The sequence below is a fragment of the Rousettus aegyptiacus genome, unplaced genomic scaffold (assembly GCF_014176215.1).
Source record: "Rousettus aegyptiacus isolate mRouAeg1 unplaced genomic scaffold, mRouAeg1.p scaffold_m13_p_4, whole genome shotgun sequence".
Classification (NCBI taxonomy): Eukaryota; Metazoa; Chordata; class Mammalia; order Chiroptera; family Pteropodidae; genus Rousettus; species Rousettus aegyptiacus.
In genome coordinates, this window is record NW_023416307.1 from 141,334,023 (window position 1) to 141,406,111 (window position 72,089).

The 72,089-nt window shown below is 36.1% G+C and overlaps 2 long non-coding RNA genes across 7 annotated transcripts; both read left to right on the top strand.

Annotated features, from left to right (window-relative positions):
• The first annotated feature begins 24,856 nt into the window (after positions 1-24,856).
• Positions 24,857-53,728, top strand: LOC107513187. Of its 6 annotated transcripts, none has more exons than XR_004950520.1 (7): positions 24,857-25,166; positions 25,616-25,767; positions 29,908-30,069; positions 30,649-30,796; positions 48,352-48,514; positions 49,109-49,417; positions 49,535-53,728. It is a non-coding gene; the product is annotated as an uncharacterized LOC107513187 (long non-coding RNA). The 6 variants fall into 6 exon arrangements; XR_004950518.1 differs by having other exon boundaries at positions 49,273-49,417; XR_004950517.1 differs by having other exon boundaries at positions 48,352-49,417.
• LOC118601691 lies at positions 34,129-44,700 on the top strand. The gene is made up of 2 exons (XR_004950521.1): positions 34,129-35,867; positions 36,536-44,700. It is a non-coding gene; the product is annotated as an uncharacterized LOC118601691 (long non-coding RNA).
• Positions 53,729-72,089: the final 18,361 nt, after the last annotated feature.

A 72,089-nucleotide genomic window follows, 5' to 3' on the forward strand; every position in this document is an offset into this window, starting at 1 on the left:
AGGGAGATCGATCTATCATCTATCATCTATGTATGTATGTATTTATGTATGTATATATGTATGTATGTATGTATGTATGTATGTATGTATGTATGTATGTATGGATCTATCTATCTATCTATCTATCTATCTATCTATCTATCTATCTATCTATCATCTATAATCTGGGCTTGCCAATAGACTCAAATGAGAGGATCTATTTTCTTTGATAGTACTTGATTACTGTATTGTTTTCTTAAAGACTGATCTTTTAGTTACTTTGTAACTTTAGTTACTTTGTAAATGGTTGTTTTTTTTCTCTTAATAGAATATTACTAACAATATTCTAAATTTCAAAAGGAAAACAGAAAACCAAAACAATAATTTGTAGAGATCTATGCACCCCTATGTTCATGGCAGCACAATTTACAATAGTCGAGATATGGGGGCAATATAAATGCCCATCAACAGACGATTGGATAAAGAAGTTATAGTTCGTATATACAATGGACTATTACTCAGTCATTTAAAAAAATGAAATCCTACCATTTGCAACAACATGGATGGACCTAGAGGTCATTATGGTGAGTGAAATAAGTCAGACAGAGAAAAAGAAATACTATATGATTTCACTTATATGTGGAATCTAAGGGACAAAAAGAACAAACTAATCAAAAATAGACTCACAAATATAGAGGACAATCTGGTGAAGGCCAGAAGGGAGGGGCTTTGGGGGACTGGGAGAATGGGGTGAAGGATGAAAGCAGCACAAATTAGTAGTTGATAGATGGTCATGGGGATGGGGAGCACAGCATAGGGAATGCAGTTAGCAATTATGTAATGGCTAGGTGGAGAGCCGGAAGAGAGAAAGAGCAGTTAGAGGGATTGTTTTATAAATTATATAGATGTTTAAACAATGTACTATACACTTGCAACTAATAAAATAAAATTTTTTAAAAAAAGAGGAACAAAAAAGGGAAAATAAATTTTATGCAGAGAAAGAGAGGGATGGGGGAAGGGAGAGAGATTGATTTTAAGAAATTGTCTCGATTGTGGTATCTGGCACGTTTGAAATCTGTGGGGCAGTTTGGCAGTTTGAAACTCTTAGGAAAGAGCTAATGCTGTAGTCTTAAAGCAGAGTTCCTCTTCCAGGAAACTTCAGTTTTTGCTCTTGAGGCCTTTAACTGATTGGATGAAGTCCACCTACATTATCAAGGGTTGATCTCCTTTACTTAAAGTCTCCTGATTGTAGACGTTAACCACATCTACAAAAATACCTTCACAACAATACCTAGGTTAGCATTTGATTAAATAACTGTGCATTGTAGCCTAAGCAAGTTGACATATAAAATTAAGCATCACATCTCCTCATCTGATTTATAAATACTTTCAAGGGTGGCACCTCAGTTGTGTTGAGGACTTAGTGTTTGCTCTGCTGCCACCCACCTACCTCATTTATTTCTGTCCCAGGTCTGATCTTTCTTTTGGAGATGTCCGTTAAGTCTTAAAGTCCAAATCTGTTTTCATTCTTGGTGCAGACTGGTCTTTTCTTCCTGGAATAGCAAGAAACATGCCTCATCGGGCCTCTAGCTCCACTGCTACCTAGGCTTGCATCCGGTAACTTATATGGTATGAGATTTGTAGTTATTTTCTAAGCCACAGCCACCATGTACTGTCATGCAGGTTGTGTGGTGTACAGCTCTGGTCAGTGTGATTCACATCTGAAACTACATACACGATAACCTCTGGAGTAGCTCAGTGTAGAGCCCTACAATCATAAACAGAGACCTGACTTCCAACCTTCTATTCATCTTCCATCCATCCATCCATTACCCCATCATTATTACTACCCTTCATTCAGTCATCCCTGGTGGAATCCACATTCAAAATTTCATTTGAGAAGACCAAGGTATGGTGAGGTCTTCTAAAGTTACAAATACCTGAGAGCAAGTTGAAAGTCCTCTGAGTTATTATCCCTTCAATGTTAAGTAAAATTAGCAGATTTTCCCTGAAGGCAGATCTTGATAAGGGCTTTAAGACAGATAACAGGCCTGACAAAGGATTTTAGAATATTCATCAGAAGGCAAAAATTTATGAAAACACAATTCACAAATTTCTCTACAGTTAGCCTTGTCATACTTTGCTTAATGCTTGGGATAAATTTTGACCATATTTTTCTAATAGGATTACTTAAAATCCAAATCTCTCCTAAACCACTGCTCACAATTTTCTCTGTCTCCAGCTGCCCTTGGCTTTATTTATGCATTCAACAAATCCTTGTTGGCATCTTGCGTGGGTCAGGCCTCCGACTAGACCCCAGTCCTTTTCATCTTATGGTTTAGTTTCCCATCCATAATTACAACCCCAGCCCCTTATTTCTAGTAAAGAGGTTTATCCAAAAATGTCCAAAGACATTTATAGTCGTTGGGCTGAGAAAGAAAAGTACTTCTGGTTCCTTTCATAAGCTTTAGGTCATGAGAGTACAGGAGATCATCAAAAAGAGCACAGGGAAGCATTATCTTAATACACAATAGATACTGTATTTAATGCATGCAACAGGTGTGGTTTTCTTAAGGAGAAATTAACGGTCTGGTAGTACAACTATGGTAAAGTTCTGGTAGTCATTACACATATGAACTAAAAGAAAAAGAGGGGGATCTAAAATAAATCTGTAAGCTGTTTGCTTTGTTTAAGTAATGAGCTTATTAGGTGGAAATTGATTTTGACATAAATATATATGTGTTTTATTTTGACTGAAATTTTGGAAAGCCACAAATCATAGCTTATTTGGGGCTTAGGAAACCAGTCTGATTGATTGGTACTGTCAAGAACAAGGCTAAAGTTGGTTCAATAAATTAGACCATCTTTCCATCTAGAAACCTGTTTTCCACCTTGTTCCAAGATAGTTTTAAGGTAGTCTTACAAAAACATATGGACTGTACCTAGATTAAAAAGAAAAGCAGGTAAAAAAAAGCAAGAGAAGGAAAAATTAAAAGACAGCTTCATGAGTCTATGGCTTGTAAATAGCTTCTTGTTTTCTTGAATTTATCCTCAAGAATGTTGTTACTTGCAACTTTCCACTTGCATAATTTTATTTCTCTAATATCCATACTTTTTCCACATTATACATCTTTGAAATTGAAACTCTTTTTATAAAAGATGACATCTTAGATAAATGAAATATGGTAATCGAGCACCCTATAACTAAAGCCATACTTCATTTGCTAATTGTCTCATATGTGTTTCAATCATGTTTTTCGTTGCTTCTCACGTCTACATTTTGTTTTCTAATTAGAATCATAAATTCGTTGAGGCAAGAGAGTCCCAAGTAGTGCCAGGCACTTTACATTCACTATTTTATTCAGAATTTTTCAATAACTCTGTGTGATAGATTATTTTCATTTTACAAACAAGGCTCAAGGAAGTGAGGTTACTTGCCAAAGATCCTACAGCTAACTTAAGAGTGGAACCAGGACCTAAGCTCACATCTGCCTGACTCCAGTGTCCTTTATTTTTCAACTGTGCCATCCTGCACCTGCTATCTCAAAGTCATAGACCAGACCTTAAGACACTTTTAGATTCCCCAAAAAACATTCTATGCACATAGTAGGTGCTCAATAAATTCTTGTCAATTGAATGAATATCTCGTGTCTTTTTCTTTTTTTCTCTTTCTTTCTTTCTTTCTTTCTTTCTTTCTTTCTTTCTTTCTTTCTTTCTTTCTTTCTTAGAGCAATCTAGTCAGCATGGGCACAAATTCGGTTTCTACTTTCTTTTATTTTGGTTCCAACTATTTGGGATTCCCTGTGTATGTTGGAGCTGCCAGGAACAGAAAAAGAAAGCAGAGAGCCTCCTGAAGGGCAAATCATACCTTTTAACTCCCCAACCTTTTGCTGAAAGGGTCTTCTTGTTAAGCCCAGGGTAGTAGGAGTGATTCTCTGTGGGGAGGTGGGGGTGGGACCTGTGTGGTTTTGACAATGGTGGGCTAAAATTTACCCTGGAAATCTTGACTAAAATGTTTTTGTGGGTCCAGGACACAGTTTGGTTCACACCTAGGAAACTCTCTGAGGGTAAAGCCACAGCTCGGTGAAATTGGGTGACTCACAAGTGTGAAGGCTCATATTTTAGCACCTGGCAATCAGAGGCAGAATTAAACCACTTAAAAATGAACACTGATGAAGATGCAAAACCTTTCCAAGGGCTCCAGGCTATAGCATATATTAAAATCTTAATTGCACCAAAGATCTGAATCACCTTCTAGCTCATCTTTGATTCACATTAAAGGAATACGAAGTGACAACTCTAGGCCGGCAAGCGAGCCTTTGAGTCCTGTCCTGGGGTCATGTTCTCTGCTTGAACAGATTTGACATTAGGAGCCCTTTCTGAAAAGCAGGTTCGTTGTAGTACTTACTGGATAGGCTTGCAACAGGGCAATTATGAGATCTTAAAACCTGTAATGTGAATTTAAAAATATCTAAGCTGTAGAAACTGGCAGAGGTAAGAAAAGACAACTGTGCTTGTATAAGTCCATCTAAATTCAATAACTCTTTAGTTTGAAAATTACTCTTTGGTTTTTTTCAGGAAAAAATTGCAATTGTTCTTCCCACTGGACTTCAAGCTCTGTGAAGATTACGGGGAGGGAAAGGAGAACGGTCCTACTGCATACGGTGTTGCACTTTCTACAGCCATAACACTGAGCAGAGAAGAAAGGAAAGCGGGTGACCACAGTCCATCTCACTTCATTATTTCTCTGCCTGGGAGAATTCGCAGATATTTTTAGGACTTTTATCTAATTCTTTGTGGGATTCTGCCAGGGCTAACAATTTATAGATATTATTGAAGTCATGAAAATGGGAGTATGTTTTTGCTGACTTGCAGGAGAAATCGGTGGTAAATACATACTTGTAGTTAATCTAATTACTCTTCCTCCGTTAGCCAGCCCTTTGGCCATTTCGATCAGCTTTATGTTTCATAGATGGTTGAAAAATAAGCTATTTAGACTTTCCACCTTTTACGATTTTTCAGAGTTTTATTTTTCCCCACAGTTTGAGACACTGATTTTTACAGTAAACAGTGATAATTGTGCAATAATGAAAAGTTCCATATTAGTAATACAGATGCCAGGCATTCACCTCATTATGTCTCCCAGGCTCTTACACAAGGTGGTAGAGAATCTTGGTGCCTGGACTCAGAAACAAGAGAAATAAGAATTGGAATCACATCAAATAGGCCTCTTTTTTTTCCTCACTGAACTTCAAGCTCTGTGAGGAGAATCATGTCTGTTTCTGTCCACCATTGAATCCCCAGCTCCTCTCACCATGCCTAAGATATATCAGGGACTATAGAAATATCTGGTTATGTAAATAAATGAATAAATGAATGAGGCAGGGAAAGAACTGTGGCTGTCCACAGTGTTCCCAAACTGTAGCATATGACATGGTTCTCGTATGCACTCAATAAACAATTTTAAACTTGAATATCTTCTTTGAGCTTAAAATTATCAAGTTGTTAGGTTTTTTAGAATTCAGCAATTATTTATTATATGACTAGGTTGATTTTTTAGAGACGACTTAATATTTTAGATTGGTTATATCTAGATAGAGTAAACAAGGGCCAGATCTGATTTTATGAATGGTCCACAGCAAGGTAATATCTCTATAGGTGCTGCCCCTGTCCCTCGCTTTGAAGGAGCCAACTCCTGACATTCTTACTTTGACGCCTATAAATCTTTATTATGGATGATCAAAAATCAAACTTATTCTTGTTCAGTTCCAGGAATGGAGAGAGGTGGGGAAGTCCGTATTATGGAGCCATGTTATAGAAATTAGAACATCTGATAGTGCTCAAAATATACCCCTCCACTCCTACTCCTCCAGCATAGAGTGTAATAGAGAGTGAGGAACAATTGATTAGGAGTCTGAAACCTCTGGTTTTTGCATCTGCTTTGCCAAAAAAAAAAAAAAAAAAAAAAAAAAAGTAATGACTTGCTTAACTTCTTTGAGTCTTTTTCTCTTTGTCTATAACAGGCACATTTTTTGAATAATAGTATCAAGGCAATCATGTTCAGGGTAGAAAAAAAATTACAGTTAGATGATGCATGTACCTGTTTAAAACATACAGTCACACAACAAATACAAATTTGTTCATAAGTCAGCTCATAATGATGGATTTCCAATGCTTTGATAGAGAACTTAGAAATTCAAATACAAGTTATTTCTCTTTCCAGCTGATAAAGGAATCTATAGACACAAAGTCTAATAGACTTTTCTGATGCTTAAAAAAAATTCTTTTAAATTCATGATTTGTTCTCTTTTTTTCCCTTTTCTTCCTATTCCAGGCAAAATATTATTTACCAATTCAATCCTAGAGTTGCATAGGATTTCTTTGTCTCCTCTACACATTCAACATGTGGTACTTTGGTCTAATTAAAACACTTTCTCAATGTGCTATCAAAGAAATTCTAATCATTACACATCAACAGACTACAGGAAACCACCATCTTGATGTTAGAAAAGAAACAGGAAGCACTGCTTATCTCTGGGCTGTCAAGATTTCTGAAGTTCTTACCTACTCTGCTGGGTTCAAACTTTGACACTCAGGCTCTTAAATCATTTATGGCATTTCCCATGACTTAACCTAGTTCTTTACAAAACTACCAGGTTGGGAGGAATTAGCCAAAAAAAATAAAAATAAAAACAAAAAACCCACTTCCACGGCACAAGTTCATATACCAGGAGAAAAGGATAGATATTAAAACAATTCAACATCTAATAATAATTTGGTAGTGTTTTTAAAAATTTATTTATTTTAATTAGTTTCAATTATACGGTACATTGGTTAGACATCTATATAGTTTATAAAACGATCCCCCCAAGTTTTCCCCCCTCCCCTGACCCTCCAACTAGCCAAGGTATTAATGCTAACTGTATTCCCTATGCCATGCTCCACATCCCCATGACCATCCATCAGCTATTACTAGTTTATACTTCTTTAATCCTTTACCCCAGCCCCCAAAACCTCCCTCCCATCTGTCTGTCCACTACATTTGTGAGTCTGTTTTTGATTAGTTTGTTCTTTTTATTCTTATTCCTTAGATTCCTCATATAAGTGAAATCATATAGTGTTTATTTTGTCTAACTTAAATACCTTCTAGGTCCATCAAAACAATATTTTTTTTTCCATTCCCTTCCTTTTATTCTCTGTGCATCTTTTAATCTGATGTAAGTCTTTTGTAGGCAGCACATGTAGGGGTCTTTTTTTTTTTTTTTTTTTTTTTTTTTATCCTTTTAGCCACTCTATCTTTTGGTTGGAGCACTTAATTCTTTTCCATTTAAGGTATTTATTGATAGGAATGTGGTTGTTACCTTTCTTTATTTCTGTCTTTGATACATGTTTTTTCTTCTTAAAGAAGTCCCTCCAACATTTCCTGTAATACTGGCTTGGTGGTGATAAATTCCTTTAGCTTATTTTTGTCTAGGAAACTCTTTATCTGTCCTTAAACTCTAAATGATAGCATTGCTGGATAAAGTATTTTTGGTTGTAGATCTTGAGTCTTCATTCTGTTGAGTATTTTTTGCCAAGCCCTTCTGTGCTGCATAGTTTCTTTTGATAAATCTGCTGCCAGTTGTATGGGTGTTCCCTTATAGGTAACTGTCTGTTTTTCTCTTGCTGCTTTTAATAGTCTTTCTTTATATTTAAACTTTGGCATTTTAATTATGATGTGTTTTGGTGTGGGCCTCTTTGGATCCCTGTTTTTTTTGGATTCTCTGAGCTTCCCGGGGTTTTATGTCCATTTCCTTCCCCAGGTTAGGGAAGTTTTCCATCATTATTTCTTCAAACAGCTGTTCAACATCTTGATTTTCTTCAGTTATGCCAATCAGATGACTATCTGAACCTTTAATAGTGTCCCATATATTCCTTAAATTCTTTTTATAGTCTTGGCATCTTATCTCTTGCCATTCTGATTGAGTGTCAGCTTTCCCATCCTCTAGACAGGGCATTTGATCTTTTTACTTGATTTATTCCTTTGTTTATTCCATTTAATACATATCTTAGATAATGTGTTCTTCATTTTAGACTGGTTCATTTTTATAATTTCCATTTCCATTTTTATGTTTTTAAAAAAAATTTCTTTGTTGAAGTTCTCACTGAATTTATCTACACTTCCCAAAAGTTCATTGTGCATCTCTATAACCAGTGTTTTGAACTCTGCATCTGTTAGATTACTTGACTCCATTATATCTGGATCCCTGTTCTGTTCTGTCATCCCATTTCTGTTTCCATTTCTATGTACTAAGCAAAGGTCCTAAGTCTCCCAGTCTTATTAGTGTGGATTTGTGAGATAGGTACCCAGTAGTACAGTCTTGAGAGGAGTTCAGCTGCAGGCTAAATTTAGCCCAAGCCTCTGGCCCTCTGGGGCCACCTGTTAAGATTCAGCAAGCAATCCACAGATGCTGTGCTTATAGTTGCCTCAAAAGGCCACAGCAGAAACTGAGGACAGCTGCTTCCACCAGTGCGAGTCTCAACAAGGAACACCTGACTCGCTGAGGAGGGGCTTGAATGTGGCTGCCAGTTGAGGGAGGTGGGATTTCAGGGAACCCTCTGGATGGAGCCACCTCTACTATCCGGTTTGATGACCTCACAGCTATGGCGGCAATGCTGTGTCCACACACTGGGAGCGGGAAGGCCTCAACAGGGCATAATGGATATCGCCTACACTTCTGTACAGAGTGAGTCTTGCCTCAGCCCTCACTCTGACAATGTCTCCCTGTAAGTCCCTGATGACCCCTGTCACCCGAAAATCTGCTTGTGGATGCGGCCCCTTTAAGAGGCATCTACCGCTGCTACAGCCTCCATCTCATTCAGCCACTTGAGACCTTGAGACGGGGCAGCCCTGCATCCTCGTCTTGTCCTACCTTCTGCCATTGCAGGGTGATTTCTTTGATTTCTCCCTAATTGTATGGCTCATTCATTTAGATCCCAGGCAATTTTTCCTTGCTGCTGCTCCTTGTTTCCATCACAACTTTGATTTGGTTGCCAGAGGGATGAACAGAGCCTCCATCATCTATGCCACTTTTTTCTTCCCGTAGTGTTTTTAAACACCGCTTAACAGGAAGGGACTATCTAATACCGTATGTGCAGTAGGACCTCAATTTTTGAACACATGCACAGAAATACACAAATACACACACTGGAAAAGAAAATAGAAAGAAATACGCCAACATGATAGCCATTACTCTTTCAAGGTGATGGTTTCAAGACAGTTTTACCTGTTTCTTTCTGCGTATCTGTGTTATGCAAACTATATCCAATAAACATATTACTTTTGTAATCAGAAAAAGTTAGAAAAAGAAATATGATTGAAAACTATATTAAATGAAACACTAGTCCTTTGCAAACATTCCATATTGAAAATCATAGTCTAAACATCATAATTTAATAGAGGGCAAAACCAAGACTCTGAGAAGTCAAATGACTTATTCATGGTCTGGGAGTAGAGGTAGGCAGGGAGGTGAGGGAAGCCTGGATCAGACTCTTAGGTAGGTGCTCTCTGAGTACTATCAGCATAGTTACTATTGCAGAACCTTTTACAATCTATGTAATATGGGAGTAGTTCTCCACATTCAAAACTTCTCTAAGATATTCTCCAAGAATTCAATGGAAGGGGCAATTTTTTTTAAAGGATAATCAAATATCCTGTCCTATTTGACTTAAATAATTCCCAATTATGAGAAAACAAGTTTTGTCATTTTTGGCACTGGGTAAGCTCAATCACATCACATTGAGTTGACTGCTCTACAAAGTAGACTAAAAGCCCAGCACTGACTGGAGGCATTCTGCACTGACAACCTAAAACATGCATCAGCTACTAAAAAAATGCCTAAACCCCTAGATGGGGGGAGGTGGAGGGCGATGGCTAGACCTCTCTATGAAAAGGAAAATAAAAAAACAGATTTTGACACTCCAACAGGAACCAAAAATAAAACACCATAAACTTGTGAGAGATATTTTTTAAAATTCCATTTTGTAGATTAGTAAACTGACATTGAAAAGTTGAAATATTTAAGATTATACCAGTAAGTAGCATAGGTAACCTATACCCAGATTAGTGCACTCTCTAATTTTTTCTACAGCCATGAAACCCTTTTTATTAGGAAGTATAATACCCATTGCATAAAATAGATGTAATGTAATGTTAAATTGGAAGTTATGGCCCAAGTACAAGGATATAGATGATATCTAAGACTGTCGGATGAAACTCTCACCATAGGAACTAACCCAATCCAAGTCCTCTTTACCCTGCTAGTGCATGCCTCCCCCAACTGCTGGGAGTGTTGACTCCTAAAGTCTCACAGCTGCCTCCTTATCTGGAGGTTGCCCTCAGCTGAACCACCGATGGGGTCCACCTCAGCTGCCAAATTCAGGGAAAACAAACAAACAAACAAACAAACATGTAAGAAGCTTAGTTATATTCGAACTGAGGTAAACAAAGTATAATATTTTAGTATGTCTCATGCAATATGTGGAACAACTTTTACCTAAAAATTACTCGTTATCAGAAATTCAAATTTAACTGGGCATTTTGTATTTTCTCTGGCAACCCTAATAAGAATTTATATTTAAGATTGCTTCTAGGGATCCTAACTCACAAAACTTCTCATCCACATCAAATATATGAAAGTGAACAGTTATGGAAATTAGAAGAGTTATGGAGGAAAATTTTCTTGGTAATTCTGCTCCTCTCCTACACACATCGGGTGGAAGGGTATGGTACGCCATCTTCTGATTTTAAACTAGATAGAGAGAGGGACTTGAGCAGGACCACTAGAAGCTCTTCACACCTAGCTCTGCAGCTGGAACCACAGTGGAAAAACATATTTCTAAAGCAACCAGGAGCAGCAGGGTCAATGGCTAAAACTGAAAAACTGCATGTCCCTTTGATAGAAGCCAACGAGTGTGAATTTCAGGGACCAGATGTAGAACTTGTGGAAGGAATGTAGACCTGGGGTCATTTTTAAAAGTGGTCTGCTAGGGGAGGGAACACCAACAGGTTATTAAGGTGGGCTGATGGGGCTTCAGGAGCCACCAGCCAAAGGGAAAACAGAGTTTAGGACAGGGGATGAAAATTTCTTCTCTAAAGAGCCAGATAGTAATAAATATTTTAATCTCTGGGCGTCATTGTCTCTGTTGCAATTATTCAACTCTGTCACTGTTGTACAAATGCAGCCACAGATGTTATGTAAATTGATGAGCATGGCTGCGTTCCAATAAAACTTTATTTACAAAAACAGCTAATGGGTGGGATTTGGCCCACCTGCTATAGTTTGACAGCCCCTGGTTTAGAACAAGAAAGACACAATCAGGGAAACATACAAAGAATCTATGAATTTGCTCATGAGAGAGTGTATTTTAAATGGCTAATCGTTTTGTCTGTAACAATCAAATAAAATAATTTCTGCTCTCCTTGTTTCTCTTTTCTTCTGAGACTGCACTTTGGAAAGGTCAGAAACTGAAATTAGTAAACTGAGGAAGAGTGGAAAAAGAAAAGACTTAACTTTAAATTGAATTTAGAACTTTGATAAAAGGACTGGATATTTTTAATTATTGAGACTGTGATGTAAAGTGGCTGTGAAATTTTCTACTGACATCAAGTGACCAAAAAAGGCAGAATCTGATTGGTTTTCATCCAGTGGCAGAGAAAGAATATTCTCCTCTAAATAACTTCTAAAGGGATAGTGAGAGAAAAGAATAAAGATGTTTTCTTACTACCTTGTGTATATCCTACTTGTTCTAGATACTTCTTATATCTATATTTGTGGGTCCTTGTCTGGGAAATCTCCAAACCAAGAAAAGTGCCTCTTGAGAGAAAACATCAGTGTGTATAGCAGTGAGGGCTGGAGGTCACAAAGTTATGACAGAAGCAGGCAAGTAAAAACACCCTTGCCCCTTAATTCTCCACCATCTATTCAGAAGAGTGGTATAGGGGAAATAATCAGAAGTAAGAGCTAACAAGGGACAAGTGGAGAGTGAAGAGAGGGGAAGAGGCTGAGCACACTCCACTTCTGAAGGCAGTAGTGGGCTAGTGTGTGCGTTAGGGGGCAGGCAGGGGGTGAAATGGGTTAGAAATCTAACCTTTGAGAGATTGGTTTTGTTAAAATGTGACTTCATATTCTACATTTTAATCTTTGAATTAAGACTATTTTTGACTTAAAGTAACTGGAAGACTTCCTGGTATCTAAGAATGAAACAGAAAAGTCACAGACTACCTTACTTTTCATTCAGAGATGGGAAAGGACTATCCCCATTGAGCAAGACTGGGAAACTAAAACAAAGTTTCTATGATCACAACCCATGAGTCTCACATGCTTGACACATTGGGTAAACAGATAAATGTGAAACAGGTTAGGATTATGGGAGTCCTGTGTGCGGGCCTTCCCCCAACTCTGCAGTCTCCTGACTTCCAAGATCTCCCCAAGAAATCCAAGGTTTGAGGGTATACAGTTTGCCAACCACTGCAGTACCCCTAGCATATCTTTAATTTGGAAGCCTGTGGAAAACAGCTTAAAACCGCCTAAAAGTGTGATGACACCAATTAATTACTTCATGGTGTTTCCTTGGGATATGCCACAAACTGACGTGACAGCATATTCTTAAGTGATATTATATTTTAGGGATCAGCAAACTTTTTCTCTAAAGGGCCAGAAAATAAATATTTTAGGTTTTGCAGGCCATACAGTATCTGTGGCAGCTACTCAGCTCTGCCGTTGTAGCTTGAAAGCAGCATAGACATCAATGAATGGGTGTGGCTGTATTTCAATAAAGTTTTATTTAAAAAACAGGCTGTTGGTCCTTGGGCCAGAGTTTGCCAACCCCTGTTGAACGGTGCTGAAGCATTTATTCTCTGTTTTTTGTTTTTCAATAAGAGGACCCATTTTTCCTTCAAAACCACCTCTCCCATCAACTCTACTCAGTCCATGTGGTTTGGGTAGGCCAGGACTCACTCTTGATCTATGAGTGGACAGGTGACTCAGGTCTGGCCAAACACCATATACATCCAGTATCCACTATGACTGACGTAGTGGGTACCTGAGCCAAAGCAGGCAAAGTGAAATTAAATTAAGAGACTTTTGCTTGAACAGCTCTGGATTTCAGTCTAGATGACTGAAAGATGACTGCTTGGAATGTTTGAACCAGCATGTGAAAGAATCTGTCTGTTTTGGGTGGGATTCTTCTACTGTGAGGATTTTGTTCTCAGGAAAATCTGAGGGGGGCACAGAAGTTGGGTTGGGAAGTAAGGGAGGCCAGGCAAGGATGCAATATCAAGCAAAGTTCTGTAGGTCTAAGTTCTGTGGGAGGTGGGGCAGCTCTGTGGACAACCTCAATGGCAAAGTCATCTCCATCAGGGGAAGGGAGTTGGGGTTTTTATATCTCTACACCTGGGAGTTATGGTTAAGGTCTACTCCTGGGTAATATGCATTCCCAGGCAAGTCTGGCTCTCAAGGCAGCAGCAGGCAATGCTGGCATCAAAGCCAGAAAGCAAAGAAGCATAGGTCTGATGGGAGTGAAAGGACACCAGGTAAAGATGAGGGCCATATGTAGAAAACCAAGAGTTTCCTTTACACTGCTTGAGAGAGAAGTGGGTAGAGAAAGGAGTAAGGGGAAGAGATGGGGAAACATGAGGTCTGAGGACAATTGTTCAAACCCTGATTTATCCCTGGACTTTGCAGTTTTATAGTAGAGATGGGGAGAATCCTTTAAGTTTCCTGTTACATGCAAGAAAGAGTGTCCTGATAGAGACACATGACTGATCAGCTTTTGCCATAACACAGAGCAGGAAGCAAACAAAACTTAAGAAGCGGTGTATTGACCTTTGGATCTCAAATCTTAGAAATGTGTTTCTCAGCTGAGCTTTTGTGTCTCCATTTCGATTCTTAATAATAGCCTGGTTGTAGAATTGCAGCGGTAGGGGTCTCTCACACCTTTATAAAAATCCAACTCCTGAGAATGAGGGAGGGCCTGAAAAGTCTGACTCCAGCTGGGGGTGAACCCCATGTGCACTCAAGAACTTAATAAATAATGGAGCACGCGTAGAATGAAAAGCAGGAATGTGGGAAATGTGATATATCAGTTCTGAGGCCCGGTGGACCAACTTGGCAGTCTTGGATAAAAACAGATTAAGTGTGAGAAATCACTCATCCCTAATACATAGTCGTTTCATAAACTTTGCCATTGTGGGAAGCATTCAGCCTCAGTAAGTCATATACAACAAAATGTGCATTTTTTCACTTCAGAGGATTTAGCCAGTTGATTAACTACAAAAAGAGTGAGGTTGGTGGGTAAAAGACTAAGCTCTCACTTCAGGGAATTCTGGTTGAGCCCTCGAAGAAACGGAGTTCACGTCTCAGCTCTGGGACTCTCAGGGATAATAGCTCACATCAGAAAACCAACGTAAAGGATTTGGCAAGCGGAGGTGACTAGGGCGTGGGGAGGGGCATGGTGGGCGGGGAATTATGGGAAGTTTCTCCTCCCATCTTTATGGTTAGGAAAATTCTTAAAGATACAGCAGAATACATGGAGAGTACTGAAAATTCAGCATTAGGTCTGATTCGAAATTATCTCATATTTTTAAAGAAACAAAGGATGTGTAATGCCTACAAAGAAAGATGATGGTCATGGAAATATTATTCTTCACTAACTCTGTATGTTGATTCTTCTTTTCCTTACTTTTAAGGGAATCTCTTGGAACCAGGACAGAAAATCAGAAAATCATTCAGAGATTCTCAAATGTCAGTGTATTTAGGGCTGGATTTACCAATGTATATTATTAGTATAACTCTTCACAGGTCTATTTTTTTAATGCCATTATTTAAATATCTAATATAGGACCTTGACTTCTCTACTCAGGAGCTGTGGAACCTTAGGTAAGTAAGTCCTTAGATCTTTAAGCCCCAATAATCCCCTCTGTTATAAAATAATAACAGAAAATGTCTTCTAGGGGTCATTTTGAGAATTGAGATAATCCATGTAAGGCATCTTTACATACTACGCATTAACTAATTATTATCATCATAGTTACTAGAGAGCTCTAGACAAACTGAAAAAAGTAGAGCCCATTTTTCAAGTCACCCTTCCAAGTTCACCTTTCTGACTGTTCTGACTGTTCATCTCCTGCACTGGCAACAAGGAAAGAACCTGAACTTGGAACTACAGATCCGGGAGCTAGTCTCTGCATTGGCACTTCTGAACTGTGTGACCATAGGCAAGTTACTAACAGGTCTACGAGCCTCGATTTCATTATCTGTAAAGGTAAGGAATCCTATCTGATGGGCTTGTGGTAGAGATTAAATACAAAATTTCTACCACTGTGCCTGGTACACAGTAGGCACAGATTAACTTACTGCCTATTTTCCTTCCACCCAATGACTCTTTTCCCAAAGCCCAATTGAACTTTCTGGATGCCTACTGGCTGTATCTTTCTTATAGGCTCTAAGCCTCCTGACCCCACCCCTTCAAAACCTCAGTTCTCCAGATTTTTTTTACATTCTCTCTAAATTTGATAGAGCATTTGATTAAAGGTATTAATAACCTTTATTCAATAAATGTTTTTGATTGTTTACTAGGTGCCAAGCACCAGCTCCCTCTGTCCCTTGACCTTTGGTCAAGATTCTTTTCTCTCAGAAATGTCCTTAGTTGTATCATACTCTGTTTGCTGCTCTAAAAGATGATGGTCCAGAGGCACAATCAGTAATCAGAACTCAATATCGATAGTCGCCAACACTTACCCAATACTTAGAATGTGCCAAGAATGGTTCTAGGTGCTTTATATTGTCATCTCATCCTCTAAATAGCTCTGGGAGGTAGCTACCTTTATTATCACTATTTTGTAGATGCAGAAACTGAGGAACATAGAGATGAAGTAATTGGAATGAAGTTATGCAGCTTGTAAAGTAGTAGAGATGGGAATTTGAATCTAGTTGTACGTTTAACCACTGTATCCTTGGCTTTCGAACACCAATATGCAGTAGTTACCTGAAACTCGGCTTCACTTCCAGAGATTCTGATTCAGAAGGTCCTGGTAACTTGCATTTCTAACAAGTTCTCAGGTGGACCACACTTTGAGAATAACTGTGCTGTATTAAAGTACTTCAAGCTGGAGGGGGCTAACCTTTCAGGTGCTATCTCACTCACACACACACACACACACACACACACACACACACACACACACACAAGTTCTGCCCTTAAAAAAATACTTTCACTTTGTGTATTGACAACAAACCGGGAGTCAGAGTGCTTATGTTAACTTCAGTTGAATTATCATGGACTTCCTTTTAGTAGTTCCCACCTCAGTTTACTATATAAGACAATACTTTTTAAAGAAGGCAGAGTATGATCAGAAGAATCTGAGAGGTTTTGGGGCCCACAGAAGTAGATACACAGAGGTAGATAGCTAAAATAATGGCCCCAGTCCATACAGTAAGTTGTATCTACACCCCTTTGCAATGTGATGCTGCCACTCCTTCCATTAAGAAGTGGAATCTATTTTCCTTCCTCCTCAAATCTAAGCTCGCCTCTGCTTTGTCAAACAGGACGCGGCTGATGCGGTGTTGTTCAAGTTCTAGGGCCTACTTCTTCAGAAGTCTCGATGCTTTTGCTCTTGCCCTCTTGGAACCTTAAAATCATTAATCTATGAAGAAGCCCAGTCTAATTTATTGGGAAATGGGAGACCATAAGGTGGAGAACTGAGGTGCCCTAGCCAAGAGCCAGTAGGAGGAGCCACAGACACATGTACAGTGGAAGTGATCCAGAAAGCTTCCTGGCTTTTATTTCCATATTGGTAGTCTCTGCCTGCTCCAGCCCCACTCACCAGCAACTGTGAAGAACCTTCAGTCACAGATTCCAAACCCCATGGCTTATCCGGCACTGGGGAGTCCCATGTTTACCTGCAGGTGAGTTCAGGTATGGGGCAATCTCTATGCCTGGGAGTTTTGTTTCTTTGTGTAAACTATGGACCTTGAATTTAGGTCATGACATTGATTATCAGTATTCCATAGAGTTATTCCTATTTTGGTTCTCTTATAATACTTCTGGTCGGGTCAAGAATAATTACGCTTGCTAAACAGCTCTAAGATTAGCACAGAAAGAGCAGGCTTTAGGCAAAGAACTTGGCAGCCAACAGTGTCTATCTGGGATTTAATAACATTATTTTGTTTTCATTGAGTGAGTGAGTGTGTGTGTGTCTGTGTGTGTGTGTGTGTGTGTGTGTGTTAGTGAGATCTACTTACATATAGTGACCCTACTTTTTCAAATTTTCTTTCAAATAAATGTAATCATTAAAAAACTATATTCACTTATAGAAAAAGGTAATAATAAATGATAGCACAGGAAGTAACCATATGTGGCAAAAGCTGTGAAAGTGGTAAGCGAGACATGGCAAATGGCTGAGGTGCTGAGTGCCTTTCTGTTCTGGTGACTTCACAGTTCTCCATTCTTCAGAGCACGCGCCCCAATGGTCACAGGACAACTGTCCTGGCTCCCTGTAAGCCTTTCCATATCCTGTCTTCCATCTCTATCCAGCCTCCTTGGAGAGGGGATCTTCCAGGCTTTCAAGCACGTTAGAGAAAAGCAGAGTGCTACCTCCTATGGAAGTGACCTTGGCTACTCTTTTTCTGTTCCTTCCTGGGTTAGCATAAGGATCCACCTGTAGGAGTCCCTTTAGTGAGAAGGCTCTTCTTAGATCCTTAAGCCCTTTCTCTTCCATTTTTGAACTGGGGGGATTCTTTAGGGATGAGCGTGTCTTATTCTTTGGAAACTCCTGGAACTTTGAAGGGCTGAGGAAGCTGAGCAACTTACAGCTGGTTCTAAGCCCTGGGGCATGACAAAGAGAGTTATCAGGGGCTTTAGAGTTTCATTTGAAAGCATCAGTCCCATTCACCAGTTTCAGAAGGCAGTCAGCACTTAGGGTGAAATCCTAGTTCCAGACTAGAGAGGGAAAATTTGCAGCAATCTCTCTTATGATGTATTCAGGTGTCTGAAAAGGGCATAAACCCAGCAGGATAGCAGAGGAGGCAGGAACTCTCAATATTTAAGATGTTTATATTTAGTCTTTTATGTATGCCAATCACTGTTGGATGTACTAGGGATACAGTGATCAAGAAAACATACAGGAAACCTGCTCTAGTGGAAATGACATTCTAGTAGTGGAGATGCATAGTAAACAAATGCACAAAACAATACATAGAATGACATCAGATAGTGATAACAGCCATGAAGAAAAATTAAACAGTTTAAAGGGAATGAAAATGAGTGTGTATATGAGTGTCTGTGGTGTGTGTGTGCGAGTGCATGCATGTGTGTGCGTATGTAGGGTGTGAGTTTAGTTAGAATGGTCAAGAAAGCCTTTTTGATGTGGAGACACTTTTGATGAGCATTAGAGACAAGGATGAAGTATCTCTTAGAGGTTGCAAATTGTCAGGATTTGGCCCAACTTCAGAACATAGATGTGATTTGCACTGATGACACGCTTGACTTGACCAACATTTCACATAAAATCTGAAATTTTTGGCTTCTCCTAAAATAATTTTAGAAGTAACCCTGGGCCCACAGTCCCACAGGACAGTGCTTTACTTCAGTGAGCGACAGCTGCCATTCTTAGATAGGCCATACTCTCTCTTCTACCCTGCTTCTCTCACGTGCTTTATGTGTCTAGCCTCTGTGGATATTAAATTCATTGACTTTTGTTCTAAGATCACACACAGACACATACACACACACACCACCACCACCACCACCACCAAAAACACACACGCACACACACACTCACACACACAAAGAGTATTTATGCCTTTAAATATTTTAGTACAACAGGCTCTACTGTGTTTTAACATACATTTGGAAGACTACCTTGTAGCCTATTTGGAAAAATATATTATTCCATCAACAAGCATTTTTGATGTATAAGGTAGGAGACTCAGAGAAGAAGGAAAAAGAATGATAAAAGAAATGTCCCCTGCCCTCAAAGAACTCACAGTCAAGTGGGAAAGACAGATATTTGAAGAAAGAATCACAAGGCCATGACAGAGCACTGAAGATGCACAGGGAAGGACAACAGCTCTACCTGGGGACCTCAGGGAATGCCGTCCATAGATGACAAAATTTCTGAGTTAAGAATTGACTGGGAATTAATGCTGCTGGGAGGTATTGGGGTTATGGGAGTTGGGGAAGCATTCTAGAAGGAAAAAGGCATGAATAGGGCTCCAAGATGAAAAAGAACAGGGGACTACCCCTTGTGACTGGAATTCCCGATGCTTCACTTTTAACTGTTCTCATCCCCTCTGCCTTAACTTTGAAACTTCCTTTCTTATAATCTCACCTTTACTTGAAGGTAAGCCAAGAAGCAGTCAGCTGTGTTGGGATAAATATTCAGTTCCTTCCTCTGTTCTTGGAGAGTTTGGGGCATCGCTAAAGAATAGGTAGGAGACTACTCTGAGTTTTCTACTTCTGTCCCCCTGTTCTGTGAAATTCCTCAAAAAGTCCATTGACCAGTGATCCCCAGTACTCTCCACACATCTGTGTAAACAGTGACACCAGCAGGGTTCTTGTTATGTATTGGGTAACAAGCCACCAGACTGTCATGTCTTAACCCAATTTATGACTATCTCTAAGTTCTGTGTGTTGAATGGGCTCACTTAGATGGTTCTTCTCTGGGGTCTTTTATGTAGTTGCAGTCTAATAGGGCTGGAGCTTGGGTTATGTGAAGGCTCACCTAGGCTGGATATCCAACATAGCTTCTTCACTCATGTATGTGGTGCTCAACGCCTCTCCTTCTGGCTATTGGTCAAAACAGTCACAGGCAAGCCCAAAGTCAAGAGGATGGAAAAATAAATTCCATCTTCAATGGGAAAGTATCATGCATGTACTAAGAAAGGAGGAACTGGTGACAACCATGGAGACGTGCTACCCCATGTGTCACTGGGGCACATCTTCCCTGTGCTCAGGCAAGTTCTGACAATGCTGGGACTTCTAGAGCTATTCCTTCTGGAGGACTTGAGGGGTTGTTACCTGTGAGATGTCATTAGTAAATGTTATTAAAATCAGAAGTTGGTAACAATAGCTGGTTATTCTTCAATATACTTCTAGGTCCCCAAAAAGAAGATTAAATTCTATGTGTCTCTGGATGTATCCTAAAAGTTCTCTGGGGTGACCATGAGACATAGAAGAAAAAACATGACCAATGAGACATAGACTTGCTTTTAGGTTCTGCCACACAAACTAGCTCAGCAAATTACTACTCTTTTTGAGAAAAATTTTCTTCATCTGCAAAATGAAGACAATAATATATAGTGTTGCTATATGGATTACATGAATTAATGTGGGTCAGATGTTCATTGTAGGCATTAAGTAAATGATTGCCGAGGCATTGCTGGAAAAACTAGAAGCTGAGGTTCCTAAAATGAAACTTTTAGAAAGAACTCTGTCTTAATTAGGATTAGGTTGAATTAACATGATAGAAAACCCAAATTAGCTGTGATGGAAGTCACATAGAACCTTACTTCTCTATAACATGACAGAATTCTGAAGAAAGCAGTACTAACCAATATTCCATTTCCAAGATAATCAGTCTCATGTTACTGATTATCTTGGAAATGGAATATTGGTTAGTACTGTAATGTTCTAATGGTGATTTCTATTTCCCTTATTTTTTTTTTTATGCTTATTATTGGAATTCTGTAAGGAAGAATTGCCCTCTCTTTCACATCTATTTATTTATTTTTTTCATATGCCCATATTTTTTTTTGTTGGGTTGGTTGTTTTTTGTTTTGTTTTGTTTTGTTTGTTTGCTTTGAATAGCATTTCCTCCCTTTATGGCACCACAAAAGGCTCCCAACACTGGAATCAACCAGTTCTCCAAGAAGTCCCAGTTTCTTTCATTGTAGAGTGGTCTTCAAAATCAGAGCCTAGGTGTGATGTTGCTACTGGGATTTCACTGCTCTTAGGTCTTGTAAGCAGACTTGGCTGGGAGAGAGAGATAGACAGAAATATCTATCTATTTAATTATCATACATGCGCAAATTTATATTTATTTCTGTTTCTATTTTTCTCTATATATATTTACAAAATCATGAGTTCATCCTGAGACCACCCGGTGGAGTGCAGCACAATAGGGTTCTTTCTAACATTCCCTTTTGCTTACTTGTAACTTGTGTTCTTTTTCTGAAAATGAGAAGTCTGTACGTGTACGTATGTGTATATATATGTGTATGTATACATATATATTCGTTCAATCCTAGTATATACAAATATTCTAGTATACATGTAAATTTAAAAATTGCTAGTATATACACCTGTAAGATACAAATTTACCAACTGTATAGTGTTTGAGTACATTTTTTTTTCTTTTTTGTCTTTAGCTTTACAGTGTCTAATCAAAACATTGTTTTCCAAAGTTGTTTATAAGATACTTCCAAACTTTTTCTCAATGGCTATAACAGTTTGTATTCCCATCAGCAATGTATGAGAGTTTTAACTGCTCTGTATCCATGTAAACACTTGCTATTGCATATTTAAATATTTTTGCTTTTTAAATATGTATGTTGAAGTGATATCTCATTGGAGTTTTAATCTGCATTTTTCTGATATCTAATAATGTTAAGCATTTTTTCTTACACTTATTTGCCATTCATATATCTACTTTGGTGAAGTATACAGTCACATAGCTTGCTCATTTAAAAAAATTTGATTTGTTTTCTCTGTTTTTTTTTTTTTTTTATTGTTCAATTGTAGAGTTATTTATATATTCTGGATACAAGTCCTTAATGGGATATGTGATTTGCAAATATTTCCTTTTAATCTGTGGCTCTTCTTTTTTTATTTAACAGTGACTTTCATAGAGCAACAATTCTAATTTTTTCTTTTATATACTATATTTTTAATTCATATTCAAACATTTATGCATATTTTCTCCTAATTTTTTCCTACAACTTTTATAGCTCTCTTTTACATTTAGTCTATGATTAATTTTTAATTAATTTCTAACAAGTATGAGGTATTTTTTGAAATTTTCTTTTTGTCTGAGCAAGTGAAAAAATGAAAATTTCATTCATTTAGCTAGATTGTGCAAGAGGAATGCAATTTTAGAGATTCGAGATGCTCATTGGACATTTAACTAGAGATACTGAGTAGGCAGCTGATTCAGGCACTCAAGTCTGAAGTTCAAGGGAGATATCAGATTGAAGATGCTTAGATTTGAGAAAATTTAGTGCTATTTATTTGATGATATCTTCCCCTCCATTTTTCTCAGATATCTCTTTCTGGAATTCTTATTAATCAGATTTTTAACCTCTTAGATTGAGCTTCTTAATCCCTATGTTTGTTTTCTCATGTCCTGTAATTTTACATTTTGATATGTTAAATTTTCTGAGAGTTTTTCTTGTTCTTTTCTTCTCTCTATATATTTGTTTATATACCTTTAGTTATCGTGGTGTTATTTTCCTAGTTCTTCCTTTTTAATTGCTCTTTTCTTATACTATTCAACTCTGGTTTTCAATTCAAGATTTTCTCTAATTTCTCTGAATTTCTTAATTAGTATCTCTGAAGTTTTTCCTTGTTACCTAAATTATCTTTCTTTGGGGTTTGAGTAAATAAATGTGTGTGTTTAGAGAGCTTTCTTTATATGTCTAGTGATCTTCGATTGCCATGATTATGAGTAAAACATTAAAAATCTTTTAGAAGCTGTTATAAACTTCATTATGTGACCCCAAATTCATATGTCAAACTCCTAATCCCCGGTACTCCATAATGTGACAGTATTTGGAGACAGAGACTTTAAAGAGGTGATTAAAATAAAATGAGGTCCTATGGGTGGTCCTAATCCTATATGGCTGGTGTCCTTAAGAGGAAATTAGGACACTCAGACAGAGGGAAGACCATGTGAAGACAGAGGGAGAAGATGATAATCCAAGGGGAGAGAGACACACAGACACAGACACAGACACAGACACAGAGATCAGAAGAAACTGACCCCCCTGACATATTGATTTTAGACTTCTAGAATTTCCCCACAATTCTGTTGTTTCAGCCACCCAGCCTGTGGTACAGGGTTATGGCAGCCCTAGCAAACTCATGCAGAAGCCCTCAAACATAAGGCTGTCTTTGCTTTTTGGTGATTTGCTAGAGAACAACAGGCTGTTTCATTGTGCATATTCGTTTTCTTCACAAAAACACAGACACACAATTTCAGTATGTAGTGGTCATTCGATACCTCTAGAGATGAAATCCTCTTTCTCTTGCAGGTAGACACCTAGTTTTGTAAAGTCTTGATGGTCCAGCTATTCAGAACGCAAATGTTTTAACTGACTATTCCTCCACTCCCTTTATAATCTTGCACCTCACTGTCACTTTCTGCTGGGCTGGATGCTTCTGAATGCAAGTCTTGTCCTTTTGCTTTCACTGGAGAATTAAATTTTTGCCGTCAGTGGTAGGAGTTGGAGGTGTTTGTTGCTGGGATCTCTGCATGTGGATGGGGAAGGTGGTATACCAATGTACATCTGGAATTTCAAGCCATTTATATGCTCTTCTGCTTTAAGCCTTACCCATTGTCATGTGCCATGGTAGTTGTTCCTGAGCTCTCTAGGTCAAATAAGTCAACCTCACATTTGTATGCCCTTATGTATGGATTTTCGGTTTAAGCGCAGTCCTTTATCACATCAGTCACCCCTCCAGAATCTGCTTTACATCTTCCAAAAATGTAAACAAGCCTCTACTTTTATAATTTATTATTCCTTTGCCACTATTTTATTGGAAGAGATAATGGAATATGTTCAATCTATCATTTTTAGCTGTCCAGGAGGCTTTGGGAAAGGAGAAAAATAAGATGACTGTCAAAATATTTTATTTCTCACTAGAAGTTGGTTCATAATGAAAATACCATTCAAAAGGCTATTCTTAAAAGCCACTTTCACAAACAGTAGAGAGTAAAGTTACATCTGCAAGCTGGGTTAGCTGCACTTAATCTCTTTTCATTTCATTTTCATCACCTGTCTAATAACAAAATAAAACTGAATGATTCCCCAAACCCAGGGGTTATTAGAATCAGCTTGGGTGCTTATTTATAATTCAGATCTCTAGGTCACAGGACCAAAGATTTGGATTCCATAGATCTGGGGTGGAAAGCATGAGGCTGCATAATTTCTTGGGGCCCCTGACACTTGGATTACCTGTGGCTCTATTCATTTCTATTGATCAATTTCCTTTTTTAGCTGGGAACTCTTTTATGAATGACAAATATTCTAAATATTCAGACAATTGCAGACCCATTTAGAGCCTTAAACTGAGCTTCAATATTGCACAAGAAAGGTCACGAATTGTTAACAAATGTAAATTCACAGTTTGTTTAGTAGTTGGGAGGGATAGGATTAGGCATTAGGAGAGGATGATATGTGATTTAAGGAAAAATAAACTAAAATATATCTTTATATTGAGAAAGTAAACCTCTCATTACTTAAAAACGAAATGCAAAATTTTTTCTTGCCTGACACAATACACAGGAAGTAGAATTTATTTTCTGCACACACAAATCTCACTGGTCAGGGTAGGAGTCAGAGGTGAAGGAATGGTGTCATGAGATTTTCAGGTTTATCCAAAGGGGTCATGAGTTTTAAAAGGTTGCAAAGCACTGCAGCAGCGAGATGAATTGGTTTCTGAAGAAAAGTGAGAAAAGAAAACCATTAAGTCTAACTGTCACTCTTCCAACTGAATATTGAAACCACTTGGGAAAAAATTTTGAGTGAGGTTTATAGTCATAAACAACACTGGTGTTTTTGAGGTTTGCCTGTGAATCGCCATTTAGCTGTACCACATGCTTCCTAGAGATGTGATTAATTGCCATATTTTAAAGCTTTCAAAAGTGTTAAGTTGCCAGTTACACCAAGCTAACTTATTAAAAGGTTTCTGTTCATTCAGATCAGTAGATTTTTGTGCTGCAGTATGGCTTAGTGGACCGGGGCTTTAGGAGACTGGGATTTCCAGTCCACTTTCCCAGTGATGTGGTGCATGGACTGGAACAGTTTACTGAGCATTTTATCTTTAAGTCTTTGTACGTCATATATTGCATGTTAGGGAGATTTTGCTCCAAATTTATCACCCATGGACTGCCAGGTTCATTTGGCTGATTGACCGACTTGGCCAACTAGGTAAGTGTCTTTCTCCTCCTTCCTTCTTTATATTGAAGATAAATAGGGCATGTAATCCAAATCGATAGTTACTTGTAATAAGTAATAGAAATAAAGGTAGTGGTGGTCTTTCTTCAGATCACTACTTAATGTAATGGGGGAAACTGATTAAGGAACCAGAACAGTAAGTTGAATATTAAAAGCAGTGGGGATAGAGACAAGAAAGCTGGTTTTGAGTGCTAGTTCTCCCAGCTCCGTAAACTTGGTCAGGATGGCTTAAATTCTCTAAGCTTCAGTTTCCTTGTTTATAAAATTGAAATTATAATAGCTACCTGATAGAATGATTTAGAGAACTTGAGGAAATAATGTTTTTAATCACTAAGACTGTGCCTGGTACTTGGTCTGGAATATGACCGGAATGACTGTAAAATTTTAAATAAAAGAATGCTAAAATTAGACTTTTGTTTTAGTAAATGTGAAGGATGAGTCGGAGGCACACGAAACTGAAAAATAAGAGATTTGAAGCAAGGCGACAGGTGAAAAACTTATAATACAGCTGAAAATTGTATAGTCTTAAAGCAGAAGAATAATGGAGATAATAAAACCTACCTGAGTAATGAGAGTAAGTTTCCTGACAGTAAGATCCATACCTTGTTCATTTTTGTGTACCTAGCACCTAGCACCATGTCTTGTCTGCAGTAGGTGCTAATTCTATGTGATTATACAATTGACTCAATTTGAGTAAATGTCATCGAAAAGATTAATGAGGTGAGAAATTTTGGAATTCCAACTGATACTTCTTTTTATGTGTCCTGATACCCTAAAACCCTCGCCCTCTTTTTTTCTACCTCCAATTTGGGAAGCTAGGTATTTTGCCTTCATTTCTTTGGGAAAGAGGTGCCATAGAAGAGAGCAGACGTTAAAATATAATAAGGTTCATAAGTTTTGATTTTTCCAAAGAGGCCAGGCTTATTTGGAAGAACTCATAATGAGTCAGAGTCAATATCTCCTTCACAGAAATGGGCAAAAATTCCTTCTTCTGAGAGTTAAAGAGATTGAGAGGGGACCTGTTATCTTCCTGGGGCAATGAGGGTGGGCCGAGAGTTGAGGAAACTGGACATTTGGAGGTAGGAGATCAGAAGAGACCTGTGCTTCTGCGTCTAAGTAGTGCCCAGGGTGGGAGTGGGGAGAGGCAAGCTCCAGTTCTTATTGCCAGCCTGCCGAAGAAGCCTAACTATTGCCTGCATAAGCCTCACAGAGTTTCTCGTGTCTTAGTATGATATGGCAGTAGCAGATAGTCCTAGGGCCTGACAATACAGGTTTCCACAACTCAGAACAGTGTTCTACAGTATAATCCCCACCCCCTAACAGGTGTGATTTAAAGAAGAATCAGGGTCTTAAAGAGTCTTAAATAATGGGAACAATAGGGTAGAGCAGGAGGGTGCAGTACTAATCTCACAATGAACAATTCCTGAAGTCTAGAAGGGAACCAGGACATCTGAGTGAATGACAGTGTAGATACCCACTGACAACCAGATGCTTTCTCTCACTGCATCCTGATATGTTCACAGTATGAGTCCTGGGAACTTATGATCCCCAGAATTCTGATGCAATCCCCAGGGAAAGCCAAGGAAACTGAATTTGAATTAAGTCTCTGCCATTCAGTAGTATAAACACTTGAAATATAAATTGAATTTGGTTATAAAAAAAAAAAACAGAAAAGTTTGCGGACACCTCATTTTGTCAACTGACACTCAAGCTCCCTATAGGAATAAGCTTTTTGGACATACTAGTAGAAGTAGAGTAGGCATTGAGTTCAGGTTGCTGCATGAGCACTATACATTGAACAGGTCAGAACACACCTAAGATGCAAGTTCAATCTAGAAACCCAGTTTCCAAAGGGGCATTGCTAAATTGGAGCCCGATAGAAATGGAAGCAAATAAAAATCATGCAATACGAGAAATGGTACAAATGGTAGGATCCTTAGCTGGGGGTCTAGCAGTTTTCTACTATTCGAAGTATTCAAAGAGTAGGGTAAAGACCAAGGGTGGAATTCCTGCTAACCTTTATGTAGCACTTACTATCTTCTAGGCACTGCCTCAAGCACTTTATATAAGGTAAGTCTTGATTCTCACAACAGCCAGAGCAATAGGTACCATTGTTATCCCCATTTACCAAGTGAACAAATGGAGGTGCAGAGAGGTTAAGTAATTCCCAGTTTCATACAGCTGTTGAGTGGCAGAGCCAGGATTCAAACTCAGTTTTTCTCCAGGGTTCATGGCCTCACTTTGATCCCTGTAATGTTCTGATTTAGTGTAAGAAAGAATTTTACAAGTAGAAGAACTCAAAAAGGGAATGCTGTTCATAGAATGCTCTTTCTGGGTAGTGCCCAGGGTGGGAGTGGGGAGAGGCAAGCTCCAGTTCTTACCACCATCCTGCTGAAGAAGCCTAACTGTTGCCTACAAGGTGTAAGCCTCGCAGAGTTTCTTGTGTAATAGTAGGACACGGTAGCAGCAGATAGTCCTAGGGCCTGAAAACACAGGGAGTGGGAGAAGCAGATGCCGTGCATGGTACTGAGAGATTTGAAATCTGGTGCAGATGGACATTAGGCAGAATAACTCTGAAGTCTCTGATTATGAACTTCTAGGAGGCCATTATTCCCTTGACATTTTATTTACTAGCTAATTCTTTAAAATATTTGGTTCAAAATAAGCTTTTTTCCCCCTTAAGTAGCATGTGAGAATAACTTAAGAAAAAAGTGCAATAAAGTTCTAGCTTAGGTTATATAGCATCCTATGGACATAATCCTAATTAGAAGAATCCCATTGAAAAATGACAGACTTTTGTAAGTGGAAATTTATTTATGTAGCTACAGAACTAATGGAAGATGACTTGGTGAAATTATCTTTAGATTTTTCTATATTTGGAAACAATTTTTTTTGGTGACTTTATCTCCTGATTATTGGCTCCATTGGCTGAATTTCTTAGGGTTAATTTTTCCTACATGTTATGGAATTTTGGTTTGAGCTCATTCTGGGTGTCCTCCACCCACCCTCCTTTCTTCTGTCTGTACTCACTCCTATCTGTCTAACATACCTGAGATTATCATGGTTGATCCAGTCTTCTATCTCATTGTGGTATTGAGAATTTGGTGGTCCAAGAAGACGTATCCCATAGAAATGTCAATAGTTTATAGTACTTTTGGAATGCATTCAGAAAATGTATGTGCATAATGAAATGAGCCCAGACCCAAACATATTTTATACAGACATTGATTTCTTTCAAGTACGCAACTACATAAAAATCAAGAGAAGTTTGTATTTTGTCTTTGGCTGAATCACTTTATCAAAAGTGATTTAATTTATCATTTTGGAAAACCATATTACCAATAGTCTTTCCTCTTATGCTTTTCAGTTGTCAATATAGCACACCTCATCAATCTGCATTTATAGCTATTTTATTCATGGTGATTGATACATGAAGTTGCAAAATACCTAACAGCTTCATTACACCTTTTAGTGTGACTGTGACTAAGCATTTAGTTGTCGAAATTATACGTTTCTTTCCTTCTATTTATATTAAAGTTATACATATTAATTTTTAAAAATCTGTTAGTAGATAGGTTAATTTATTAAAAATTACATTTGTGGTAGAATGGAGGGCATTACAAAATGTTTATTATAAAATGGAGGTTTGGTGATTTTTAGAGCTTTCATTTTGTTTTGAGTTTCTATAACCTCCAAAACCTCAAAATGAAACCAAGCCAAAACCTCTCAATTTTAAAACAAAGGCTTCCTTGAATCTTGACTCAGGCTTACTAAAAGAATATATGACGCTTTACAAAAGTTAGTAGGAGGTAAGTTTTCTGTGGAGGGCAGCATGAAGCAAACTCAGATTTAGGAAAAACCATATAAAAATAAAATATTACTTTCTCAGAATATTTTCAGAAACTTTCTATTTACATGATATATTTGAAAGAGCACATTAAATAAGCAACAAATACTGTGACAGGACTACTGTATTGATACACATTTCTATTAGAGTATTTATATATAATATATTACATATATTATATTATATATTATAATATACATATATTTTTTCCTTCTCTAATTCTCTTACCTAAATGATTGGATAGCTGAGATGAGAAAAAAAGATGACCTTCATTTTTTTAAGCTTAACATTGCTTTGGGCCAAAGGGGCATCTATTCAGTGAAGTTCTTTTTGCCCTTACCCTTTGTCCCTCTTTGAAGTATCTTTTCTCTATCTCTACACTTTAGAGTCTGACATTATACATCTAAAATGAGAAATGTACAAAATTATCTCATGAAAAAAGGAAACCAAATCACAGTGAGTGGAGAGTCATCTTGCTAAATAATAAAATGTATTATGAAGCTATGTTGAATGAAATAGTGTGTCAGTGATACAAAAATAGGTACAAATAAGAGATACTACAGAAGCAAACTTTACTATATAGAAAAACTATGGTAAAAATTACATCAGAAATGAATAAAGATTATTAAATAATAAAACTTTGAGAGAAATATTAGATTTTTACTATATAATATGTACAAAATTACATTTAACAGAATTAAAAAGATTTTTAAAATATAAAAATAGCAAAATTATAGACATTAAGTGCCATGATCTCAGAGAGGAAAATAACTCTATAAGCAAAAACAAAAAGCAAAACCAATGGAGGAAATCACAAAGGAATAGATTGATCAAATTAACTACTTGAAATTTTGTTTTTATTCATAGTACCAGTAATGTCCGCCTGTATAAATGCTTCACTATGCTAGTGAAAGGGTCTCTAGACATTCTGAATGTGCATCCCCAACATAGAAGCACAGCTGCTGCTTACAGATGTCCAGGTTGGGTCCTCTACAAGGGCACGGCAACTGAGAGAGTGCCATCCACACTGTAGATATGTTTATTATTTTAAATATTTTTATGTTTTTATTATAACTTTTTAGGCTTCAAAGATAGGTATTTGTATATTTATTGTGACAGTTCTTTGACCAATCAGTAGGCTGTCTTCTCATAACAGAGCAGATATCATTTTGCTTTGCCTCACAAAGAAGAAACAAGTTCAAAAAACAAGTCTTTGTTGTAATAAACACTAAAATCTACTTTTCACTTTCATCAGAAAATATCATAAAATGAAAAAGAAAAATTCTCTATTGGTAAAATTTAGCTATATTTTGTGTTTTATTTTCTAGTCCACAGTATTGTCATTTGTTTATTTTACCAAGATGATATCGCTCAGTTTCCAATTTAAGGCTAATAATACTTTCATCTGACACATATCACTATATAATAATATTTACTTACCATTACTACTTAATGATCTAGTTATATCATAGCTATTTTTTATTGGTTGCTGTGAAAATTTTATCATATGATTTTAATTGCTGTTAAAGTTTAATGGCTCCTTAAATAAATACAACTTAAAAACACTCTAAGGTAAATGTATTAAATGATTACATTATCTCTGCTCAGATATTCAAAAGATAAGAACACAATGTATCGGGAACAGAAAAACAAAGAATGAAGAGTTCGCTAAATTTGGATCATTGAATACTAGGAGAAAAAGGGAAATGAAATGACTGGTCTCAGAAGATTCTAGCACAGACACTTCACAGAGGGGGTAAGGGGTAAATTCACCCTCTATTTCTCTATTAGTAAGAATGGATGAAATCCTTTTTAAAAAAAATGGAGAAAAAACCATGTCAAGTTCATTAAATGAAATATACTTTTTTTGTTGATCTAGTTACATGATTGTATATTTGAATATTAAACAGCAGAACCCTCTTGTGGAGACTATCTATCTCAAATAAGGTAAGTTTATCTTCCAGAAGAAAGCATAGATAGGAGGTTTTTGGAAACTTCTTATATAAGAATTCTGAGAAGTGGTGAAAAAAATTCTAACTCCTGTTACCTTTTTTTTTTTTTTTAAAAAAAGCTGAAAGCATTCTTTCTAAAAAAAAATTTATTTTCTACACTCTTTGAGGATAGAGAAAAAAACAACTGAATAAAGAGAATGAGGACACAGATTGGCAGATATTATCATCAATTGTTTTAAAACAGGAATAGATTGAAATTCACCACAAATATTTTGTGTTTAAAATTAAAAACCATTTTAAAATAAACTATTTGAGATGAGAAAATATTAACATGCCATTAGTAAGGGTATACTATAAATAATTATGTGTTTAGTAAAACCATTTAGCTTTTAGAGAATAATCTAAATAATTTAGTGACAATGGGAGTTTTCTTTTTTGGTAGAAACTATAGCAAAATTTGCTAACTTTATGACTGACACTCATACATTATACAAACATTAACAATAAATTGCAATACCGCACATTATTTAGGAGATGAAATACAAAATACAAAATCAAGATTACAGCAGGTGAATGAATGAGATCATTTAATAAGGTGAGCAATGCTAATTATTATTCAATTATTTTATATATAGTCAGTGATGTACCAATACATTGACTATCTTAAAAAAAAAAATCAAAGTCCTGATTGTGGCATTTGCCAATTTCAGTGGTTTAAACATGCTAATAAGGCTGATTTCAAGCTCCCAATAGTTTAAAGACTGGCTCACAGAATTGCTGAATGTTTAATGGTAGGCAGGCTTTCACAAGCCAGTGTAAACTGGCTCTTACACACCATGTAAATCTAGCAATGACAATCATTGCTAGAAATGTGAATTTAAAAACACGTCTTGTATTTCTACATGACATTTTGGGCATTTTTGTTCAGTAGGTGATAGAATTTAAAAAGGTTTATATAGATTTCAGTAGACTACTTACGAAGTTAAAATCTGGCTATAATGATAGTATAACTGTGCATGGAAAAACTTTAATTGCAACAGATTGTTTTTGAAAACTATAGGATACCTATATTCTGCTTTCTGTACATTTTTTAAACCGGAAGGAAATGAGACAGCAAAATATCTCTACAACAACACTGAATGTTTTTTTTTTTGTTATACAAACTATACAACTAGTCTTTAGCGTCAATAAAAATTGAAGATATTGGAAACACATTTATCAAATATAAGTTTTTAGCCATTGTTGAATTTATAATTGGAAATGCAAGTAGTAACAACATGTTACTAAAAATGCAAGTAGATGCAAGAAAAAACTATTAGAATTTTTTGATATTATTACTAAAGGTATGTAAATTCTAGAAAAGAAAGTATACTTGAAGGAAATCACATTTATTTGCATTTGTTTGGTGCTACTGTATCATATTTATAAAAGTATTAATGTTATAAGCAAAATGTCGCAGATACCAAAAGTCAAAACACATATCCTTGAAACTTCAAAGAGATTAAGATAGTCCTTTAAAAAAGAAAGTGATTTATATGAAAAATACATATCGTTGCTAAAGAAAAGGCAATCTCTTGACATAGATGTGAACCTCTCTGTTGTAGACACAAACTAAAATCGATAAGAAAACCAATTTTGAATGGGAATCTCACAACCAACCCATCTCTGATCCAAAACCAAAATTTCTAAATTGAAAATTTTGTTTTTATAGCAAATGCAATATCATTAAAGAAAGTTTTATGATGCTAAGAGAATACTATGACTGTTTTGTTCTCAAAAACATGTCATTTAAAGAACTATGAGGGATACGAAATACTATAATCGCACACAAAGTTATGATTGGTATGTACTGGTGACTATAATAGAGAATGTCATATTGATAGGTCAGGAATATTTGAGAAACTAAAATCTTTGTTTCCTAGACTCTAAATTGATTCAATATCTTCTCCTCTATTCCCCCAGTGAACCACATGTATGCTCCCAAGGGTACCATACCCAGACAATTGGAAATCTCCTCGAACTAGGAAAAGCATTAAGATGTTGAGCTGCCAAAATGATGATGAATATTTACTATGATTATGTATTTTGTGTATTATCCCCAAATATGTTACAAAAAAATCTTAACAGATTTTACTACTTAAAAATTTAAAATTTTAGAATGCTTTTTGCAGATAAAAATTTAATGCTGTAGGATAGAGTTTTATAACAAATATGATAGGAAAAGGAATAAAATCTTATTTTTTATAATCAACAAAATATATAAAGACTTCTTACAAATAAATTTTAAAAACTGCTGGAGAAATAAAATAAGTCACAAGGCATGAATAAATAATTTACAGAATTACAAATGACTGGGAAATGAAAAAAAAAACCTCTCAAACAATTAAAGAAATGTGAAATAAAGCCTAAGTAAGATTATCATCATCCCTCTATCAAATTGTCTGTGGTAAATGGTCTCATAATTTCTCCATTGCTGCAAATGCATGTCACACCTCTCATTGAGAGGTGGCATTTATTTTTTCTTCTTTAGAATCTTGGCTGATCACATGACTTGCTTTGAACAACAAAATGGGGTAGAAGTGATGCTGTGTATCTACTAGGTTAAGATGAATATTGCTGATGTATTGTGTATTTAACTTGATAAAATTTGATAACGTGGTAGTTTAAATTTTTTGTTTAATTTTTTTGAGGTACCTTTATACTGTTTTCCACAATAGTTTCACCAATTTGCAATTCTACCATCAGTATTCAAGGATTTCAATTTCTCTACATCCTCGCCAATCCTTGTTTTCTGTTTTTTGTTTGTTTGTTTGTTTTTAATAGTAGCCATCCTAATGGGTATGAGGTTGTAGCTCATTTTGGTATCGATTTTCATTTCTCTTATAATTAGTGATGTTGAGCATTTCCATATACTTGTTAGCCATTTTTATATCTTTGGAGAAATGTCTATTCAGGTCTTTTATCCAAAAGAATGGAAAGCAAGGTCCTGAAGAGATATTTGTACACCCATAGTCATAGAAGCATTATTCACAATTGACAAGAGATAGAAGAAACCTAAATGTTCATTGATAGATGAATGGATAAACAAACTGTAGAATGTACATACAAAAGGATGTTATTCAGCCTTAAAAAAGAAGGAAATCCTGTCACCCACTACAACACAGATGAACCTTGAAGACATTATGCTAAATGAAATGAACCTGTCATGGGAAGACAAATACTGTATGATTCACTTATTTGAGTTGTCTAAAATAGTCAATTTATAAAAATGAAAAGTAAAATGGTGGTGACCAGAGGTTGAGGGGATGGGGAAATGGGAGTTGTTGATTAACGGTTATAGAGCTTCAGGTTTTCAAGGTGCAAAAGTTCTGGAAATTTGTTGTATAACAATGTGAACATACTTAAAGTTGAACTGTACACTTAAGAATGGTTAAAATGGTAAGTTTTGTGTTATGTGTCATTTACTGCAATTAAAATAAAAAAGAATTGACAAAGTTTTCTCAAAAGCAATCGAACAAAAAAATATAAATTGCACTAAAATAAAATTATAATCTTAGTCCAGGAATTAATAATACAGGCAGAAATTCATAAGAATGTTCATTATAGTATTATTTTTAGTAGTAAATTAGTAATTTGTTATCAAAATATCCAACAACAGAATTAGGGTTGGTCACATAAATTGTGATATAGCTATATGACAGATTATTCCAATGATGTGAAAAAAATGTTTATAGTAAAATGCTGAGTGAATAAAGCATGATTAAAAACTTTATACAATATGATCCAAATATATAAATGCATATATGTATAGCTATTTGTTGTATATATGATATAATCATGCACAGATATATTCTCTAATGTATATAGAAATATGTACATATCATCTGTATTTTATACATTCACGAAACCAGTTTATTGAATAAGCTGGATTTGGTAGGTTGCAAGTATAAACTAACTTTGTTCTTTCACACAACTGCCATTTTCAGATAAACTCTAGAGGCTCATTCTTCCTGTAGCCAAGATGAAATTGTGAACAGATCCTTTAGCTTGTCTAGTCATTTGAAAGATATTAAAAAGTCCAATCCAGGCTATCACCGAAACTTCAATCTCTTATTTAATGTAAGCTTCTCTCCTGGCCCAGTTTAGGAAACTTATGATAGGAAGAAAGGAATTGTTTCACTTTGTTCTTTCATCTTCCTTTCTACTCACTTGGGTGCCTCTCTATCCTGCTGGGTAGAAGAAAAATTAGGGAGGAAAAGAAAGGTCAGAAAAGATCACTTCCATTGTCTCTGGATGTGAAGAATGTTCAAATGCTAGTTCTCCAAGGGTATACAGGTGTTCTCTAAAGACCATCCATCTCCTTGCTCATACACAATCCTACCTTTTTTCCCTGTGCAGATCTCCCTCCTACTTTTTTTCACTCATAAAGATGAGTTGCCTAGTTTCTTACTACTGACTTCTCAGCCTTTACTCCTGGTGGTCTATTTTTATTTTTGATATCTTCTTGGAGGCGACCCCTTTGAGAGTATTGCAGTCACAGTCCATGTGACCAAAAAAAAAAATCCCAAAAAGAAAACACAAAAAAACAGGGGTCTTAGTCTCATTGAACTCTCAAAGTACAAGTAATTCTTAATTGGGGCTTCATTTTTATTTTGCTGCTGCCACTGATGGCTTCTCTCAGCACCTCCTCTTTAGAGGTTCTCTAGGAGTAAATCAAATACTGATACTGTGTCCACTGACCTCCAGAGGACCCTGGCCAGCTATCCAAGTAGTCTCCTTGAATCTTCGTACTTCAATCAAGGTGAGAGTGAAGCACACATCCCGCAGATGTGGGCTGGAATGGAGCATCTGCTCTAAGGCAATTCTCTAACACAGGTGTTCTCAACTTATGTACCGTTGATAGTTGGGCTGGATAAGTCTTTGGTGCGAGGGGCTGCCCTGTGCATTGTGGGATGTTAAGCAGAATCCTAGCTTCTACTCACTAGATGCCAGCAGCACCACTGCCTAATTGTAACAAGCAAAAATATCTCCAGACATTGCCAACTGTCCCTTGGGGGACAAAAATGCCTCCATTTGAGAGCTGCTGACCTAAGGGCATTTTTTTTCTATAAACCTTCCTACTTCCTAACGACTTTACCTTCTCTTGTTTAGAATGAAGATGGGTGGTGGGCTCATGCTGGCAAAAGAATACCCCAGTGCAAATTCTGCATAGATGGTCTAGTACCCTAGAATGTGGGGACACTGGGCACCTTAGAAAATCCAGGCCAACCCTGAGACATAAAGAGCAGTATTTAATATCTTGTCGTTTCACATAAAATAATAAAAGAGACCCAAGTGATAAATAAGAAAGCACATGAAAATATTAATAGGGACTGTCTTTGAATGGTGGCATCAATAACAATTTTCTTCATTATAACTTTAATATTTTATACAATATATTTATAGTTTGTGTAAAAAAATATTTTTTTAAAAATAAGACTGAATAAATCCTATAATTTTCAAAACTTAACTCAAATGCCATCTCCTTTCTAATGCCTTTTCAGATTACCAGGACAGAAATATGTTTTGTCTTCTAGAGCAATGACAGCAGCTAACTTCTTTTGAGCACTATAAGCCTATACATGCATTACTTTATTTGATCTTCGCAGTCACTCCATTAACCAGGGGTATTGTTATTTCTGCTTTTCAGAGATGGAAACTAAGCTTAGAGATGTAAATAAGTTGCCCAACTGGCCCAATACTACAAGCTGGCAAATGACAGAACTGTCATTTAAAGCTGAATCTGTCTCTTCACTTCATTTTTTGCCTCCTACTGTGTTGGTCACTGAGCACCTAGAACTAAATCGTGTTTTAAGTGAATTTAAACATTAATAAGACATTTTTTTTCATCTGCATAGTAGTCTCCAAATAAATTGTAAACAGTTTCTTTTAGAGAATAGACAACTGAGCTTTTATTAAATATCTTCATGGAGAACCACATGGTAGGCAAATTGAAATAGTGCTTAGGTGGAACAAGATGGCGGAGACTGATAAGATATAAAAACATAAGGCTAATCCATAGTTTCCATCATAATTATTTGACCTAGTTTTATAATGACAATGTCATGAGTAATGAAGATTATCAGACATATGAATACTGACATAAAGATATATATTTAAGATGATGATCTGCTATTTAAATACTAGTGTCATTTTTATTCAAGTAAAAGGAGACATAATTAATATATACTATGAAAAAAGACATTGTTAGATATATTAGACTGATTTTAGTACAAAGTTACTATGTAAATTTAGCAAGTACATTGTACCAAACTATCTTAAGTGAATACTCAGTGTAGTAACAATAGCAGAGCCAATGATGATGATTAAAACAGCTGAGGAGGCACAGGGCCCAAGGGGCCCAGGCCAGATCACTAGGTTTGGAGAAACAAGAGTAAGCTGATTCCCGCTTGGTTCCCTATATATGACCAGGCTTGGGTCCTAGTGGCTCAACAACGGACAGAATAGAGTGAACAGATTGCAAGTTTTCAATCTTACAAGTGTGTAGGGCTACTTGAAACATGGACTGATAAATGCCATGGAAGAGTCCTTCCTTTCTATTACTGTGGCCAAATTAGGTACATCTAGTCTTCCTTGGGAAAACTAATAAAAACAATAAGGTTAATGGTAAAGCTCAGAGAGGGAGACTGCCCCAGTGGTACTCAAGAACACCATCCTTGGGCCAACATTGGTATCAACAAGCTTATTAGATATGTAAATTCCTGGTCCCTACCCTAATTAATCAGAATCTTTGGAGCTGGGACTCAAGAATTTGCATTTTCACCCATTCTCCAGGTGATTTTTATGCATGCTAAAGTTTGAGAGGCACTGATCTATACCACCCCCACTACATTTGCCACCTCACAACAGAAGTCTCTTCAAGAATTCACTGAAAATGAAAGTTTGTAACTTTGTGATTTGGAAGACAGTAAACACTAGCTATATGTGGCTATTGAAACGTAATTGATCCAAATAAGGATGTGCCATTAAGTGTAAATACTGGACTTCTAAGACTGAGTGTGACAAGGAGTAAAAAATACCTCATTAATTTTTTTTTTTATTGAGTACATGTTGAGATGATAACATTTCATATATATGGGTTAAATATAATGTATTATTAGTTTCACCTCTATCTTTTTACTTTTTAAAAAGTCTACTAGGACATTTAAACCTCCATATGTGGCTTTCATTATAGTTCTATTGGATGGCATTGTTCTAACCAAAGGATGATTTTTTTTCCCTAAGTTACATTTTCTAGTTCTAAACTAGCCAGAGCTTATTTGAAATAAGAGCAGAGAAAAAACAGGATTTGTTTCATGTTAATATGTGCCAGACCTTGTACTTAGCATTTTGCCTAGATTATCTCATTTAAAGGACACAATAATTTCATGAGGTAGATATTATTTTATCCCCATTTTAATGATAAGGAAACTGAAGCTCAGAGAGTTTAAATAACTTGCTCAATGCTACTAGGTGATATGTGATGAGCCAGACTTAATTCAGATCTATCTGACCCCAAAGAACATGCTTTTATATATTTCCCTGTACTTCTTCTCTTTGATATTCAATGTACTGGAAAAAAATGTTATTTTTAATGACATTTCTTTACATTAAAATAATTGCATTATTCAAGTCTGTATCAAGTAGAAAAAGATCATTATAAAAAAATAATGACAGAATCAAATTCATGTGTCATGTGTGAATTTATAGATATTTAAGATGTAAAGCCATTCAGGAAGCTTGACACAATCTTCCTCAGCTTTGAATCTTTCAGTTGCTCCCCATAATAACTCTTATGGCTGGTCGTATGGCTAAGAAAACTCTCTAAACTCAGTTGGCATTCTCTGGATCAGAAACAAATCAAGAAAAATCAGCAACTTCGTAACGTGAACTCACTCCATGTTATGTCCTACCAGCTTCAAGGCCTTGAGGGGTCACGGATAGGTTATTAAAAGTAGGGTGAATTCTTTTAGAGACAATTTTATTTGCCAGAAGATTTGTTAATCCATGATGAAAAATATATTTTTTGAAATGTAAGGCAGATATATCATCAGTCTTTCTTTTAGTGCCTGACAGAGGTGCCAAAAAGCTTACCACCAACCTATCACTCATTCTAACTGTTCTGTTAATACTTATTATTGTTGGTAGAAAACATTACTAGAGTAACTCCCAAAATCAGGGGGATGCAGAGCAATAGAGATGTCTAACAATAACCAACAACCTGTTTGGATAGTTCTTATAGATGAGTAGAGTGTGCTCTCCATCATCTATGACATGGTCTAATGAAAAATCAGAATATGAAGCCAGGTACTGAAGGGCAGATGGAAGGACAATAATAGATGCAATGGCTCTAATTACAGTGGTTTATGTCATGGCACCTAACTCTCTAAGCCTCTTCATCAACTGGAATGAACTTGATTTCTTATCAAGAGCAACACTTATTCTTATTAGTTCCATATTAAACATATTTGGTTAATAATAGTGTCAATAAAAATTGATGTTCTGAGAGTTTGTTGTCCATAATCAACTTGAGTTGACCACAGCCAATTAGTTTCAAGCTATTTAAAACTTTGATGGTGATCTGCAGACATTGGAGAATGTTCCCAGTGGCTTTTGGATCAAGTCTCCTGTGGGTTTTAGAGCCAACTGGACCCTTTCCACCAATTATGTCATTAAGGAGATCTACATGTAGACAACAGAATTCTATCAATCAAAATTAGGATAGTGGTTGTCTTCTTCACAATGTTTGTTGTTTCCAACGTTAGTTACAATCCCAGACTTCTCAGGTTCTGAGTTCATGGAAAAGACATTTATAACAAACAAACAAACAAAGCTACTACTTTGCTTATGAGGTCTTCGATTTACATACATTGCCATTACCATCATCCATCAATAAAACAGGTTCAATCTCTCCAAAATCAATAGAGGTCAACTTGAAGAATATAATCCTTAAAGTTGCAGTAAAGGCTGATTACTATTTATTTATTTTTTTTTTGGATGACTGCTAGTTGCGGGTTGGGGTGGGAAATGACAGTAGTTACATGCACATAAAGCATTTTTGCAGCTTATCCTCAGGTGACTTCTTGGAAGTTCCTGCCTGTGTACTTTTATGAGCTATTTTTTTTTTTCATCAAGTCCTTAAGAAAGCCAAATTCCAACTGTCACTTAGAGTTCCCAGAGCTTGAATGCGCCAACTCCTATATTTTCATAACTCACTCAGATTCTCATCCAATATAAAATGCAAAGGACTAATGGCTAATGACAGTTTTTCCACCTGGTAAATACTAGTTTTCACTTGCTTGAAAAGATCAAGATGAAGAGGGAACAAAGCCTTCCTCTTGATAGCAGAAACTCAAGGAAATGTGACTCCCCTAGTCTAGCCAGAGGTAAAAAGCATCAGCATAGCTCTAGCCTTAGATCCAAATTAAAACCATCAGCTCAGCCTGACTGTTATGTGGCCATAACATTTCACCACATTAAATGTGTGATAACTGTGCATGGGCAGGTAATATAATCTGACAGTGTTTGCTGTCACCATGGAGCTGTCATGTCTGAATTGTTTTCTCAATCCCAGAGAGTCGGTGTCCATCATGAGTCTTCATTCTAGCCTAAATTCATTATAATGGTAATAATATATGCAGTGATGGAAGAATCTAAAGCAGGGAAACAAATTAATATTTACTGAGTACTCACTATGTATCTGTGGTAAACAAATCCTAAGGTGACCCCCACTGATTTTCCACTTCTGAATCCATTCTTTTGTATAATCTCCGTCCCTTGAGTGTGTGTAGGACCTGGAACTTGCTGTTAAACAATAGAATATGTCAAAAGTGATGGATGTCATGCCCTTGATTAGGTTACATTATATGGCAAAGATGATAGGCTATCATTCCTGTGATTACATTATGTTACATGAGATTCCTTCTTAGGAGAGATACTCCTTGATGAAGTAAACAGCCATATTGAGGGACCCCATGTGGCAAAAAGAAAAAAAAAAGAAGTAAAGAAAAACTGTAGTGGCCTCTAGAACCTGAGTATATTCTCCAATTGACAGCCTGAAAAAAGCCAGAGCATGTCATCACATAGCCACAAGCAAATGAATCCTGCCAATAACCGGAATAAACTTAGAAGCAGATTCCTTCTCCAGATTAAAATGCAGCCTGACTGACAACTTGACCTCAATCCTGTGAGATCCTGAGCAGAGAAACACTAAAAGCTGTGCCTGGATTTCTTACCCATGGAAACTGTGAGATAACAAATGTGTGTATTATTTTCAGCTGCTGTATTTGTGGTAATTTATTATGGCAGCAGTGGAAAACTAATGCATGGCCATAAACTATGTTTCTGTTCTACAGTCTCTATCATGTTTTATCACCTCAATAACCTTAGGAACCATGATAACTAGGTAGAGCATAAAGTTTAAAAGTTCTTGCCCTTCTCTTAAGAAAATAGCCACACAAATTTTCAGGGTCTTTGCCCAGGAAATGGGGGAAACCTCCCTTACTATCTTGCATCTAATACCTAACTGGTCATGCATAAGTTATTAGAGCCAATCATCTTTGAAATGGCTTGATACAGATTCTGCCCAAGAGGATATTAATAGATGCCACCAGTGCCCTGCCATATCCCTCCCCACTCATCATGCATATTTACCAAACAACGTCCTGCTGTCAACAAGTACATGTGACTCTCTAGCAGAGAACTCTCTATGGTATGCACAGTTCATGGGTGGGGAATGCCAAAAATTCTGGGGAATTAATGTCTCTGGGAACATCCCTTAGCCAATGGCGGATGGAGTTGGAAGATAAAGGCTCCAGCTTCCTTTGCCCTCAAAGTGCAGCCATTCTAAGGAGTTTTTTGTTTGTTTGTTTGTTTGTTTGTTTACATCATTTCCTAGAAGTCCTCAGTGGGACTGAGACCCTTGTGCGCCCAATAATAATCTACTTCTTAACATACCCCATAATGTTAAGAGCTGTTTCCAGCTCCTACCAGTGGTTCCTGAAATCTTCCCTCCAAAGAAATGGTTTGAACTAATTCCTTTTCTCAGAGTCTGCTTCTTAGTGAACTTAACCAAAGAGGTAGGAGCACTTCAGATTAGTTGGAAATTTGGTAGAAACCCAATCAAGAAGGACAAAAACAAGCATAAAGATTGTCTCAAAGAGCGCTCTTACAAATGTTCTAGGCAATATGCATGAAAAAAAAAAAAATAAAACTGACCAGAAACTATGGATTCTATTGGTCAGACTCAGTGTTTACTAGCCAAGCTTTGACAATTAATTTGACCCCAAAGATTTTAATACTGGGAAGGCAGTGTGTTGGATGGTGAACACTGACATTCTCCCACTGGCTAGATATCTCCCTTATCGTGAAATCACATGCGAGCATTCCAATTTATACACCAATCTCTTGAGTTTGGTGAGTATGAGTCAATTTCAAAAGTCCTGTCAACTCTGGCAGCAATTGCTGATCAGAGTCCAGAACTACCACCCCAGAAGTCTGTCTGGGTAGGCAGGCAGATTCTTTTGATATATTTTTCACTTGTTTGAACAATTCTTATTATGTAATCAAAACCATGCACTAATTCTTCGGGAAATACAAGCCTTTCCTGGCATCAAATTCTAAAAAAAAAATTCATTATTTATAAGTGGCACTAGATAACACAACGGTCAATCTCAAACTTCCATAAAATCTGAGAATTACATATTCAACTACAGTACAGAGAAAGTATTTCAGTTGGGGCAAAGCTAAGGAGGTCATGGAACTTGACCTTAAACTAGAAGCAGTGAGTCTCAACCAGGTTCCAAAAGCCCCCATGGGACCTCAGTAGCTTTTACAAGTGTTCCTTTACCACACATCGCTTGTAGACTGAATAAACAGATCTTAAACAAATACGTATGGCTGTTTTTACAGGTATAGGTAGATGTTTTTGATCATCGTGCTTTTGACTTCATGGTGATGGTTAGTGGTTTTGATGACCACTTTGTGTTTTCTCAATCTATGGTTACTAAATAAAACTACCGACATTTAGGAAGGCCTTTTTTTGGCTAATAAGGAATCCTCTTATATTAAAAGATTAAGAGCCACTATTTAGACAGCCAAATGGGCAGTAGGTCCTTTTGAATATGTTCCATAAAAATTCATCTTCTTAACTGGTTTTCGAAAGGTGAGACAGAGGAAGCAATAAGTTCAATGTTATCTTCTCTAATGGCCCTGAATTTAGAGGTTCTGAATTTTTGCCTAAATTGTATCCCTGTGCTAGGGGGCAAGGTTGACTTTATTTTATGAAAATGTATAAATCTAACTGATGTTTTTCTCTGAGTGGAATCTATTTTATGATCTGTGCAGGTAGTGTTAGTATATAGGAAAGGAAGAACAGTGGTTCTACCTGAAGATCAGCCCAAGATGCTGGTCAAGACAGAGTAATTTCCTCATAAGATATGGGAAAAGACAGATCAACTCCCTGAGGCAGCCTTGGTTCCATGCTAGTGTCTCCAGGAGATTTCTCTGGGGTTCTAGAGCTTGTGTACTCAACAAAAATCTAGTTCTCTCAGCCCACAGGTGTAAACCTGTATCCAGAGTTCGCTGGACTCTTTTCTCATTATTATAGTGCTTCACACCTTCATAGGTGTTTTCTCTTGATCCTTTTTGCAGTCCTGTGAGGTGGGAAGGATAGAATTATCCCATTTCACAGATAAGCACCCTGTTTCGCGGAGACTGCCTTTTTCAGGACCACTTAGCTAACATGTAGAAGAAGCATGACTAAGACCCAACCCTTCTTAAACCAATCTAGAGGACAATTTCGGTCAAACATAAACTAGTGTAGTTGCCTTATAAAAATCACAGAATCTGTCTGTAAATTTATATTCATATTGTTTTTATATACCTTTAAAACAGCACACATATCACACAAAATGTCATATTCCACAAGATACATTTGGAAATCCAGGAGTTAAAAATAGAAAAGTATATTTAATATTAAAGTATTTAATATTAAAAATAGTCAATATTTAAGTTATCATTATTTAGTATAATTTTGAATATTTTACTCTGCATAAAATACTTTATGTGGATTAACCCAATTTACCAGCACTGAGGCGTTTATCTCACTTTTAAGATTGGAGAACAGGCTCAGAGTCAAGTGGCTTATCTGGGGTCACTCTGCTAAAACACTGTAAATAGGAGGATTTGACATTAGCCTGGCTGCCATTTTCTCTTATTCTACAGTTCCTCTCTGATGGTTAAATATTTTCCTCAAGAAAACCTATGTTTTTCTTGGTTCATTATTTATCCTTTGCCCCCTATCACCTAGAGCAAAATGTTTAAGACTCTCCACTTTCAGTTCATTTCACCATGTCCCCTTGAAACAATGTGAATTGTCTCAGTGGATGGCAGACAAAGGGGAGTCGAGGCTGGACTAATTTATCAGGTCTTTCTCTCTTACCCACTAAATATCTCATTACTGTTGACCAGCCGGATGTCAGCATGTCACATATTGTTCTGAGAGCAGAGGAAGAGCCCCTCTGGTCGGCAGATAATCAAGAAACAGTGTTATGAGAGTTGACATCTTATGAATAATTATTTTAAAAATCTGTTCCTTCAAGCCCAGACAGGCAAGTTGGTTTTACCAAGTTGCTCAGTCGAACTATGATGAGAACATCAGTTAAACAAGGTGCCAGTGCCTGTCTGTCTGTCTGTCTGTATGTATGTATGTATGTATGTATGTATATAAGTAAATTTATTGAAGATTATATTATCAGAGTGTATGGTCAAAAGAGTACAAGGCAGATAACTCATATGTAATGCAAGCAACTCTTGAACTTCTCTGGAAAGTCCTCTTAGAATTGTTGGACTCCAATTCTTTTTCTGTTTTATATAAGTGTCTGTTGGTATCAAATTTTTGTTGCTGGGATGTTAAATGGTAGAAAGTTGATAGTCACTACAAATGTGAACACAATAAAATTTTAAGCTCATTATAACTTTGAGGGATGCCTACCTAAATTTTATGATAGATGAGTTTGAGAGTGGGGCTAGCTAATGACTTGCAAAAAATATGATCTTAAAGACCACTATGCACACGAAGTTGTCAAGGTGAAGAAGGGGTGTGTGCATGCTCCACTGCCCTCAGGAAACTGACGTAAGCTCTTGTCCTGGTGGTGCCACATGATGACTTTAGACAGACTCTTCATCCTCCAAAAGCTACTTCACAGGGTTGTTGGTTGAATTAAAATGCATATTTCAATTTGCTGGAAACTAATAACTTCATTCAGTGTGTGATACACAATTAATTTAGGGACAATTTGGGGAGACAATAAAAATAGCACCACATAAAATGTACATATTGACTGTACTAATCTTTATTTCAGAAAAAAAACCTTGAAAAATGTCAACAATAAAGCTCTAATACAACATTTCTCAGTGAGTGTCCTGAAGTCTGCTTACACAGGCATGTTCCTGGATTCCACCACAGCGCTGGGGAAGCAGGGGTGGGTGGGACTGGAATCTTCTCAAGAGCCTGCTCAAGCACAGTCTAAACCCACCTCCAGCACCTAGAACTTGGGACAAATTCTATCGCCTCCAAACATATTTTATAAAGATGGTTTTAGTACCCAATAACCATAAAAGAGAAAAATCCACAACATACATACACTATACAGGAGTATATAGAAGGTGAGTGGCTCACTGCTTTGCTCTTAGCCTGGGGTAATGATTCATGAGTCTTAGCTAGGAGAATACTTCCTTGCATTCCTCCAGGATGGCTACAGGGGCAGGACAATCAGGCCTGAAAGTTAGGACACATCTCTTAACAACTCCATGATCCTAGCATTTTTATCTTTCTTGAACCTCAGTTTCCTCTTTTGTCATGCGAATGTTATTTGATCCCCATAACATGGTACTGAGGAAGCAGGAAACTGAGGAGCTCTCTCTCTTAAAGAGCTGAGTGACTCCCCCAGGGTCACAGATAGAGAATGGCAGAAGAAGGGCTGCAACCTGAGGTTTTGGCCTATGATCCCAGTGCTGTGTCCTATGCATAATCACAGTCTGTACATATGTATGACAGGTTTTCTTTGGAGGTTAAGAGGAGAGATTTCTAGGTCTAAGGTGACCAACTGTCCTGGTTTACCTGAGAGTAAGGGAAGCCTATGATGTGAGACTTACAGATTTAAAACTAGGAAAATCCTGAGTAAACTAGATTGAAGTGGTCACTGCAGTAAGGTCATCATTTTTTGCAGTCATTCTTAACTTTGAATACAGAATAAAATTACCTGGATAGCTTAAAAATGGTGATTCTCATGAGGATCATCAAATCTGAATTTTTAGGTGTATTTATAGTACTTTGATTTTCAAAATCTCTAAAGTTTATTTGAATGGATAGTAAAGACTGAGAACATAACACTGGTTTAAAATACAATATTAATGACTTTGTTTTTCAGCAGATTACACAAAAAGGATAAGCTTACATAATTCTCCAACAATAAAGATGGAGAGAGTAGCTCAACCAAGCCTTACTGAAAGGCATATCAGAGAAGGTTAGTTTCCTCAAGGATGTAACAGCTGGAATGAGCCCTCAATTGACTAACCCAACCAATGGTAGTGCCATGGGAACTCCAAGGACCACAGTGCCAGCTACAGCCACAGGCCATGTGTGGGGAGACAGATGCTGCTCTGGAAAACCATTTTCCATAGGTTGGCATCCAGTCCCCTTGGCTCATCTCAAGGAAGAGGCAGAGCATGGCCAATATGGTGTGATGAAAACAACTCTCTGCAGGTGGGAGTTTTCTTCTAACTAATGAATAAAATAAGCACCTTCTGACAAGTTTAGTGGAGTCTGACTTTTTTCCTTTAAGAATTAAAGATTTTGTAAAGCCTCAAAGGAAAATCTTATAAGAAAAGTAGAACCATTTCTGAATTATGTATCGAATGAAACAGGCACTATCACTTAATGATTACGATGTCCTATTTGCTTTGTTTTTCCTGGTCCTGTGGCATTCTGTATTATCAGCTGTCCTCTGAGAACAGAGCAAAGTTGTACTTTTGTGAACAGCAGAAAGTTGAGAATAACATCTTATCTATGTATTTAAAAAGTGCACATGTGTTAACTAGTACCTATACTATGACATGATTCGCCCAGAGCAAGTTACAATGGCCAAAAATGCCACTCAAAGCAGAATTTGAATTAATCTGTATATCATTACTTAGATCATTGTTTTTTTAAATTGTAAGTCAATAGCATTAAATATAATTTTGAGCAAAAAATTTTACTATTCCCAACAATTATTTTGATTTTTGTGTTTCCACATCTATCTTATTTTCAAATGACAGTATCAATAAGAAGATAAAAAGAAACCAGAATTTAACACTTATTAAACAACACTAGAGTGGGAAGACTTTAAGTGCTTTAGAAAAAATTTAAATCTCTGTGAATGTACTCTGCGTGTGTGTGCATGCACATGTGTGTATGTGTGTGTATTTAGATATGGTCCAGTGGCACTTAGAATCTTACCCCAATTCTGTTTCATGTGCTTTCCCATACTTCAGAGTTTGCAAGATAAAAATGGACATTTCTCAGGCTCCTTTGCAGCTAGAGTGATAGATTCAAATTAGAGTCACTCATAAATAAATTCCTTTGAACATCTGGAGGCAGAAGTGAGGCAGATCCTGCATTTGGCTATTCATTTTTGTTTTTAGGTGTAGAAATGTGAGGTATCTGAAGCTACATTCCAGTGTCTAATCCCCACCTTTGTGGTTGTCAGGAGACATCTGTGTTGCAATGCTGGTGGCTTCTTAATCCTTGGGTCTCAGCTGCAGATGTGGTAAAAACTTTAAAGGACCAGTTCTGTGATATTTCAGGAGTTATTCACAAAGGTCCCACCTAGAAGTTATCCCTAAACAACTTCCAGGAATTTCATAAACAATTAATTCCCCATGTAGAATCTTTTTCTGTTTAAAATATCTAAAGTGGTTTGTTTCCTGCACTGAATTGTGCTTGGTACAAACTGGAAAAATGTTTTCAGGAAATAAAAGAATAGGGTTTATATATTTACTATAAGAAGTGTTGATAAGAAAAAGAAAAGACCCCAAAATAGAAAAATGACAAATATTTAACAAAATGAACAACTAATCAACACATGAAGAAATGGAAAGCGCCTGAAATGGATCTCTTTTTAGGACTTGTCCTATGGCAACTCACCCAAACCACTGTGGCAAAAGCAGCCACACACACGATGGGATCCCACTTTGTTGGCCACAAATGATAGTTGCCTTATAAGTCCCTTCTTCGGAAATTGGACATTGGTAATGAAATCTCTGATATTTTTTTCAGGTAGCTGGAAAGAAGACATGTAAAACTTTTGCCTGTGGACTGAGATATGGAGAAAGATGATTCATAATGGGAAAGGAAATTAAGCAAAGGAACAAAGAAACTGAAATTAAGCAAAGGAACAAAATTCTAAGTGCCACTGGACCATGTCTAAATACACGCACAGGTAAAACTTTTGCCTGTGAACTAAGATATGGAGAAAGATGATTCATAATAGGAAAGGAAATTAAGCAAAGGAACAAAGAAACTGAAAGAAGCAGAGATAAGAATGAAGGCGGGAAGGAGGAAGAGAGAGGGGGTGGGGGGAGAGATTCCTTGGTTTCAGTTTGCAGCTGAGGTTCAAGAATAAATTTCCAGTTTTGCTTAAGTTTAATACATTTTAGCTACTTGCAAATAACAATAATTCTAATTAATGTCTTTACAATAACAGAAAATAGACTCAAAGATCACCCACATCCATTCAACTAATATTTTGGGGGCCTCTTGTGCACAGAAATTTAGGGAAAGGGCTTTGAATGAAACCAAGCATTTATCTTCACAGAGCTTATGGTTGAATAAGGAAATAGCTACTGTGAAAGTAATTATAAGGAAGTACAGATTTCCTTATAAGAAAGTACAGGTTTCCTTAAGAGTATACACCAAGATTGATGTATTCTTGCTAAGTCATTTAGAATACAGAATTACCCGAAATAATCGTGTATTCATTTGTGGTTGAGGAAGTCTCTTCCACATGTCTATGATGCTTTTTTCCTCTCTTCAGGCAGAACACCCTTTTTATTACTTATGATCCAATATTTAAAGTAAAAAAATCCTTGCGGAAGGATTGAGAACCTAACAGCAGAACCTGAGACTCAAAGTATGACTTTAGGTGAATCACAGGTTAACATTCTCACACTTTGAGTGGTGTTTTGTTCCTGGTTATAGATGAGCATCTTTCCTCCCAGAGACAAACATTAAGCAACTTGAAAGGCTGAAGCCAGAAGCATGTGGACGCTGAAAACCTATATATACAGTTCATATATATGTGTGTGTATATGTATGTGTATACACACACACACATATATGATAGGTATGTATGTATGATATATGTGTTTGTATGTATGTATATATAAGATTTCTCTTGCATAGTTACATTCGATTCCAAAATCTACATGTGGAGATATGTATTATCATTTTCTTGCATCAGATCTCAGCATGGCAACATCTTTTTGGGTATTGTAAAGACGCTAGAGGACCTCCTGTGATTCCTGGGCCCAACTACCAGCTGACTAACACATTGACTTGTAATGAGCTGAGGACTCTAATACCGGGACAATGTTCGTCCAAGAGAAATGCAACTGGAATCAGAAAGGCTGAGTTCAGATGGCATCCTGACTCTGATATTTCCAAGTTGTATGACCTTCTAGTGCCTATTTACTTATCTGCAAAACTGTTTTCTGACTCTACCTTGTGGTTCTCTGTTGATCAAGAGCCCACCAAAAGGAGAATAAAAATGCAAAAGCACAAGAGAAGACAGAAAGAGAGCATTTGTGCAGTAACTGCACTGCTTACAGACTACAAGTTGGTGTGAAACCCTGAACTAGAGGGAGCGGAAGATGAGCCAGTCTCAGCTCACACCAATAAACATGTTATAGCCAGAGGATGCTTCACCCTGGTTAAATATCAGATGAATTAAAGGCCTTTGCCAGGAGCTGTGGAGAATGTCACTGGGATGCTGTCTGATTGCTCAATGAGTGCTATGAGTGAAAAGTGTCGGCTCCTAAGGGAAGGTCAGCTACATTTCCAATGGTTCAACTGCAGGGTTTGGCTGGAGGCATGCACAGACACTCAGGTGCTGGAAAATGTCTCTTCCTTGCAATGTGCACTGGGACAGGCCAACTTCATGCTGTCAGATGAAGTGCAGCATAGATGGGTCATGATGGACAAAAGGCAGCAAAACCTGGGTCAGGAAAAGGGCTCTGGGGAGCAGAAGAGTGAGCCTAGATTGGGACTTCTTTTTCTTTTTTAAAGAGAGGGTTGATTGTCCTGTCACTCTAATAAATCAATGGATAAAATTTAAGTCCACTAAATTAGAACTTCTCACTTAAATGGGCATATGAATTACCTGGAGATTTCGTTAAAATGATTCTGATTCAGCAGGTGTGGGACGAGGCCTGAAGTTCTGCCTTCCAACAATCTTCCAGATGATGACCTTCTGGTCCATGTGGTCCTGCTGGTCCATGAACCACACTTTGAGAAGCAGGATACTAAATAAACTTTTTGTATGAACATCTCATGGCACCCATATTTCTCTTGGCATTTTTATATTCTATCGACTTTTGTATTTACTTTTATTTTTGAGTTTGAGTATGTGTTACGTTTGCTTATTTTTAAACAGCTTTATTGAGATTTAATTTACATGTCATTTAATGCATCCTTTCATAGTGTACAATTCAGTGGGTTTTAGGATATCCACAAAGTTGTGCAACCTCACTACTATCTAATTTTAGAACATTTTCATCACCCCAAGAAGAAAGTTATGATGGTTAATTTTATGTGTCAACTTGAGAGGGACACAGGGTATATAGATATTCAGTCAAACACTGTTCTGGGTGTGCCTGTGAGAGTGTTTTGGATGAGATTAATATTTATGTCAATAGACTGCGTAAAACAGATTGCAGGCCCTAATGTGAGTGAGACTCTTCCAATCACTTAAAAGACTGCAACATCTGCTCCTCTTGCGTCTCAAGCCTGTCAACATTCAGACTGGACCTACACCATGAGCTCTCCTGGATCTTGGCTTGTTGACTCACCCTGCAGATCTTGGGACTTGTCAGCCTTCATAGTTACATAAGACAATTAATTTTATATACAGATTATATATATACATATATCAACCACCAATCTACTTTCTTCCTCTATGGACTTGCCTGTTCTGGAGATTTCATGTAAATGGAATGGAATCATAAAACACGTGGCTTTTTGGGATTGCCTTCTTTAAGTTTCACCCACGTTATGGAATGTATCATATACTGCCCACTCTTTGCAGCCATTTCCAATCTGCTTTGGATCTCATCAGTGGCCCAGGCAGAGGAACAGGCATTGTTAATTCCAGCACCAAGAACAATGTCTGGGACTTATTTAGTGTTAAACGAGTGAATGAATGAAAATGTCTGCTGAGCTAGAGATACTAAAGAGCAATTTAAAGGGATATAGACAGAGAGAGGTGAGCAAGGGGTTTTTGTACGTGTATAGGGAGTGGTAGGGGCAAGATGACTGTGGTTGTTTTAACGACTACCAAGTTGCTATCAAGTGGTGGTAAGAAGCATGATTAAGTGGCTTTCCAGGGAACACATGAACCCAGTTGTCATCTGACCCTTTTCCTGAGCTCGTTTTTCAGAGCAACTGGCTTAACTTCTAAGCTTTTCTAAGATGGTCAATTTATGCACTTCAAGTTAAATTACACATTGATTATGGGAGTTTTTTTTTTTTCAGCTTTAAGGACCTGCCATGACAATCTTAGGAAATATGGAATGAATGACATAAAAATCATTCTGAAAAATAAGGTCACTTTTAAAAAAATTCAATTATATACAGCAAACATCGACTGTACACTCACTGTTACATAAAGTATTGTGGCTATAAGGATGAAGAAGACAGATCCTTCTTTTATGGAGTTTGCATTCTAATCTGTGGTTATTACTTTTTGAACGCCCTTTCAAACATTTCAAACAAATAGAAATGATTTATTTGTATCTGATAGATAAAATCTTTCGAATTGTGGTTTAAATCCCCATATTCATAATTTTTCCTCAGGAAGCTATAGAAATCTAACTAATGTTATTTTACTTTTAGAGAAGCACTAAATATAAGGATTACAATACTAAAACTTAAGCAGGACTTCTGAGTCCAAACTCTACCTGCCTTTACTTGTGTCCCTTTCCACCTTTTCCTCCACCTCCAGTAAGGGTGCCATTTCTATATGCAATTATGTCATTCATCAGCTAAAACTCCTCCATGACCACGTGACTTTATCGTAGTCACTTCTTCGTTTATGCAGTGGTAGCAAAACCAACCAGTTATATGTTACTCACAAGAGAGGCACTAGAAACAAAATGACTCAGAAAGTTTCAAAATAAAGAGAACAGAAATACACTCTGAAATACTAACAATGGACACAGGTTTGCAATATTAAAAACAGACTAAATAAAATTCAAGTAAAAAAATGTAATTTAAAGGAGGATTTTATATTGATAAAGGGGTGAATACATGAAAAATTATCACACAAAGTTTTAAGTTCCTACTAACACAACAAGCAAAAGAAATTTATAATTTTACGGGCAAATTAATAAAACCACAAGCATAATGGGGACCAATAAATTACCTCTTTCAAAATTCAACCAATGAAGGTGAGATGTAAAGAGATCATGAATATTAATGGAATAATTAATTTTAGACATATGATATATAAGATGTATATGCATCTGACAAAAGCAAATACACATCATTTTTAAATATCCATGGAACAATGGAAAACTTGACAATGCATGAACAACAAAGAATAATCACAATAAATCCTCAAAGCAGAAATTATATATATCATAGTCTGATTGAGTTTCAATAAAATTAGAAACAAGAAAATAAAAACCAAAAAAAGATCAATTCACTTTAAAATTGAAACCTAGAATAGTCTAGTGATTCAAGTAAATGAGATTTTTAGAAATAATAATGAGTAAGCCATACAAAAAATATGTTTTGTGTCTTCTTATTTTATGCATAATACAATCCATAGTCTTCAATCTCATTTATTAGAAAGTAAAAAGAAAAGTGACTACATGGCATTTGGTACCAGTATACATTCTATCTACCCAAACCAAACATCTACAGACAATAGTTTAAATTATTATCCAAGTGTCTACAGACAATGACGTATAGAAATGGTATGCAATTTACCCCAGAACCTCCAACAAGGTTGGTATTAAATGACACTAGGAAGTGTAGAATGTGTGACAGAGTCATGGGGCTGACCTGGAAGATAGCTTGAAAGTCTCTACACAGAGCAACTAGACACTTAGGTTCTTCTCCACTATGGGGCCAAACAACTGGCTCACTACAGCTACCCACATGACATCGAAGGTACATACTCCAAGGATTTGAACCAGTGAAGCCTAAGTCTTGAGAACAACAGAACAGTATAGAATAAGAGAGCCGGGGAGAAGAATGGGACCAAGAACAGGAAGACAGATTTCCTGATTTCCTGATACTGCTCTTCAGAATGCCAGAGGCCAGAAAAATGGTTAACTCTAGTCTGGACTGAAAACTAAAGATACTAACATTTGAGGGTCCTTCAATAAAAATGGCATTTTGTACTCCCTAGACCATTCAACTAACTTGCCTGTAGACACAGAACTTCTAATCATTTTAATGTCTAAATCTTAAATATGATGGGAAACCCAATGATCTTTAAATATTTTAGGAAATTCACCTAAATGAAGAGGAAATACACTAAAACACAGAGAAAATTATCCCCAAATAATTATAGAAGTATCAGAAAAAAATTTCAAAATAACCATTATAACCTGAGGGATAAAACAACGTATTGATAAATAGTGAAAAGGTATAAATAGCAGATAAGAAAGATCTCTTGGCAATAGAGAACATGCAATTTGAAGTTTTAAATTTGGTAGAAGAATTAGAAGATGAGGTTAAGAAAATCTCATGGAAACTAAAATAAATGAATGAATAAATAAACAAATATGTGGAAGATGGAGAAAAAAAATGAGAGAATATTGGAGGATTGATCCAAGAATGTGGAAGCCTACTATTGGTGGCTATAGAAAGCAAACTGAGAAAATAGAGGGGAGGAAATTATATATATAAAAAAAATTACAAGAAAAACATTCAAAACCAAGGAGCACATTTACGGATTAAATGGGCTCATCAAAAGGCATGGAAAAAACTCATACTGACATCCATCATTATAAAATCTCAAAATGTCGTAGGTGAAAAGATGATGCAAAAATAGGTTAAAAACAAGGAAATGGAAATGAGAATCATTAAACATCTTAATTTCAATACTAGATGCTAGAAGATAGTGGAACAGTGACTTAGGAAGTAAGGGAAAATGACTTTTAAACTCCCCAGAGTATGCCTCTAGCCAGAGTATCTAGCCAGAGCATCCCTCTCCCCTCCCCCTCCCCCTCCCCTCCCCCTCCCCCTCCCCTCCCCCCTCCCCCTCCCCTCCCACTCCCCCTCCCCTCCCCTCCCCTCCCCCTCCCCTCCCCCTCCCCCTCCCCTCCCCCTCCCCCTCTCCCACTAAAATTGAGTTATTTCAGAACTATAAGAAACTCTCATTCATGGAAAAGAATGAGAGAATGTGCTAAGAGAGTAAAACAAAAAATAAAAACATGAGATCCAGGAAATATAGGATTTTGTTGAAGGGAAAAAAAAAAAAATGAAAAGAAGCTTCTGGGCAACAGCTATACAGTTGGCCTAGAGAGCAGCCAGTCTAGATAGAATAGGAGACTGAAGAGCTGGGGTAGGGAAATCACCAGGACAGAAGAGGAGTGAAAATTATTTGTTGTGGTTTAGTGTTTGGAGAAAATTTAATAGTTTATACTTGGAGCATTTGAAAAATTATAGTTTTATATACACAGGCTATTAAATAAAAAACAAAAGTGAAACAAATATTAACTCCAGAACAAAAAAGTGCGCAAGAAACAAAAGAATATATAGTTTGATAGCGAACCGTGTTTACACAGTCATAATAAATACTGACTATAATTTAAAACAAATGATAAAATAAGAGAATTTTGAATTGTATAGAGTTTCTGTAATAGAGCAAAGCGTAACAGAAGTTAATAGATAATATCTAAAACTGATAAGTAGCAGTAGAAGTATTCTTTAGTGATAGGATAGTAATAGAACCAAATGAAATAGTAAAAGATATGACAGTGGTTTCCACTAAGGAACAGAACTGGAATGTGTGGACTGGGCCAGAAGACTATTGCTTTGTTTTTGTTGTTATCAATTTTTAATAGTAATTGATTTTATAATTTTCTGCTTATATTTTATTAAAATTTTGTATTAATTTTAAAAATAAAAATGTGTATAACCACTAAAATAAAAAGCTAAGAAGATCAAAAAATTAAAGAAAGTGGAAGAAGAGTATTAATAAAGATAAAACTAAACTGAAATAAAATAGTAAAAGCAGACTTAATAAAACAATAGTTCGTATAAAAGCTCAATGCAACAGTAAAATGTTGGGACTATATCAAATTAAAAGGCTTCTGCACAGTAGAGGAAAAGATTAACAAAATGAAAAGGCAACCTATTGAATGGGAGAAAATACTTACAAATTATATATCCGATAAGGAGTTAATATCCAAAATGTATTTTAAAAACCTATACAACTCAATAGTAAAACAAAACAAAATAAATAACGCCACAAACAATCCAATTAAAAAATGAGCAGAACATCTAAATAGACATTTTTCCAAAGAAGATATATAATATAGATGGCCAACAGGTACATCAAAGATGCTCAACATTACTAATCATTTGGGAAATGCAAATCAAGACCACAATGAGATATCACTTCATAGCTATTATCAAAAAGACAAAAAGTGAGCACTGGTGAGGATAAAGAAAAAAGGAAACCACTAGGCACTGTTGGTGGGAATGTAGCTGGTACAGCTACTATAGAAAACAGTATAAAAATTCCTCAAAAAATTATAAAGAGACTTACCATATGATCCATGAATTCCACTTCTGGTTATTTGAAGAAAGTTAGAACACTAACTAGGAAAGTAATATTTACAATAGCCAAGATACAGAAACAACATTGATAGATGAATGAATAAAGAAAATGTGATATATGCTATATATAATGGAATATTATTTAGCATAAAAAAGAATGAAATCTTGCCGGTTGCAACAACATGGGTGGATCTTGGGAGCATTATGGCTAAGTGAAATAAGCCAGACAGAGAAAGACAAATATCATATGGTCTCATTTATATGTGGAAGCTAAAAAAACAAAAACAACAAAAAAACAAGCTCAGAGATACAGAGAACAGATTGGTGGTTGCCAGAGTCAGGGTATGTATGGGTGGTGAGAGAAATGGGTGAAGGAAGTCAAAAGGTACAAACTTTTGGTTATAAGATTTAAAAAAGAAAGAAGAAAACAAACAAATAAGCAATATTCACTATAAGAAAGAGGTAATAACTACCTAAGCAGGAAATGAAAACAGAAAAAAAATTGCAAGAGGATAATAGAGAATAATTTATACATCTTGATACCAAAATATGTCAAATCTAGATGCCCTTTTAGCAAAACAAGGACTAGACATAAATAGGTCTGTAACATTGAAGAAAATGAACAGATAACAATAATGTAAGTAAAAAGTCCAGACAATTTTCAGGTCAGATCATTTAAAGTCCAAGAGAGATGATTCATATTTTTGTTAAAAAAAATTATAAACTAATCACACTTAGAAATATAATGTGAACTGCAAATAAAGCATTAACCAATCAAATTCAGTATTAAATGAAAAATAAGTTTTCCTCATGCTCCAGTAAAAAATCCTAAACAAGGAGTTTAACAATAGTTCAAGATTAGAAAATTTATTAACGTAATCCATTATTTCCATTTAAAAAAATGACATAATTATTACAATAAATGATTTTTAACATCTAGTTCTGACTCAAATTTTATTAAATTAATAAAAGTAATCAATTTAAAACCTTGATCAAACATTGCACTTCATGGTGAAAGAGTTTGAAACATCCCTATTTATGTCAGTTGTCTATTAATACAGGTAGTATTCAAGGTTATTTTTGAAGTTCTAGTCAGTACTTGAGATAAATAATTAAAGGAACAAACACAAGAAAATAATGGAACCATATTTATTTTTAGTTAATATGGTTATTAACAAATAACTATATGATTTGTTTATAACAAGTTTACAAATTGAAAAACTACAACTAATAAAAATTGAGTTGGGTAGACGAATATAAAATATAGAGCAAAAATCAATACTTTTTGTATATGCTATAAACAATTATCAACTCTAATAGATTAGTTCCTTTTTCACAAACAGAAAGAGTAAAATATCAAAAATTACCTAGGGATATACTTAATTGAAACTATGGACAGTCCATAAATAACCAAGATCTACAAAAATATAAATATTTTCTAAAAAACACCTATATAAATGGAAAGCTATACTTGATTCCTGGAAAAGGAGAACCAATAATATATTAATTCTCCCCAAATTATTTAATAAATTATTCACCAATCCCAATTAATAATTCTCAGTATCCACATGGTTAAATCCTTCACTTTCTTCAAGTTTTGTTCAAATGTTTTTTTCTTAATGAGCTTTTCCTGATCATCTTATTCAAAAATTTAATCTGTTCTTCCACCCCACCATATTGACCAACTCTTCTACTTTTTTCTTTTTTCCTTAGCTTATATGTCTTCTGATTATTAGATAATTATTTGTTGTGCTAATACTTATTGTTGGCCTTATCTCGATAGGAAGTTAATGTCACTAGAGCAGTAATTGTTCAATGAGTTACGCCCACTGCATTATGCGTGATGTGAAGTTGCTCAATAAATATTGTGAATATATTTTTTGGCTTCAACTGTCTTTTAACTCTATTTATGATATATTTGCCATATGGAAGGTAGATTTTTGTTTGTTTATTTAGTAGTAAAATCTACTTTCTTAGTCAATCCGGAAATACATAACAACCATTTTAGTCCAGTGGTTAAGTCATTTTAGATATAAAAACTAAATTGAATTCAAATAGAAAATGCAATGGTAATTTTCAAAGCTGGAAAACTGAAAAATTCTTCTGGAAGAGTAAATGTGCTAGAAGGTCCAAGATATTTTCAGGAAGACACAGAACTTGCCCAATAGATAAATTAAATGGTATGATAATGGTATAAGAATAGACAAAACAATTAATGGAGAAAAATAGAGAAACCAGAATCTGACTCATTTATGAAAAGAATTGTGATTATGATTAAGGTAAAGAAAAGATAAACAATTTAGAAAAATTATTGCTGAGATAAATGATTAGTCAGAAAAATTGTTATATCCCTTCATCACAAACACAAAAAGTTCTAGGAGAGTTTGACAATAAAATGTGTTTTCAAAAACTATTAAAATTCTAGGCTAAAACACATATTATATGATCTTGGCAAGAAAATCATGAAATTCTGAAATAATAAAGGCAAAATTTGATACATTTTGCTAAAATAAATAAATAAATAAAAACTTACTTCCACATGGCAAATATACTCTAAAAAGATAGCTGACAGTCTGTTAAAAAAATATTTGCCATCTAGCCTTTTGAGCGACGCTTCTCTTGCTCTGGCCTGCTTCCACATCTGGAAGTGTAGTTTCCTTCCTAATAAACTTTTCTACTGTAAAAAAAAAAAATTTGCAATCCATATAAGAGAAGGACTAAAATCAATACTACATAATGAGCTTGGGAAAATTAGTAAGTAAAAGTCAACAACCCAACAGAAATAAAATTGCCAAAGGATATTACAAGAAAATAGGTGAGTGAGCATGGTCTTTGGACCAAACTCAGCATTGAAAGCAGCCCAGGAAAAGCCCTATGATAATCAGCTCATAATTATCAGCTGAGGAAACATATCTAAACCACAGAACATGACTCATTTGTGGGAAGCATTTTGTTAACACAGTGCCTGGAAAGGTACTAACAATACATTATATTGATAATGCAAAAGTTTTTACCCTCACCGAAACCATGCTAAGATGCATTACTCTGGCGAGTTCTATGGAAAAGGAAACCAGCTCTAGAGAAAAGGACTAAGATTCTTAGTGTTTTTAGGTTTTCAGTTTCAGAAAAGTGTCTTTTAATCCTTCTATTTCCCATCACAAACTGCTCACCAAAATTGTGATATATTGAGGGTGTGGGTGAAACGTCACTGGAGAATGCCACTGACCAGAAAATTTTGGTTCTATTTTTAAAACCATAATGTATTACATCTGACTTTGGAAATGCTATACGCTTCCTCAGACTTCTCATACATGTACTGATGTTCTCATCTGCAAAATGGCAACAGAGTACTCGCTCTGCCACCTGCATCCTGGTGCTGATGTGAATACTGAATCGTGAGACAGCAATTTGAAAATAAATTTAATTTGAAATAAAATTGGAAATAAATGTAATTTTTTAAAGACTGAAATGTTGTGGTCTCTTGAAGGAAAATTAAACTGATAAAATGGGTTGCTTTCCATTTTTATATTGTCTCTATAATACTCTAATTTATATCAATTAAATCATGAAAAGAAGCCAGTCATTACATCCTCGCTCTTCAATTCACAACATTTTATTTGGAAGGTGTAAGTGGCTAAATTGTGTTCCTCCAAAACATATCTTGAAGTCCTAATACCCAGTACCTCAAAATGTAACTGTATTTGGACATAAGTTTACTTAAGAGGTAATCACTTAAAAGGAATTCATTAGAGTGGGCTTTAATTCAATATGATTAGTATCCTTATTAAGAAGAGGAAATCTGATGTTGGAGAATTTCAGGGGAAAGACCATGTGAGGACAAAGGAAGAGGATAACCATTTAATCCCTATGCAAAATGATAAAATCAGATGTTTATCTTATTCCAATCGTAAAAATCAACTCAAAGTGGATTAAAGACTTAAAAGTATGTTCTGTGACAATAAAATTTCTAGAAAACATAGGGGAAAACCTTCATGACATTGGTCTTGGCAATGATTTCTTGGATATGACACCAAAAGCATAAATAACAAATGCAAAAATAGACAAGTAGAACAACATCAAATTAAAAGCAAAGAAAATAATCAAAAGAGTGGAAAGGCAAAATACAGATGGGAGGAGATACTTACAAACCATCTATCTGATAAGAGGTTAATATCTAAAATATATAAGGAACTCCTACTACTCAATAGCAAAAAAACAAGTAAGCTGATTAAAACATGGGCAAAAGACTTGAATAGACATTTCTCTGAAGAAGATATAAAATAACCAACAAGTATATAATATGAAGTATGGTAAATAAAAAGATGCTCAATATCACTAATTATTAGGGAAATGCAAATCAAAACCACAAAGAGATATCATCTTATACCTGTTAGATAGAAGAGCTATTGTTAAAAAAAAAAAAAAAGAAAAGAAAGAAAGAAAAAGAAAAGAAATAACAAGTGTTGGTGAGGATGTAGAAAAAAGGAAATCCTTGTGCATTGTTTGGGAGACTGTAAATCAGTGCAGCCACTATGAAAAATAGTATGGAGTCTCCTTAAAAAATTAAAAACAGAATTGTCATATGATCCAGCAATTCCACTTTTGGGTAAACATTCAAAAAAAAAATTGAAATCAGGATCTCAAAGAGATTATTTCACTCTCTTATTCAATGCAGCATTATTCATTTTGGTCAAGATATGGAAACAACCTAAATGTCCATTGATAGATGAGTTGATAAAAAAAGTGTCATGATGTATAAAATATATATAAAGAATATATATATTTATATATAAATTATATAAAATATAAAAAAATGAAGAAAATGTAATATGCATACAATGAAATATTATGCAGGCTTAGAAAAAGGAAGAAATCTTCCTATACACAACAATATGGACGAATCTGGATAACACTGTGCTAAGAAAAATAAGCCAGTCACAGAAGGACAATTACCGTATGATTCACTTATATGAGACATCTAAAATAGTCAAACTTATAGAAACAAAGAGTAGAATGGCAATTGCCAAGAGCTGGCAGGAAAGAAAAATAGGGAGTTACTATTCAATGGGTGTAGTTTTGGTTATTCAAGATGATCAAGTTCTAGAGATCCTCTGGATGACATTTTACATTTAATTAACAATACTGTGTTGTACACTTACAAATTTGTCAGGAGGATAGATCACGCTATGTGTTCTAATGAAAATCAAAAAATTTTTAATGTAAAAGAGAAAAAGATAGCCATCTATAAACTCAGAAGAGTGGACTCAAGAAATCAGTTTTACTGGCTTCTTGAATCTGGACTTCTAGAGGCCGTGGGGAAATAAAGTTGAGTTGTTTAAGACACCCAGTCTGTGGTACTTCCTTACAGCAGCCCTAGTGAACTAGTATGGAAGAATCCTTGTTGTTAGTCTGTTTTTCCTGGCCAAGCTGAAACTGCATGAACATAGCAATGATGTGACTGTTTTACAGAATTAGGAAAATTGTTCTTTCTTTACTAAAAACTAGATTCACACCTTTAAATGGACATTCTGAGTCCAGGATGCGTAACTTCTGATTAGAAGTGAAAAATAGAGACTATATTACTCAGTTGGCAGTAACATTTTCTATACTTACATGTTCTGATTAAGCACATGCATGGGCTTGGCATATTTTCTTCAACAATCAGCTGTACATGCACCATTAATAAATAAGTGACATGTAGAGAGGTGACAGTGGTACAAGTCAGAAATAGGCTGTCTAGGCCCCCGGCAGCGAGGGTGGGGGATGGAGGGAAGTACAGGAGAAATGAAAGCACGAGGCTTCAATAAGCAAACTGAGATGGTGATAATAACCATTCCATGGCCAAACACCTCAGAATCCTTTCGCAAGGACCAACTTGAGCTTGAAATATGTAAACTTGGAATGAGTTCTAGATTGTTGGCTAGGAAAAATGTCTGTAACAGTGCTCCTCAAATTTAATGTCCTTGTGAATTGCCAGGGGATCTTGTTAAGACACAGATCTGATCAGGTAAGTCTTGGGGGGGCATATGACTTTGCATTTCTCACAAGTGTCCAGGTAAGTCCAATGCTGCTGGTTTGGGGACCATACTTGGAGTAGAACTTGTAGTACTCAAAAAACAGAAGGGAAAAAAGGTAGATCTTAGATGATACATGGTAGGGGAGAGCATGGAGCTCTCTTATGCGTCAATGGATGGGATGCCAATAACTACAATTTCGAGGTGGGAATTAATTTTTTTAGTTTAAAAAAGAGAGTGGGGGAGATAATTTAGAAAGGGCTTATGAAAGTCAAAGAGAGCAGAAGAATCAAGAGGGTGACATTGCTTCCTTCTCCTGGAGTTCGGTTCATGGAAACAGCCATCATTGTCTGCTCATTATAATGCTGCCTACCAGTTTCAGGGGTCCTTCATTATTGCCTGCACTGGGCTTTTAGCCCTGTGGGTCACCTAGAAGCCATTCTGTACTTCTACAATGCTTTAGGTATTTAGGGAAAGAAATTCATGCAAGCCAGCTTAAAAAAGGGAAAATGTACTGTACATATACATGTGGAATGAACTACAGTTGGAACACCTTCAGGTACCAAAGCAAGAGTAAAAAGTAGACTTGCTATCTTTCTGAATCTTTTGTCTCTGTCTCTGTGTCTGTCTCTGTCTCTTATCCTCTATGTATGTCACCATCCTCACTCTGGACTCCATATTTTTTTCTCTAGCTCTGCTACTTACAGTTATGTCCTGCTCTGAACTTGGAACCCACTCTTTATCTCATAGCCCTAACTTTGCTTTATATATAGTCTTTCGATTTCTGTTACTGATTTTGGGCTCTCCCAGTATTGTCCCATTCCAGTTTCAGAGAGGTGGACTCTGATTGAACCAGTATGACCATATTATGACTCACTGGCTGCCTGAAATGGCTGTTTCTCCCTTGTCCCATGGCCTAGGAAAGCAGTATGTTTCTTATATCTTCTTCAGGGACTGCTGGTCTGCTGTTTCATATGAAAGGTGTTTTAAATGGAGTAGACACCATGACTGACGATTCTAATGCAGATCTTTCTCTCCAAACCCATTTCTTTTGTGGGGACCCAGGCTTACCATGTATGAATAAACACAATTTGCTTACTAGCGATTCTCTAATCTTCTGTGGCATGTTGCCTTTTATCTTTCTGTTCATAAAACTATTTCCCCCCAAACTGCTCTACTCACACCCCTTCTGTACTGTCTCCTGTGTGTAGTAGTTCTGCAACTACTGCATTCATACACTAAATAACTACTCTGAAGCTCTGTCCTTCAAAAGCCTCAGAGGTCTTCAGCCGTTGGGCGTCAGCTGGCCCAGTAGCCCAGGATTAGCCTTCTTGTGACTCCTCTGAGTGCCCATTCCACTCACAGGCCACAGGCACAATGAGGAAGGTATCAATTTTTCATTTACTAAAAGATTGACAAATGCAGACAGGATCACCCCCCAGAGGCTGAGAAACAGCACTCCTGTAAATTCCTGAGAGAAAAACAAATTGTTTTTATTTTTTTCAACTGTGGTTCTTCATAACTACTAGCTTAGCAAAGTACAGAAACTAAGGAAATAGAGTTTTTCAGCTAGATGTTTTTCAATACAGCATCCGATCAAAACAATACATATATATATTGTTTAGTCCAAAGTAACTGTATTCTTTTTGCATAATTCTTTCTGATTTACAACCCACTGTCTGATTCTGATTTTCTGCAGAGAAATAGGACCAGAGGCCCAAGATCTGCAGAGTCCAGTGCTCAGAGTAGCATCTCTAGTTTCTCCTTTACCTGTAAAAAAAAAAAAATTAAAAAGCTTTGGATAAAAGTGATGCCCGTTCTCTCTATATTAATGCTGCTGGCATCTCTGCCATCATGTCCCACAGCACCTGTTTAATGTTCTCAAAAAATTAGGGATTCTCAATGAATGAAGACTTTGGCTACTTGCATGACTGCCTAGGTGAGGCTCTTGAATGAGCTGTCTGTGTTCTGTGTTCTTGTTAATCACATTTCTTCTAGCCCTAATGCTACCAACTTTTTATTGCAAATCTTCTCTCCTTGCTTAGTGGTTTAAAAATGATTTTTAAAATAAAATATTAGTGTTTAGATAGGTGGTAGCACAAGATGCAGCATAGAATCTAATTTGCTTTTAATCAAAGCTAGGCAAGGGTTTAACTGAGTTTTGAAATATTGGAAATATCAGTGATATTCATGTCCCTCCAGGCAGGAGAAAGGTGATTTCAGCGTGGGCTCCTAACAGATAGCCAGTCTAACTGGTAGAAACCTAAAAAGCAGAGGAGATAGGCAGCATGCAATGAAAAGCATTTGGGGAAAGCAAAGCTATTTCACAAAGAAAACGGTCAACCTTAAGTCTTTTTTTTCTCTAACTTTTGCCTGTCTCTGAGAACTAATTACTTAGGCGTGCTAGCTGTAAAGAGAAATCCTGTGACTAGAGCACAGTCACCTCTCCCTTCTGTCCGACGATGTAAATATGGAGAAATCTCGATTTAAAAGTTAATTCCTTGTCGACAGGAGAAGATCATAATGTTAGATGCCACTGTCTAAAATAAAGCTCAAAGTTCTAAAGTTAATACAAGCAGTGATAATGACTAAAAATTTCAATGAGGTCTGAGCGATTTAAAGTTTAATCTATATCCCTGTGGACTGGCGTGTTGGTAGCTTTTTTCCAACCTTCTAAAAAGGAGCTAGATTTAAAAAATAATAATTTTAACAATTTTTCACCAGTCCTTTCCCTTTCCCCCTCCCCAGTCTTCAATCTTTATTTTTCATTGCTGTGGTTGTTGTTCTGTTTTTAACTTTTCCTTATCTTGGTGACTTTTTTTTTTTTCCTCTGAATTTCCCTGAAGAGAAATAGATCAATGGGAAGACACAAAGACATCGAAACAGAAGCCAGAAAACTATCTTGGACTTGGAAAGAGAATATTGACTGAAACCAAGGAGGGTGCTGGGGACACAGCGGGCTCTCTGAGAGGACAATCGATAATGATAACAGAATCTGATCTGGCTGGGATTTGGTTAATGAAATACTTTCCTCCCCACAGCTACAGGAAGAAGATGAATTGGAAATGGTAGCTCACGGCAGGTTATTCTGTCCTAAGTGTTTCTCCTTATTCAACCTTTAAAAGGAAAGGATGCCTACTTACTTGGATAGGACTCTTTTGGATCCCTGCCCAACTGGCAACTCAAAGTACTTGAACCTAATAAGGCCTCCAAGGCCTGAGTATCTCTGCATTTGGCCAAATAACAATTGCATGAGACTCTCATTTGTGTTTAAGTTTCAGATTCAGGGGCACACAGAGAAAGAGTTCCAAGCTGCCATTTGGTTGGGTGAGATGAATATGTCTTACGGTAGAGGTATCATTAATTTAATTGCCATGGGTGGGTGGTGGTAGTAGAGAAATAAGCATCAGCGGTTGGAGAGAAGTGATGAATAAAAGGCCCCATCTTTGGTGTTAGGAGGACTGGGTTTTAGAGCCATCTCATTTTAGTCAAGCGCTTTCATTTAACATAAAATCATTGAACAACTACGATACATTCCAAAATACCTTTGAATTCCTTTCTAATGCTCAAAGAATGATGGTATAGGGTTATCATATGGGCGGGGGGTGGGGGAAAGCTGGAAACAGTTACTTATCTCTAACTCACGCCTTCGCAAGCTAGCAAATGACATGTGAGCATTTTATATGAGTTTTCTGATGTTTCTCCTTTCATATATTTTAGTCTATTTGTTAGTTATGGGATATCTTTTTAAAATCTCTCTTTTCTTCCTTTTTCCATCTCCTACACATAGTTACCACCTCAATTGTTTTTTCTCACCAACTATGCCCTCGTGTGACCCCCACGCACAAGTGTGAAAATGACTTGGTCTGAACAAGCACTTACACAGCAGGTAAATTCCATCATGGTTGGAGGGAGATTTTGTACCTAATTTCTTCTTGAGTGTTCTATTAATAATAATAGAGACTAATTTCCTGTTCAGTATTTTCTCTTCCTTAAGCTTCTAGAAGGAGCTGTGACTAGCAAGTATCGAAAAGAAAATACAATCTCAGTGTACGTTTTTAAGACGTAAGGTTTTCCTTGAATTTTTTCATCATTACTGGTGGATGTCTTATAAAGTGGTGAAAGATTCTAAAAGTGGGTTTCTGAAAAAGTTAAAGTGTATTTGTTTGCTGAATGTTTACTGAACATTTATTGTGTGCAGAGTACTGTAGTAGGCACTGAGAAATATGAAAAAATATATACACAGCAGTGGCAGAGGCTTCTAGTTTTCTATTCAATATCCCTTTAATCATTTTTGTCACATCCAACCATTAGCAAATTATGTCAGCACTATCTTCTTCGAAATAGATATGGAATCTGATTCCTGGGCCATCATCATCTTTTACCTGGCTTATTGCAACATCTTCCTAACTGGCTTCCACTCCACCTTGGTCTCCCTACTTCTATTCTCTATGAAGAGCCAGAATGATTCTTTCAAATCAAGCTGGCTTATGGTTTATTCTTAAATCTTACCAGTGACTTCCTAAGGGTTGTCAGATAAGCAGAGACTGCTGAGAGGCTGGAGCTAATCACAAAAGTAGGGAGGTCAGGATGAGTTTCTAAGGGAAGATGAAGAGTCTGGCTTCAGATATATCTAATTCAATATGTCAGACTAATACCTACCTAGAGCCATCTGGCAGCTGATTAGAGATGCAGAAGTAGGACTTAGAAAAGAAGTCAGGGTGGAAGAATTTAGATGGATGAGACACTCCCATAGAGGAGATGTAGGATGCTACGTTAATAATAGGCTTGGAAGCTGTAGACAGTAGAAATTTCAGGTGGAAGAAGATTTAGTAAAAGCAATAGACAAAGACCAACAAACAAGCTGATAGAGACCCAGAAGATTAAGGAATGCCAACAGAGAATGGTTTCAAGAATTAGGGGGTGGACAATTATGTTCAAAACAAAACAGATTAAAAACACTAAAAGCTAAAGCAAATCAGAACTTAAAAAAGAGGACGGGGTTTGGCAATGTGTTTACTGGGGAGCTTTATGAGTGCCGCTTCAGTGGTGAACAAAGACTACCAGAGGTAAAGGAGAAGGCAGCTTTGGGGTAAAGTGCGTGACTTGAAGAGTTTGGCAATAAGAGAGATGGCTTGATAGGCAACAGTTTTGTGTCTTTAAAAGAGAAGAATTAGTTTATATTTGAAGGCAAAGTTAAATAAATCAGTACGAAAAAGACAGATGCTGTGGGAAAGGAAGTTTAATGTGGAAAGAACTTATAACATTTTTCTTTGAGTGTATAGGAAATGTTAAGGGATCAGAAGTAGATTTATTTTCAAGGTAAACATGAAGGATCTTCTTTGGAAAGATATTGATTTACACAGAAATAAGAGACAGACGTCTGCTGAGAACTGAGCTAAAGAGAAATGAAATTCGATCAAGAAGGGCAGAGAAGTTTTCTAAGGCTAGGTGGGGAGTGCGTTTTGGCAAATATTTTAGTATTGAAGTTACTGCATAGTTTGTGGTGACTATGATGCATGTAAAAAGATAAGAAATGTTTCTTCAGTTTGAAACAGGAAATCCAGGTGAAGCTCAAATCAGCATTAAAATTAAGCTGAAGCTCTTAATGTCATCAATTTAGAGTTATTTAGAGGTCAGGGAAATGTAACCTCAGAGGAAGAACTAGAACAACCCCATGCTCTCTTTCTTTTCACTTCCTCAAAACCTTTCTAGATGTGAAGCACTTTCCAAATTAACAGATTCCTTAGTCCAATGAGGCTGAAGGTATCACAGCCAAAGATCAGTGAACTCAAGCAGTCTGTGTAAAGTATAGATTAGAGGAAGTAATTGCCAGAGGACAGACAATTCATGTCCGGCTGGCTTCCAAGTAGTGATGAAACTAAAATATACGTTCCCTGAAAGCAGGCACTTGGCTTTTTACTGCTATACTCCCAGCACTTAGAATAATGCAAGGCATACAATAAGTTCTCAATGAGTATTTGTTGGCTGGATACATGAACAAGGGCTGTATCATGCACTTTCTCTGTGCAAATGACTAGCAATTTTTAGAATTGGTGTTCAATTTAAGAATGTTTGCTTTCATCTCATTGTAATACCAGTTAAACTACACACACAAACACACACACTTTTGTGTATTTTATACATGTCCTTAAAGTACCCAGATGATCTCTTCTTCAGATGACGACCCTAGGTACCCTGGTAATTCTGGGTGAGGGTACTTTGTATGTCTACTGAATTTTGGCTCATGAGCACAGAGCTTAAAGATTTGGAGAAGAAGCTGTAGAGTAGAGAAGCTTAAGAAGCAACTCAATACCAAAATGAAGACTCAAAGATAACAAAATAAATGTAAAGATTCCCTACAACTCCATTCACCGTAAGTGCTATACAACAATGTAATCATACCATACATATTGTCTTACAACTTTTTTGTTAACTTAATAACATCCTGGCCATATTTCCAGGTCTATAAATGTAGATCTACCACATTATTTTGTAATGGTGTTGTTTCATCATATAAGTGTATCACAATTTATTTAGACATTCTGTTATTGATGGGCATTTTAACAATTTCAGTTACAGTCTCTGTTGCAGTGAATATGCTTGTATATATATCTTTATGTACTTGTGACATTATTACTTTAGGATGGGTTCCTAAAGTTAGATTTGTTGCTGCTAACTTTTCCCTTAAGATATTATACCTATAAGTCCTTAGCAACCAGAATGTTTCTTTTTCAGACCTTTTGCTTGCATTGGCTTTTAGCAATCTTTTTAATTATTGCCACTGATAAGCGAAATGCCTCTGACTGCTTTTTAATTTACATTTCATTAGTTATTGCCAAGCTTTACCATCTTTTTCTATGTCTTTTTTTTTATATAAATTGCCTCTTGTATTTGTATTTATTTTTATATGAATTGCCTCTTCAAATCCATTGCTCGATTTTCTATTAAATTGACTTTATTAATTTATATAAGTTCATTTTGTACTTTGATTAACATTTTATTCGTAATACATTACAAATGTTTTCTCCTAGTCTGCCACTTTTATTTTTGTGTATTTATTATTTGCTTTAATAAAGGTCTTAATATTCACACAGTTATATTAAGGTTTTTGCTTTGAGATTTAAAATTTTAAACACTAAACCCCAAGATTGGAAAAATATTTCTCATACATTTTCTTCTAATATTTATATTATTTTATTTTTATATTTATATCTCTAATCTAGATAAAACTTGTTTTGTACATAAGACAGCATTTAACTTATTTCCTTATATAGCGTATCCCATTGCTTTCATACAATTTGCCTTAATTCATTTTGCCCCGGGATTTAAAATACTATCATTAGTACATATTAAATTTCCACTTGTTTTGGGGTTTCTCTAGATTCTGCTCCTGTAATTGGTTTATCTGGTAGGGGAAATCTCATTATAATTCATTTTTGAAGCAATCTTGGTTATTCTCATGCATTTATTCTTCCAGGGGGACTCTAGAATCAATTTTCAAGTTAAAAATCAAATACACCTATGAAGTGATTGGGACTTGTATTGAATCACCATATATATGTATGTATATATCTATACGTGGCATCTCTCTCCGTTTATTCAGATATTGTTTCATGCCTTTCAATACAATTTTAGAGGTATTTTTTAGGTGTTCTAATATTTTTGCTGCCCTTTTTGGCATCATTTAATACAATAACATTTTCTCATTTAATACCCTAAGAACCTAAAAATGTGTCAATAAATTTTTTAAATGTTGAATTATCTTTGAAACATGTTATTTTAATTTATTTTCCATATCTGATTTCCCAATGCTTTGTTAGGAATTTTTGTGCATATATAAGTATGTGATAACTCACTAGTGTTTTTCTTTTAGTACTGTTATTTTTAGCTTTGTGGTGAGCATTGTGTTGGCCTTATAGTCTAAATAACATAGAAATCGCCTGTTCTGGTAAATTAGGTATACTCTGAGTCTGGTATCCTTAAATGATAGATCTTTGACAAGCTTTTCAATTTCTTCTGGATCAGTCTACTTGGCTTTTCTAACTTTTCTTGCGGGTTTTTTTTTTTTTTTTTTTTTTTTTTACATTTTATTTTGACTATATGTCATACACAATCCTGATTTTCAAACTTTGGTAAAATAAATTCAAAATAATTACTTAAAATTTTTGGAATCTATATTACAACTGCTGTAATTCTTTTCTAGTTCATTCCTAATCTAGCAATTTTTTTTGTTTTTCTCTTTCATGGTCTTTCTTAGTGTATCAGGTATTTACCCATTATATTCAGGTTTTCAAAGAAATGTGTTAGTTTCATTGATCATTTTTACTTATATTTTTATTTTCTTCTTTAATTAATTTTAGCTTTTAAATTAATTCTTTCCTTCTATTTTCTTTTGGTTCATTTTGTATTCTCTTCCTTCTATTCCTAGTGTGCTGAGACTTATGAATGACAATTTTATCGATAGCTTTTTCTGCACCTATTGAGATGACTGTATGATTTTAATTTTTTTTAACGTGTTAATATGGTGTTACTGATTTTTAGATGTTAAACCAACACAGCCCAAGAATAGCCATGATGTATTATCCTTTTTAAATATTGTTAAATTTAATTTGCTAAAAGATTTTTTAAAGAAAGTTTTCTTCTATATTCTTGTGGAATATTGGTCTGTAGTTTTTTTTTTTTTTTTTTAAATAATAGCTTTGATTTAGTATCAGAGTAATAATGGCTTCATAGAATGAATAGGGAAGTATTTTCTCCTCTTGAATTTCTGAAAAAATTTGTGTAGAATTGATGTTATTTCATTTTCAAATATTTGAAGGTATTCGTTAATGAAGTCATTGGCCTGAGTTTTCTTAGTGGAATGTTTGTTATGTGAATATGTAAGTCAATCTTTAAACAGCAGTATGAAGTTTGTGCTTTTTTCTCATTTTTTAGACAAAATAACTGAAACTTAGGGAAGTTAAGTAACTTGTCAAAAGACAAACCTAGTAAAAAAATACATACCTAGTAAATAATAAGACAAAGGTTTAAACTTGTATCTTTCTTACTTTGGATCAGAATACTCCAGCAACATATTGAATGTAAATATTTTATTCTAGTAATAGGCATTTGAGTAAGAAGTGTAGTTTTTAATTTCTCTATTTATTCATCCGTTCATTTCTTGCTATTCAACAAGAATCTTAACTGCTTGCCATGAGGCCTTATTATTATGTGTCAGGCTTGGTGTTCTAGCCATGCTAATAGAGACCAAACAAAAGAGGTGGGTATAAAGGACAAGTTATTAGGGATTAGTATACATGTCTCCTGTACATTCAGAGAGAGATTGTCTGCATAGATCCTCAGGAATGCTTATCTTTGCTGGTATTACAGTATTTTGAGCCTCTTCTCCCCTATCTCTCCAGCACTACCTTCTTACCCCAAATGGCATCATTCCATATATCCTTGTGCTTAAAAAACTTTTTACCTGGATGCCAGTTCAGATTAAAATCCAAAAAATTATACCATTCCTTTACAAGTAAATATAGAACACAAACACTCTTAGACCTTGTAAGCCTGTTGCCAAGGCTAGGCAAACCAAAATTCTCTGATGTGGAATTTCCAAGAAGTAGTTAAAACTAAGCCTACATGATTTCCTTAACAATCAAAAAGACAACCTTACTCCTAACCCTCCCCCACCCCCAAGCTTTTTGGTTTCTCACCCACAGTCCTGAAATATTATAGCTTTACAAATGTCCTGACATCTATTTTCTTTTCTTTTTTTTTTTCTTTTGCTATGTAAGGTATAGATAGAATGAAATCCGCAGAGTGGCAAGATTATATATTTTTCTCAATTATATATTTTTCTTTCACTTGAAACCACATGTCACTTTGCTTTGAATATTTTTCAGTTGGGTTAAAGGAGGACAGAGTTGAAAATATTCTTACACTTAAAAAATAGTTGTTGCCAGGAGGGTTTTTCTCAGTCTGAAAAATAATGCAGTGTGCCTC